The sequence below is a fragment of the Pempheris klunzingeri genome, chromosome 4, assembly GCF_042242105.1.
Source record: "Pempheris klunzingeri isolate RE-2024b chromosome 4, fPemKlu1.hap1, whole genome shotgun sequence".
NCBI classification, from domain to species: Eukaryota; Metazoa; Chordata; class Actinopteri; order Acropomatiformes; family Pempheridae; genus Pempheris; species Pempheris klunzingeri.
In genome coordinates, this window is record NC_092015.1 from 29825464 (window position 1) to 29886411 (window position 60948).

At 50.0% G+C, this 60948-nt stretch overlaps 3 protein-coding genes across 5 annotated transcripts; all 3 read right to left on the bottom strand.

Annotated features, from left to right (window-relative positions):
• Positions 1 to 34980: 34980 nt before the first annotated feature.
• LOC139200334 (dehydrogenase/reductase SDR family member 13-like) lies at positions 34981 to 39676 on the bottom strand. 2 transcript variants are annotated; one of them, XM_070829604.1, is made up of 6 exons: positions 39549 to 39676; positions 37763 to 37881; positions 36652 to 36775; positions 36230 to 36556; positions 35698 to 35927; positions 34981 to 35519 (listed from the first exon to the last, which is right to left on the bottom strand). In XM_070829604.1, the coding sequence occupies exons 1-6, from the start codon at positions 39670 to 39672 to the stop codon at positions 35511 to 35513; spliced, it is 933 nt and encodes a 310-aa protein (XP_070685705.1). In that variant the 5' UTR covers positions 39673 to 39676; the 3' UTR covers positions 34981 to 35510. The 2 variants fall into 2 exon arrangements, with proteins under 2 accessions (XP_070685705.1, XP_070685704.1); XM_070829603.1 differs by having other exon boundaries at positions 34981 to 35927.
• Positions 39677 to 42527: 2851 nt separating this feature from the next.
• Positions 42528 to 46484, bottom strand: LOC139200333 (dehydrogenase/reductase SDR family member 13-like). Its single transcript, XM_070829602.1, has 5 exons — positions 46194 to 46484; positions 44514 to 44632; positions 44199 to 44322; positions 43520 to 43846; positions 42528 to 43173 (listed from the first exon to the last, which is right to left on the bottom strand). Exons 1-5 carry the CDS (start codon positions 46318 to 46320, stop codon positions 42914 to 42916), a joined length of 957 nt encoding a protein of 318 aa, XP_070685703.1. The 5' UTR covers positions 46321 to 46484; the 3' UTR covers positions 42528 to 42913.
• A 5244-nt stretch (positions 46485 to 51728) lies between these two features.
• On the bottom strand, positions 51729 to 60611 carry phf12b (PHD finger protein 12b). 2 transcript variants are annotated; one of them, XM_070829514.1, is made up of 15 exons: positions 59912 to 60611; positions 59432 to 59613; positions 57636 to 57708; positions 57079 to 57538; positions 56602 to 56722; positions 56383 to 56515; positions 56135 to 56299; positions 55846 to 55989; positions 54850 to 55576; positions 54040 to 54117; positions 53808 to 53954; positions 53631 to 53726; positions 53306 to 53388; positions 53036 to 53174; positions 51729 to 52914 (listed from the first exon to the last, which is right to left on the bottom strand). In XM_070829514.1, exons 1-15 carry the CDS (start codon positions 59975 to 59977, stop codon positions 52442 to 52444), a joined length of 3087 nt encoding a protein of 1028 aa, XP_070685615.1. In that variant the 5' UTR covers positions 59978 to 60611; the 3' UTR covers positions 51729 to 52441. The 2 variants fall into 2 exon arrangements, with proteins under 2 accessions (XP_070685615.1, XP_070685616.1); XM_070829515.1 differs by lacking the exons at positions 59432 to 59613; positions 59912 to 60611 and adding an exon at positions 58321 to 58456.
• Between the last annotated feature and the right edge of the window lie 337 nt (positions 60612 to 60948).

Sequence of the window (60948 nt, forward strand, 5' to 3'; positions counted from 1 at the left end):
GCAAAATCTTTTTCTTTGGTCGACTGTTTCTGTGGAGGCGAGGACGCTCAGTTTTTCCTCTCTGTCGTCACTTCCTGTTAAACGTTTCTCAGCACTGACAGCCCAACAGTACTGGGGTCTGTCGTTAAGGCCGTCAGTCTGACCCAGCGCCTCATCCACATCCGCTTCACATTACATTGCAAAACCTTTACTGTTACTATAGTACTATTATGTCGTGTACATGAACAGATTTATTGATAGATGATCTAGCTGTGCTAGATATCTGATATATTCGATAGTAAACTGTAGGAACTGAGGCTCAGGGCTCTGCACCCTGGACAGATCGCCGCTCTAGGATGAAGCTACAGCGCTAACACGTTTTCCCAGGATGCAGATCTTGGTTGGTGGGCCAGCTCGGACCATCAGGAGACTTAAACCATAACCTATCCTGTCTGGTGGATCTAATCACATCAGTGTTTTGGGGCTCGTTCCTGTGTGCATTGTGCTTTTTGATTCATTTTGTTTGTTGTTGCAGGGTTTTATCATACGGAGCATCCCCACAACAATCATTTCTTATGCATTGATTTCATCTTTTTCAGTTCTTCAGGTCCACTGTCTTTGTTTCATTTGTTAAAATAATAGCTTGTGCAAAAATCCAGAGTGGCGGTAGAAGTTAGTATATTATTAAGTTAGCTCATATTAAATGAGCTTTATCAGCGTCACACTCGTCATGTTTCTGTCCATCCAGGGTTTTCTGGCTTCGGCTCTTCTCCTTCTCTGCTTTCTGTGCAGCTGACAGGCTTCCTGGTCACTCAGATGGCGGCTCATCACACATTAACATTCAGGTCTGCAAGTTTGTTCTTATGCACCTACATGCATCTGTCTGCATACATCTAGGGGAGGGGACGTGTGAGTGTGTGTGTGTGTGTGTGTGTGTGTGTGTGTGTGTGTGAGAGTGTGTGGTGCTGGTAGTGGTGGGAGGTGGGTGGAGGGAGGAGGGAGGAGGGTGGAGGGGGGCTACTTTCAGGGGATTTGCAGTAATTATATGACAAAACGCTGGCGAGTCTCTCTGGGTGCTGAGCAGAGGCTCACGGGTCAGGGGACCGAGCACTCTGGGCCGGGTAATTTGTAAATGTCATTCAGGTGGAGTCCTCTGTCAGCCAACAGGGAGGGGAGGGGGAGGCAGAGGGGGTGAGGGTGGAGGGGGTGGTGGGTTAGTGGTCTTTTCTCATGTAGATTATTCTCCAACAGATGCTGAGTCCCTCCTCTGCCTTTGTGTGCAGCGATGGCTTTAGATTTCCTGATGTGTAGAAAACATATTGTTTGACATATTGCATGCTCGGTGATGTGGTCGTTACCAAACATGAAGAAAGATGGAGGGATATTTATCACTCTGTGTGTCAAACATCAGTGGGTGTGGTTGCTGTTGTTCTCTGTATTACTGACACCATTACATCTAAATGTCCTTATTCAGGCACACTACGATGAGGGGTTTATATTGGCTGGGTGACAATTAGTCATTTAAAAGGTTGTATTAAGCAAAAGCACCATCGTGCTGATTTTAGTTTTATACATAAAATCAGAAAGGAGCACGATCAGGACACAGACAGGTGCAGAAAGTCCACTGAGTAAAGTACAGAATATGAAACCCAGACATGAAATGAGTGGTATCAGTGCTATTGATCCCCCGTCATCATCCCCACTGATCACACTCGTGTCTGTGCAGATAAATTAACTCACAGTTGAACTCTGATGTGTGTTGCTGCCACATTAGTTTGTCTGAAGACGGTGCAGATTCAGTTTGACAGTGAAAGAGTTTTGATAAAAATGAGAACTCCATGGGATGAAAATGAGCAGAAGCAGTGTTCCAGGCGCTGCACCTCTACATTCATTAGTCTATGAATGACTGAGTGTCCTTGAGCAAGACGCTGGGCCCCAACCTGCTCCTGAAGCAGCTCCAGTGTGTGAAGCTCAGAGTCCTCCTGAGTGGATGATGTGTGGATGAGGATGTGATGTAAACACACAGATACATTTTACCATGTATGCATGTGACCGCCCCCCCGCTGGGTCTGTGGCGTCCTGTGTTAACCTGAGCAAGAGTCTCAGTGTCCTCCAAAACTACACTGCTAGAAAAGGAAGCTTTACGGGCTTACTGGGGGGGGGGTCATATGTGCTCATTTACATCATGTTTTCATGTGTGTGTGTGTGTGTGGAGCCGTGCTGATTAGACGTGTGATAGCCCAGCTGACATATCATGAAGTGTTTTTCCCCAGTTTGACTTCATCAGGGCCGTACAGTCGGACAGCTCCCACTGATGCACCATTATGTCTGAAAGGGACGCCTCATTTTCTTCTTAAGTGGCCAATCAGCGGAGCCTCGGAGAAGGCTATTCATGTGCGTCTGGCCTCCAAATAGATTCTCCAACCACAAAGCTACAGCTGTGCTGAAGGAAATATTTTGTGTTTACCAGGATGGGGTGCATTCTTCCCTCAAAACGTCAAGGACTCCATCAGCTCCTCAACAACAAACCAGTGTGGAGCTGAGACCATCTGCCCTTTTACATATTCTCCACTCAAGGTGTGTTTTGGTAACCGCAGTGTTTAAATTTAATTACAGATGTCACTGGCCTTTTTCTTTAATTTGCGACTGATGATTAAAGCAGAGCCCAGAACAAAAGCTAAACACATGAAGCAGCGACCCCGAGGAAACGCTAATTAATGGAAGGATCTATAAACTCAGCACCCAGCATCAATGGACTTTAAACACATGACAAGGTTCTGTGATATCGATGTTTGCGTGTGCAGCAGGTATTTAAAGCAGAGCTAAAAACAACAAGAAGTTGGTGTGCAGTGAAATAATGATGGCACAGGAAACCTTCACACATGACTCGTAGGAAGAATAGAGAGACCAGGAGGATGGAGGGAGATGGAGGGAGTGTGACCCGCGGGGGGTCAGGAGGATGACCACGAGGACACGCGGTGCCCGGTGCAGCAGAGCTTTGAGCTACGTGCTCACAGAGACAATGCTAACACACAGCAGGTATTATGTTTGCCAGGGCCACGTCATGTCACCCTGTCGCTCTAACAGCTGGTAATTAACGCTAAACAAAGTGAAGCTGAGGCTGATGGGAAGGTATTTATCCTCAAACCGAAGGAACGCATGAATGAAATCTGACCTGATGAAAAGTCAGCTGATCACCAGAGTCACTGAAGGACGTTGTTTCAACTCCGTCTTAGTATAATACGTACGTACATGTGTGTGCACGGAGGAAGGACGACTCTCCTCACGTCCATATATACTGGCTGCAAAGAAACACCTTCTGAAAAGCTATTTCAGGGTAAGTGGAGGCGAACAACATCCACAGCATGTGTTTCTCCGTCAGTTCAGCTGGTCCATCCTGACCCAGGCTGCTGAAGCCACACACATAATACAGTGTGAACCTTTTGTTTGAGATTCATGTTCTGGACACCATCAGCACGTTAACACGTTAAGAAGATATTTCAGCTGGACCAAAGTGACGGACTGATCGACACCCACAGATGTCACAGATGAGTTGGGAGGAGTGGGGGTGTCGCTCTTAGCCCTGCTAGCAGTGAACATGTTGGGACCTGTTTATCAGGGCTATGCACTGGACCAGGTAGGACCCAAAAGCAAGACTCCGGATGCTCTCCGACAGATGAACACTTTAATGAGAACTGGCAGGCAAACAATACTTATCAAGATACAAAAGAGTCCGATGGCTTAACAAGAAACAACTGGCTACTTGAACGCTCGACAGGACAAGACGCTCTGGCACGGGACAGAGGGAGACGCAGACTATTTATACACCAGGTGATGGGGAACAGGTGGAAACATTCAGGGCGGGGCAGACAATCACAAAGGCGGGAAACACACAAGAGCAGGAAGTCAACGAGAGGAGAGTTTATTTTTCTCAATAAAACAGGAAGTGAGAGACGAGACTAAACGCAAGTGAACACAGACAACTTAACAAACACGACGAGACATGACACTGTTGGGATTGAAATATGTCACAAACTACTGGATAAATCAAACGTTGAAACACATTCAGGCGTCACAACATGAATCCTGCTCACTGACTTTTGCTCTGTCACGTATCAGGACCAGTGCGTCCCAGTGAGTAACAGCCCACTTCCACAGGAGACTGTGTTTGACTGTGGAGCCCGTCCCTGTGTGTGTGCTGTCTCTATGTGAACTCTGTATGATGGCACAAATCTACAAACCTCAGCTGAATAAGAGCTGGTATGGCCAAACAAACGCAGACACAGGAGAGGTGGAGGAGCCTGTGCTACAGCAGGTCACATCAGGAAGACTACGTTATCAGTGTTGTTGTCCAGGACTCTAACACTACGCAGTCATGCTTTCTATTGTTGTCTTATGTAGACGCAGAATCAACCTATAAGTAAGTACAGTTTATTTTCTTGCAAACAACAACTGAAGAAAAATTAGCCTCAGTGTGTGTGTGTGTGTGTGTGTGTGTGTGTGTGTGTGTGCACTCAGACAGCATTAAAAAGGAGCCAATTCTTTACCAAGTGTGTGGAAGGACAAATAAACAGCGTGACATAAATTTCCTGCAGCGGTTGCAGCATTCAGTGGTGACTTTTATGGCTTGAAAGTGAGAGGAGAGGTGCTATCAGACTATTGGGCTTTATTACAGTGGATATAATAGGGCTGGCTGGAGAGTTTTATACGTTTCTGTCTCGCTGAGCGCCATCGCATCTCTCCATTCTCCACCAGTGTGATTGTTGCAGCGGCAGGTTGTCTGTGATAGGCTATTGTGCCCACTCTCCAAAAACCCTTCACCTCAGCCGCGATGCCGCCTCTTCTCTCTTCTCCAGCCTCTGCTGATTTCCAGAGCCCCCCCTCATCCCCCCCGTCACCCACACTCTCCCCTTTCTCCCCGTCTGAATAAAGAGCTCTATCTATCAAAGCCAGGCCAAGACTCAATCTCTCGCCGGCTCTCCGGCCTTCGATCAACTATCTTTGAAAACAGCGGCTTATAGAGCTGAGGCATATGCGAGGGCTGCTGTGATTACATTTTAGATCTACCACAGGAAACGTCACACACACACACACACACACACACACACACACACACACACACACACACACACACACACACCTCAGCCCTGGATCCCCCCTCCACACCGCCCTCCTCCTTAACCCCTTCAAATCAAGGTTGGCCCTTTAATTTACCTGTTAAGTAGCTTTAAGGTTGAAAAACATCATATTCCCCACTGCCTGACGGTGTCCTACTTTCTGTATCAGCGTGTTCCACCTCTCCACTGACGCCACATGGTGTTTACACCGAAAGAAATATTCAAACCCAAAACTGTTTTTATGGCTGCACCATTCCAGCATGCAGATATTTTACATGTGCATCACTTCATTCAAAATTCAACCAAATTAATTGTAGAACATCTGCAGTGTTAAAACAGTATTGACGGAACAATAAAGTTTCTGAAACTCTACACGTTCATTCTATTCTGAGATTTCACCCTGGAAATGTTACAATTATGAATATCCTGAACCCTTTCATGCACAGAGGTCACTACAGTGTGCAGCTATTCAAAAGCTGTTTTCTTGTATGTGCATGAGTTTTGATGGCGTAGCTGCACATCAGCCTCTACAGTGAAGCTGCTGCATCATCTCATCCACTGATACTCAGAGTGAAGCCAAGATGGCCGACAGACAGCCAGAAACACCAAGGTGCTCATTTTCTTCAGTTCAAACCCTCTAGAAAAAGAAACCCTTGCAGGTAAGAAAACTATGGTGACATCAAGTAACATCTAAGGAGTCGTGCAATTGCTAAATTTTCCAAGTATTGATTTTATATTGGGAGGAAATTATGATTAATCACATGTCCACTGAATTGTACATCATGCATCACTAGCTATTTTTCAACTACTGGACATGTAAATATATCTTTATAAAATATGGGTTGAAAAAAAATGAAGTTCAAACCTTGTTTTTCAGCCTAAAGATGAATAAAAACACTTTTGAGAGTGTTGTTGACGGACAACTGTTCCAAAATTCAATGTACAAAGGAAATGGACAACTGCAAAAAAAGAAAGAAAACTAATTGTGATGGTGGAGAAATATCTCCAGGAAGGAAAAGTAATGTGTGGTTTCCTGAAATCTGTTGATTCCTTGTGAATCACCAACAGAAACAGTATGTTTTGCTGTATGTGCAGTATGTGATTGTTAAGATGAACATGTGGTATGTTCTGAGATTAGGACGCACCACGACTATGGTTAAAGTTAATGATGAATCCTGAGAATAATGGTGACAAAGAATGACGGAGTAAGAAACTCAAACAGTAAAACAGACTGTAAACAATATGACAGTTGATTAAGATGATCTAAACCACTGAAGAACTCTGATGATGTTGTGGAGTCCCCCTTGGGTCTGTACTGGATCCCCTCTCGTTCATGACATGGATGGTTCCCCTGGGACTAATTGTGCGTAGACATAGTACTAACTTTCATTGCTACACGGATGGTACCACTGATCTATCCTTTCTAAAGGATTATTATTATCACATTATTATTATCATTTTTATTATTTAGAGGTCCAACTGAAATTGAGAGCACCTGGTGAATTAAAACCAATCTGCTTGAATTAAAAGCTTCATAGATGAAGCAGGAAGTTGGTTTGTAAACTGTTATGAATATTTAAAACACTGTCATCAGCGTTCAGTACCAATATAATATAAGTAGTCTGTCTCTATTTCTAATCTCTATCTATTCTTTGTTGGCGTAGAGGTATGCACATTTAAAGTAGCGTTTCCCCCGTCAGTAAACAGTATTTGGTAAATTAAGTTCTGCGGCTCTGGCCGAAAGTTTAGCAGCACCAGTGAGCGGGTCAGCGGGGATGAAGAGGTTAAAAATACAGTCATGCTAAATGCAATAAGTAGCTTCAAATTGGTGAGGCAAGCTGTGAAATTGAAAAAGGGCAACTAAGTTACAAAAAGCCTTAAAAGGCCTCAGAAGATTATGAGCACTTGAATTAACTTGCCTTTAATTAGTTTAGTGCAGGTATGAACCACACAATAACTGAGCACATTTCACACTGGTATTGATCACAGGGAGGCCACCACTCACTTCCTCGCTCGCTGTGTTTGCTTCCTTGTCCGTGGGATAGAAGATTGGCTCGAAGAGAGACAGAGGGACAGATAGAGGGAGGGAGACAGATAGAGGTATAGAGTTTTAAGCCTGGTAAGGCTCAGTGGTTTGCCCCAGTCCCCTTTTCACACTGCAGGCCTGACTGCAGCCCAATATGGTAAGAACTTAATGCCACCAGGGACCCAGCCCATTTGAATGCTCCGGCTTCCTTTATCAGAGGCACAAGTGGTGCAGAAAAATTGCTCGGGATTAATTCTGGAGGCCTTGCAAATACACACAGCTGGGATCAGTGCTTACAGCTTTCTCAGAGGTGGCACTCTTTAAAAAAGTGGGGCTTTTTCGGACGCTTTTATAAACGGTGGGACGGGCCTTTCCATTGAAGCTTTGCCTTTTGTGGGGCTGAAGGGGGTGCCTGATTTGCTAATGCAACTCAAAATGGTGTTATAAGACATAATAGCATACATGTACAAAGTGATAAGGGAATTAAGGCTTTTCCGGCACTCCCCAAAAACCGAGTTTCCACTGAGGTTCCCAAATGTAAAGAGTTTTATCGCCTTGTTGGCTGTTAACTGTGCTATGCTAGTATATATCACCTCCAAATACAGTGCATGGCAGGATTTGGGTGGGTGAGATAGGATGGAGTGCAGCTGGAGGGAGGTTTTTCTCTGGCTGCTGCACTTCCTCCACTGTGTCCGTTAACAACAGGAAGACAAGAGTGAAGCCGGCAGCTGCAGCCCCAGAAGGACACGCCGACTCCCCCCTGGATGGGAACTGGACCAGGCTCGTCGGCCTGACGGTACAGCACTAGAGTCCTGTCGTGCACTCAGCCAGTACAGCGGATCAGACGCTGCCATGTTTTCTGCTCAACGTCAATGAGGACCAGTCAGAGCGAAATGACAGAGGGGGGCTGTGCCCGTGTCTGCTGTCTGTGTAATGTTGGCTACACTAACTAATCACTCTATGCACTCTTTCTTCTGAGGGTGGGGTGAGCTGTTTTCAGATATCTTACCTTGCTCACGTGTCAACGTACACATACACAGGTCTCTTTTTGGGTTCCAGTAAAAATGCATTTTGAAGTAGATTCCCACTTTCCAAAGCCTCCTCAGCCTGTGGTCACAGCTTCAGTAATAAATGGAAGGTCATTAGCGTAGTGACAATGATTACATTCCTATTTCAGGTTCCAGACTGTGTGAGCTGTAGTGAGTGAGACACCTCTAAGCACTGCAACTTCAGAAAACACAAGAAAATGAAAAATACATTCAGCAGTTTCACAACAGATTTGTGGCTTAAAGAAATGTGCTGCACACACAGGGAACTCCTCTGGGGGGCATTAAAACCTAATGAACCCGCTAGTAGTTAGTAAAAGGCTAACGCTAAGCATACAGCCAATATCTCTGATACTGGAATCACTCAGTCAGAGAGTTAAACCCTACTGGGGGGGGGCTGCAAGTACTGCTGGTCTGTGTGTGTTTATTTATGCCAAAGACATTTTGTTAAATTAGTGTTTCCTTCCTGAGTCGTCTCCCCCCAAACTGTGACACGTTTATATGCCCACTACTTGTGCTGTGAACCGACAGACGGACGGACGGATGGAAACACAGACACAGAGGCCTGAAGGTACAATGCCAGTGGAGTGCACTGTGAGCACCAGTCTGCACACACAGCCCAGCTATCATGAGACCAGTCAGCATGATGCACACACACACACACACACACACACACACACACACAGTTCAATAAACACAGACAATCATTCCCTCCCCCATCTCACTCTCTCTCTCTCTCTCACACACACACACTGAGAGCAATCAGCATGGGCATTCCCCTTCCCTTAATGCTGATGACACCGTTTCCATTTCTGTGGAGACAGTGCTCTGTAGCTGAGGTAATATGGATTCTGATGGCCGACACACTCCATCGGCCAGCAGCTTGCTTCCAGCCACATAGCTTTGTTTATGTGGAGAACCATATCAGAGTGAATTACTATTGAGAGGTAGCTAAATCAAATATGTGGTGTGAGGAGAGAAGGGAAAAAAACATCAAGTTCCCCATTTCAAAGTCATTCGCCCTTGAATGTTGTTCTAAAGCTGTTAATAATGAGTGCTTTTTATGATGTAATAGGGACGCCAGAGACATCCAGAGCTCAGCTCCCCGAGGTGAAAGATATGGAAGCAGACAGACTCTCTAACCATCAGGGAAAACATAATTTCACTCAGCTCCACCACACCGTGTTACTTGTGCACTTGATAAAAGGTCATGTCCAAATAAGCCTTGTATTTGTTGCACAGATGTGGGCTGAGACAGAAGTAGGAGGTAAAACAGGCTGTAGTTCTGTACGAACAGGGAGCAGGGAGGGAACGCTTGTCCTTCATATCAGCAGTTTATCTAAAAAAACAAAACAGCACAGAAACGTTTAGGCTCATGAAATCTTCCCTAAAACCTGGAGAGCACCGCAGTCTGGGATCTGCTCAGATCCCACTGATTCACGAAGAGCAAGAGGAGAGTCCGGATGTGACGGGACGCTAACATCAGCACGTGCACAGAGGAGATATGTGGAAACCCTGGGGATGCTGATGTTTTACCAGCTATCAGAGCTGGCAGATCGGCACTAGATGCAGAGCACAGCTGGGGCTGATGGGAGCAGGATCGTGGTCATAAACCAAAGGGGGGGGCCAAATGAGCCTGATGGTGGCTGCAGCCCCTGAACTCAGCACGGTGGTACCAACTGTATGTGTGACAGCAATCAATGAATGTCTGGTCCAAGTGTCCAGTCCCATTGGGCTGAGAGGCCAGGGGGAGGCGAGGGAGGTGTGGGGGCACCTGTTACCTGTTACCTGTTACCTGTTACCTGTTACCTGTTACCTGTTACCTGTTACCTGCCGCCGTCTGTTCTTCCGCTGCCTCATTCCAGCTGCAGACTTCAGACTTTCAGCTTCATTTCACTACAGCCTGCAGCACGACGTGCAGCTGCAGAGTAAATAGGACCTGCTGATTGCTTCCTACTCCACCACTACCTCCTCAAACACCAGCTCTCTTTTGCAACCCTCACATACTGACACACACCTCCTCCCTCCACTAAAGAAGGGGGGCACACAATGCCATTAGCTCATGATACACAATCCTCCCCAACTGGCGGGAAATTACTGTCAGCGGGGCAGCCGGCCGCACGGCAAGCCGCAAAACAATGGATGGGCCTCGACCAAATTAAAGCTCCATAAATCACAAGGTGTTTAACTACGCCGCACATGTGGCGGCAAAGAGCGCGGGAGGAGGAGGTGGAGAAAGATGGAACACAGATGGAGGGGTGTCACAGTGTGAGGAGGCTTGGATTTGTGTGGGGGGGGGACTAATGACAGATTCATATGCATGCATCAGCAGCGAGGAAGGAGGAGGAGGCGGAGAGCTTACTCCTGTTTCCTAACGGCAGCACAGACACCAGAGGCCGGCGCTACAGGAAGTGAGCCGGCAGCACAGCTCCAGGCCTCCTCCCTGTGCGCCGCAGGCCGGGTGGAGCTTGTTGTAGAGCAGTCTCGGAGGTGGAGGTTCATACGGTGAAGGAGCGCAGCACAACACAAGTGTCAGCGTGGTGGTGTTTAGTTATCTGGTCCCATGTTACACCCCCACAGCACAGAGTTTAGTCACAACACTCACCTTAGCTCTGTTTCAGCGAGCTCCTCCTTTATGGACAGGAAGTAGAAGGGGGGGGGCTTTACTTTAAGAATGATGATACGTGATGTTTACTATATTTCAGTGGCTTTTATGTCTGTTTTAATAGTCAGCTGAGTTAATCACATTACTGCTGTCAGTACTAGAGTTACTGTTATTATTCTGGTTACTGTTTGTTTTGTCTCTCTCTCTCTCTCTCTCTCTCTCTCTCTCTCTCTCTCTCTCTTTCTCCCTCTCTCTCTCTGTCTCTCCCTCTCTCTCTCTCTCTCTCTCTCTCTCTCTCTCCTCTCTCTCTCTCTCTCTGTCTCTCTCTCTGTCTCTCTCTCTCCCTCTCTCTCTCTGTCTCTCTCTCTCTGTCTCTCTGTCTCTCTCTCTCTCTCTCTCTCTCTCTCCCTCTGTCTCTCTCTCTCTCTCCCTCTCTCTCTCTCTCTCTCTGTCTCTCTCTCTCTGTCTCTCTCTCTCTCTCTCTCTGTCTCTCCCTCTCTCTCTCTCTCTAACCTCCACCCAACATGGACCCTGACAGAAATCTTTGGTCTCTGAATGAAAGAGTTTGTTCTGAGCTGCTCTTTATGGAAACAGTCTGAGAGAACAGTTATGACCTGGAGCTGGAGAGAGAAACACTGACTGATTGATTGATTGATTGATTGATTGATTGATTGATTGATTGATTGATTGACTGATTGATTGATATTAGCTCTGTCTAACTTCAGCTGCAAGTCCCTCCATAAACTGCAGCTGGTTCAGCATGCTGCAGCCCGGATCATCACCAGGACCCCTTCTATCAGTCACATCACCCCTGTTCTCCAACAGCTTCACTGGCTCCCGGTCACATACCGCATTTCATGTAAAATCCTCCTCCTGACCTTCAAAGCCCTCCATAACCTCGCCCCTCCATACCTGACTGACCTCCTCCACATAAACACACCCAGCCGGACTCTCACATCATCATCCTCCATCAACCTCACCATCCCTCCTGCCCGTATGACCACCGTGGGGTCCAGAGCCTTCAGCCGCTCTGCCCCCCCCCTCTGGAACTCCCTCCCACCGGACATCAGGAACATCAACACTTTGACCATCTTCAAATCTCACCTCAAAACCCACCTGTTTAAACAAGCCTACTCACTGTAACATCACTCTGCAGATCTTCCCCCCCTTGGTTTTTTACATTTTTGGACTTTTTAACTTGCTTTTTCACTGTTTGTTTTTAACTGTGTGTTGTACGGTGTCCTTGAGTGCCTTGAAAGGCGCCTATAAATAAAATGTATTATTATTATTATTATTATTATTATTGTTTAGAGGGCATCAAAGCTAAATATGTGAAGGAAAACACTTTGAACTTAAGGGAAATGAAACGATCACGTGACCACTGACCGGTCCAGAGCAGACGATGGTCAGTACGACGGCAAACAACAAAACTGTGACAAATCGGTGAGGGGGGGGGGGCGAAGCTGAAGCCACCAAAATAGCCCAGACGGCCTCTAAAAGTCTGCAGTAACTGCCGCGGTCACAGCCATCTCAAAGAAAAGTGAAATTGTCTATGAGCTCTCTCCAGCCGCCCTCTTTTTTTCAGCTGAAATAATTGCGCTGGGAGTCGAGGTGCTGCAGACCTCAGACACAACATTTTGATAGGAAGGACAGAGACATTTTTTGTATCATTTTTCAAGGGCACTGTGCTGCTTTCACCAAGGTCCTCATGGATTTTCAATCAGTACTAACAGCAGTATTTGGTGACTACCACTCAGGAGAGGAGCTCACACAATGATATTTGACTTGGGGTTCAAAAGGCCGTAGAGTCATTCAGACTTTGGCTTTCTCTTTTTTCCCTCATCGCGGCTGAATGTAACATTTCAGACAGAATGGAAGCCTTTGTGCGATACGCTCTAACAACAGCCACCACAATGACTTCTCATTACTTAAAAGATATTTGGAGCAGTCTCTTAAATTGCACAAGGCCCGACAATTGGTTAGACCTGGAATTCGTTTTCACTGAAAAAGACAGGTGGACAATTTTCACGTCTTACATCTCTCCAGAGGAGAATCAACCATTTCAGAGTGAGGAGGAAGAGGACTGTTCTGGGGGCTGAATTGTGGGACAGATTGGTGCAGATGAGGAGTTCTACAAGGTCCAGTTTCAGAAACACTGTCAAGGTTGTACACGTGCAGTCCAGGCCCACATTAGTCTGCCTGGGTCTGCCTGGGTCTGCCTGGGTCTGCCCTCTCAATGCACTCGAGTCTGAGCACTAAATACAGAATACAGAGCGTTTTTAACAAGTGGCAGCAAAATGATACGAAAAATGACATGAAAATGATTCGATCATTTAATCTTCTAAGTGGACTAATGGTAGCTAACTAGCAGCTGTATGTGTGTATGTGTGTGTGTGTGTGTGTTTGGGTGAAAGCTCTGGCTCCCCTCAGTTTGACTCAAGCCTGAATGTGTCAGAGGAGCTCAGGTGTGAAGTCTCCTCAGGTCGTTCTGAACAAGTTCAGCAAGATGGCAAATCTGCATGGACGTCCAGAGAACACACACGTGTTCTGTGTCTGTAAAGGGACGGAGGTATCACAGGTATCAGGTATCTCAGGTATCAGAGGTATCACAGGTATCAGGTATCTCAGGTATCACAGGTATCACAGGTATCAGGTATCTCAGGTATCACAGGTATCAGAGGTACCTCAGGTATCACAGGTGTCTCAGGTATCACAGGTATCACAGGTGTCAGGTATCTCAGGTACCAGAGGTATCACAGGTATCTCAGGTATCACAGGTATCAGGTATCTCAGGTATCAGAGGTATCACAGGTATCAGGTATCTCAGGTATCACAGGTATCAGGTATCTCAGGTATCAGGTATCTCAGGTATCAGAGGTATCACAGGTATCAGGTATCTCAGGTATCAGAGGTATCACAGGTATCAGAGGTACCTCAGGTATCACAGGTATCACAGGTGTCTCAGGTATCTCAGGTATCTCAGGTATCAGAGGTACCTCAGGTATCACAGGTGTCTCAGGTATCACAGGTATCACAGGTGTCAGGTATCTCAGGTATCAGAGGTATCTCAGGTATCAGAGGTATCACAGGTATCAGAGGTACCTCAGGTATCACAGGTATCACAGGTGTCTCAGGTATCTCAGGTATCAGAGGTACCTCAGGTATCACAGGTGTCTCAGGTATCACAGGTATCACAGGTGTCTCAGGTATCACAGGTATCTCAGGTATCAGAGGTATCACAGGTATCACAGGTATCTCAGGTATCACGGGTATCTCGGGTATCATGGGTATCTCAGGTATCACAGGTGTCTCAGGTATCAGAGGTATCAGAGGTATCACAGGTATCAGAGGTATCACAGGTATCAGAGGTATCTCAGGTATCACAGGTATCACAGGTATCTCAGGTATCACAGGTGTCTCAGGTATCTCAGGTATCACAGGTGTCTCAGGTATCTCAGGTATCACAGGTATCTCCGGTATCAGAGGTATCACAGGTATCACAGGTATCTCAGGTATCACGGGTATCACAGGTATCTCAGTTATCTCAGGTATCACAGGTATCTCAGGTATCACAGGTATCACAGGTATCTCAGGTATCACAGGTATCTCAGGTATCTCAGGTATCACAGGTGTCTCAGGTATCACAGGTATCAGGTATCACAGGTGTCTCAGGTATTACAGGTATCACAGGTGTCTCAGGTATCACAGGTGTCTCAGGTATCACAGGTATCAGGTATCACAGGTGTCTCAGGTATTACAGGTATCACAGGTGTCTCAGGTATCACAGGTATCAGGTATCACAGGTGTCTCAGGTATCACAGGTATCACAGGTGTCTCAGGTATCACAGGTGTCTCAGGTATCACAGGTATCAGGTATCACAGGTGTCTCAGTTATCTCAGTTATCTCAGGTATCTCAGGTATCACAGGTGTCTCAGTTATCTCAGGTATCACAGTTATCTCAGGCATCAGAGGTATCACAGGTATCAGAGGTATCTCAGGTATCACAGGTATCACAGGTATCTCAGGTATCACAGGTATCACAGGTATCTCAGGTATCTCAGGTGTCTCAGGTATCTCAGGTATCTCAGGTATCACAGGTATCTCAGGTATCTCAGGTGTCTCAGGTATCTCAGGTATCTCAGGTATCTCAGGTATCTCAGTTATCTCAGTTATCTCAGGTATCTCAGGTATCTCAGGTATCACAGGTATCTCAGGTGTCTCAGGTGTCTCAGGTGACGTGATAACTGTAGGTATGGAATAAGAAACTGTAATTAGAGCTGATGAAGCTGTGGAGGATCTCCTTTGATTTTTTGTATTGGTACTGATTAAACATCACATCATCATGACTTCAGCTGACATGTGTCTTCATGGGGGGTGTAGGTGAGCTGGTGTACACCTGTCTGTGGGGTCAGTGAATAGAAGGAGCAGATGAAGTGTTGAAGGTAACTGAGGACTCAGAAACCCCCACCTTCAGCCTGAACATGTATGTGAGCTTGTGTGTGCTGTTTGCTCTTCGGTCTGAATCACCGGATAATTAAACAGTTTGGTGTTTTCTCACATGAACCGGGTGGCGTCGGTGCGAACGCCTCCGTCAACCACAGACTGCAGAGAGAAACGGCTCCTATGAGGGCAGCGCCGAAGAGCCGTCAGGAGGCTGCCAGGGGACCTGTGGAGGTGACAAAGCTACAGGACACATCAGTCAGCTGATCATTTATTAACTACACCTTTATTTCATCTCACTTCATCTTTTCTTTATGATTCCTGTGTGTGATTGACTGGCTATCAGTTCTTTAGGTCCGCAGCACCTGTGTGTTGTTGCTTCCTGCAGCTTCAGGCGGCACTTTTTCTAAGACACAGCTCAGTAATCAGTATTGAGAAAGCAATCAGCTCCACAGATCTTATTCCATTATGGAGACTTTACCTGGTGATTAAACACACGGTCAGTCCGTCAGAGCGACCACAGCGTCACACTCTGGTCACGAGCTGTGTGCAACTATGACATGAGAAGAAATGAAATGTATAGGAGAAATAGTCCCTCCCCAGCCTAAAGCACATCGTGGTCAGCACACGGACTAATGAATGTTCCTGGATCTGTGAAGAGTCTCTGTCGTCGTGATTTCATTCTGCTGTTTGCCTTATGACGGGGTTGGTCAGTGCATTCATTACTTTCTACTTTCACTGGTTCTGATGATCCGCACACTTTCTCCTTCTTTCTCTTACAGCACAGTCTGTGGGTTGAGCCTCTCCTGGTCCCGAACGAGCAGCAGCACATGTAAAAGTGGATCATGTTGTGGGATTAATCATTTAAAATACTGTCAGTAGACCCCCCCCCCCCCCCCACAGGCAGACCAAAGCCAGCAGAGTTCCTTTGTCTCTCTTCTTACCTCACGCCACTCACAAAGACAAATCTTTAAAATCTACTCATCCATATTTTCCTCAGACAGCTGGACACCAAGCGTCAGTCCGACAGGAGGAAAGAGCTCATTTGTTGGGTTTCAGCAGCAGATGAACACAGTGTCACCGAGTGCGATGCAGCTACACCCACGCGGTGCGCTCCATCAGGACACAGCTAGCCTTCTTCTCGTTTCTTTGTAACGTTAAGAAAAAACAAAATGGCGCCTCGTCCTTTAAGCAAATCAGCGGACAATAAGAGAACAACGGCTTCTGACTGACCAACAGAGGAGGTGAGGAATCAGCCTGAACTGCTGAATCAATGCTGCTTATTGTCACATGGTGGACGGCAGCAGGTGAGGTCCTGCCCCCCCCACCCCCCAGGCCTCTGGGCCCAGAGTCACAGCACACATTAAAAACCAGTCATCAGTTGTTGTTCCTTTTCTCCACTCTGTGCAGACGTGCGTTCCTCTGTGACAAACACAGAGTTTGGGGTCGAGCCGTGGATCTGAGTGTCTCCTGTTGAACCCGTGGGGGGGGGGTGAAGGTGGCCGGTGCACCTTGTCACGCTGAGAGTGAGCTGTCTGCAGCATGATCGCAGCGCCATCTAGTGTCACACTGTGAGAACACGATGGGCTGCAGCCAGCTCACACCAACAGGAATAATTCTTATCATCGCTCCTGATCACTGTGGTTGCTGCAGCCTCATCCCAGCCGGGGGGGGGGACTCTACATGTCAGTGAAACAAGGCCCCACATGTTTACTGAATACTGGATGTCCTCAGGAGCAATAGGGTTTAACACTTTCAACTCAATTCAATTCAATTCACCTTTATTGATCCCCCAACTTTGTGCTCATTTGGTCTGGCTGACTGTCATCACACAGGAGATGTCTGTGCATACGTTCTGCAACACGGTGAGTTAAGAACATATTCAGAATAAAACATTAATGTATGAAGTTACACACAGTCTGACATATGTCCAATATGTTGTGCAGAACTAGACCGGCTGAGCCCACGGTGCAGACACAGAACAACTGGGTGGTTGAAGACAGATGGGGGGGGTTAGACAACCAGGTGGAGCAGGGAGCAGGATCTGGACGGAGACCTGGGAGACAAAAACCAGAACCAGGACAGAGAGCAAACACGAGCAGTCTTGGAGAAAGGAGCCTGAAGTGGACCAAGTGCAACAGAGAGAGAGCTGTGATCTGGGCTTAAGTAGGCAGGGAAGGAGGAGGGGGGGGCCTGATTGGAGATTGGTGTCAGGTGTGTGTGAATTGCAGGTGTGTGGGCGGAGTGACCTGGAGTAACCTCTGCTCAGGTGGGAGGTAGAGGGAGACAGCACAGGAGGGAGGAAGAGCAGGGGAGACAGAAACCAACAGGATCCTGACACACTAATAATAATAATAATAATAATAATAATAATGATAGATGAGAGAGTGGTGAAGACTGTGTCCAAGATCACCAGGACTCCCCTGCCCTCTCTGCAGAGCATCTACAGACACAGAGTCCACCGGAGGGCTGCCTCCATCATCAAGGACCCCACCCACCCCCAACACAGACTGTTCCCTCTCCTCCCCTCAGGCCGGAGGTACAGGAGTCTGAAGTGCAGGACGTCCAGACTCAGGAACTCCTTCTTTCCCTCCACCATCAGGCTCCTTAACAGCCGATAGGAGTCACTACTACCTCCAATGACTGTACTTTATTTTTAAGTTGCACATTTTAGCACACATGTAAATATATTTATATTTAGCAATAGTAGTTTATATTTCTATGTTTTTATATTATATTCTATCCTCTTCTTTTTCACTCTTTGGCATTCAGTGTGGATGGCAAAGTAAGATTTTCATTGTACAGGGAAACCTGTTTCTGCACTGTACACATGACAATAAACACTTTGAATCTTTGAATCTTGAATCTTGAATAATAATAATAATAATAATAATGTTCCTCCGTACAATCACACAAACAGGCTCTCTGACAAAAACTCTATCCTGTTACATGTTACCTTATTTATTTATCTGTCTATAGCGACATTTGGTTTTTAGTTTTGTTAAATAAAAGTGCAGATAAGATAACATTTTACAGTCTTTACATGCTTCTTTTCTAAATCCTTGACTTCCGGACCTTTTCTGTGTCTGTATTAATAAGAGACAATAAACTTTATTGATCCCACAGTGGGGAAAGTTCACTGTTACAGCAGCTCAAGAGACAGACATGAAGAAATGAAATAAACACAATACACACAGAAACATGACAGACACAGTAATACAATAATTAGAGAGGAACCCGTGGAGGCATGCTGGTGCTGAGTGATGTCACACGATCCACACGTAAGTGACATTTAACTTCCTGATACAGTAGATGTGACTGACAGGTCATTTCAAAGAGGAGCAGACGAGCACTAAACAAGTGTCTGTGGAAGCAGTGAGAATGTGATGAATGAATCACAAGGCTGCTCATTGACCTCCACCATGATACGCTGTGGTTCCCTCTGAATGGAGCCACTGCTTGTTCCCTCAAAGAGAATTCTGTCTGATATGTTGAACCCTTTCAAGCCTGAACCATGAAATAACTGCAGGAAATTCTATTTTTTTTAAATCGGAGTGTTTATCGAACCTTCTGACAGATTACAAAATATATATAAAATAATTTTGTGCAGGTAATTACTCACAGTTTGTTTATCTGGAACAAACAAAGCTGATGGTGTAGAGGACTCCTGATTCACTGGGTGCTAAAGGGTTCATTTACAGAAGCACTAATCATGAACTGCATCCTGAACATTTCTGATAAATATGGAGGTCTGTGAGCTCAGTGAGCTCACGGAGGCAGTGATGGGGGGGCTCCCGTCACCTTTTGTTTCCATCCTGGGCTCTGAAACGTGCCGAAGGGCTCAGAGCACATCGCAGCCACATGGCGCCTATCGGGGAGCGGCCACGTGGTCAAAGACAGATCCTGCCTGTAGCGCCGACACCTCTCACCCCCACCAGCCTCCCCGTCCTCCCCGCTGCAGCCCAGCCTGGGCTCGCCCGCCGCCACCGCCGCCGCTGCACCGGGAGGGAATTTACATTTTAATAGGCAGAGCTGCTCACCGTCTCCGAATGAGGGTATGTGTTCAGGCGAACAGCAGGAAACGCAGCCAGCTGCACAAGCTTCCAATGAACCCTCCAGACGACTCCTGGGCCGCAGAAAATGATATTTTTAGCCACCGGGCCTCCCGGTCTGCAGCTTATGGCCGTGGACGTAAACATGCACACATGCATGTTTTACAGAACACACTCTGAAATGAGATTTGATGTGGTGCCGCCTCAGATGAGGGCCGATGAGGTGAGAACAGGCCTGTGTCGGACCGCCACAGCTCGGCGGACAGGAGGCCGGGCTGCAGGTCGCTGTGATCGCAGAGCGTGACGGTTCCATCACAGCTGTCATTAGGCACCAAACAAAAGGCCCGTCAACAGAGAGAGGAAGAGGAGGGTGCTCGTCACTCCTGCTCTGTCATAAGGCCTGATGAAGAGTCAGCCCTGGGGCCGCGTAGGGGGGGTCAGTACGACCACAGGAGGACTGCTCACACCTGGATGTGGAGGTCCTGTCTGTCTGAACGCTCTGACTCAGAGGAACAGAAACAATCTGCTGCTTCTCTCTCACCTTCAGCAGCTGGAGGTCACATGACCAAGACATCCCCTTGTGACATCATAAAGGGAGCCCAATCTGAACGGCATGTTTTCACACATTCACTGTCAGCTGGAGCAGGAATGGAGGGGGGGGCGGCCTGTAGACACACGGGGGCCACATGTTAATGTTGGAGAGACTGTGTTTGATTGTCTCTTCTCATCTCCTCATTGATGTCAGAGCACTGAGAGTCGACCACATCAGACAAATGAGTGAGGTGAGGTGAGGTGAGGTGAGGTGAGGTGAGGTGAGGTGAGGTGAGGTGAGGTGAGGTGAGGTGAGGTGTTGGTGGCAGAATTATCAGCAGCTCTGCTCTTCCCTTCGGCTCTACGGAGCATTTTAGCTCCTTCCAGCTCCTTGTTTTGGTTTCACAGCCCTTCACTGACATGTTCAGCACACAGTGTTCAGCAGCTAAAGAGACGTGGTGGAGACCAAAGCAGAGCTAAGAGTGGATACTGGACTTCCACTGATCAGGTGGACTCAACGTGACTCCACATGAATGAGCAGGCATGAAAAACATTTCTCCTCAGTAAGTCACAGCGTTCAGGGGAGGATCCAAAGGTTTTCAAACTGTGACAGAGCAGACAGAGACCTCACCTGGAGTCATTGGGCTGAATCCAGCCCTGATTCGGTCCAACAGACCGGCTGAGTTCTGCAGAGGAACACTGTGGAGGAAAGCAACAACAGCAGAGTTCATCAAAAGTAGAGTTTATACTAATCTCAGGATACAGGATCACCTGTGTGTGACCACCGAGGGTCCCAGTCACTGATGACTGAAGAGTAGAGACTTTTAGCGATGAGGCCACTTAAATACTCGCTGCATTAATTAAACTCTATATGTTGTGTTGATCAAATGAGCCATGTTCTACAGCCACAGGGGATTCATTCAGTACAAACACAGGAGAGTAGAAGTCACACAGCACTGCTGCAGTAGGACAGAACGCTGAGTGTTTCTCTGATAACACAGATGAAAGTAAAGGACAGGCAGCAACACTTCATGTCCACATTCTGCCGTATGTATCTACAGGGTTACACCCCCAGCCCCCGCCCCGCCCGTCTTTGATTTTTCACAGCATCTCTGTTATTCTGGAGTGTGAGACAACACGATGCGTCACAGCTTCAGGCGTGCAATCAAGACTGGGGCCCCTCCCGCTCTAATTAATAACTATTGAACACGCCAACAACAATCAACACTAATTAAATTGTGTGCTTGTTGACAAGGGTACAAGCCTTATCAAAGACAGTGTGATCGAGTGTGTGTGTGTGTGTGTGTGTGTGTGTGTGTGTGTGTGTGACAGAGGGCGTTGGTGAGGGCCTCAGTTTTCCATAATAAGTTAATGAAGTGCCCCGAGCCATAGTTTTAATTCAAAAACCGCCACAACCGCCGTCGCTGTGTGACACTGACTGTTGGCAGAGGGAAGCAGGACGACTCCCACAGCTGCACTGGGATCAAGTACACACTGTGTGTGTGTGTGTGTGTGTGTGTGTGTGTGTGTGTGGGAGGATACTCACACACACACACTTGCTTAAACACAGACTCTCGTGTCCCCGCTGGTCTCAGGACACTTGGTCAGAGGCTCAGATGTCAACCGTCCTGTAATAGCGGCGCCTTTCCAAAGCTCTTAGTGTGTTTAATAGAACAGATGAGCTAGTAGAGCTTCAGCCGTTATGAGTCCTGACTGAGAACCAGTCCGCTTTACCAGCCCGGGGGGGTTCACTGCTCCCTCACAGGCTGGAAGTCTAAGTGATGGGATCTGTCTCAGCATCCATCCAACCTTCATGTCGTCGGATCAGTTCTGTGTGAGTAAAGAGGTGGAAGGTTGGATGATTCAAAAAGAGTGACGACATGCAGGTCACACCTCTTCTTTATTTTCCTCACATATTCTGGATTCCAAATATCTCTATGAACGTCATATTTATGTTTCTTGATCACCACCAACACACCACACGTGACCATGAAGCTCACTGTGATCATGTGTGCTGCGTCCTGACGCTCTGGATCTTCTCCCTGAGCCTCAGAGCTCCTCAGAGCTCCTCCCTGCTCACCAGGCACCCACACACTGTAGTCCACTCAGTCCCACTCACACCTCCCTGCTGCCCCAAACACTCACTGCAGCACCACGCGTGGATCAATCCACCGCTGGAAATAGTCCCAATACATGCACCACTTCCTCCTGGTTGAGTCACGGTGGTGAAGAACTAGTGCCCAGACATTATTTAAAAAAGAAACTGAATATCTGAGCTGGTTTTCTGGATCATGTTCTGTGTTAGTGATGAACCTACAGAGAATTAACACCTGAATCGTCAGCTCTCGGCTTCACGGAGCTCTGCAGTGACTGTCAGACCGTCTCGGCTCACTCTCGCCGCTCTTATGGCGTCTTTCCCAGCAGCAGGCGGCCGTTCGTACAGGCAGACACTTTAAATGTGTGTGTTTAAGTGTGCTCTTTGTTTTATACTGGATGTGTTAAAAAAGGTCACATCACACACACTTTCAGACTTTTAGTTGTTAGTCCTCTGTTGGTCGAGCTCCAGACTCACTGGATCCTACATTTCCCATGAAGCAGTTTGTTATGAAAAGTTTGTTACGATCTGTCACGCTCACACTGTCCTTCTGCTCGGGATCCTACGCTGATCTTAATGTCTTTATCTTCATCCTTCGTTTGTTGACAGCTGATAACCGATTGGTTGCAGCATGTGATAAAGTGGGTCTCATTGGGGGGGGGGGGGCTCCCTGACATGTATGTATTCAGTCATGTGGCCTGAATCTCAATGGAGCGCCACATTTATTGAAAAATTGATTATGAACGTGACCCAGAAACCTCTGAGTGTGAACGGCCTACATCGGTGCCCCTGCTGGGGGGCTGGGCGGGGGGGGGGCTGCAGCCTGGTGGAGCCTCAGTAACGGTAACGGAGCTTCACCTGCTCCCACGGGACAGTTCAAGGGCTCAAAGACACACTCTCACAGCAGGACGGGTGGAGGAACAGAGCTACGTCCAGCCCAGGTGTGTGTGTGTGTGTGTGTGTGTGTGTGCTCTAACATGACACCTTGTGCTGGGATCAACTAAATCAAAAGCCTTCAGGTTTACAATGAAGACCTGCGACCTCACCGTGTTTTCACTGGACTTTATGAAGCTGCTGAGTCAGCACTTTGTGTGTGTGTGTCTCTCTCTCACACACTCACACAGACACACACACACACACACACACACACAGTGTTTGCTATTGACTTTTCTTCTGGAGCTGGTGGTTGGCAGACTAAAAAAGTGTCACTGCAGGGCAGCAGAAAGCTCTACAGACACTGAGGTCAAGAGTCCAACTCCCCTCTGAAGATGCCAAAAATATCTTTAAATTATATCTTATTCACGTAATATTGATTCATGTCAGTACTGATATTACTTATTGATATCTTAAATCAGGGAACGTGTGAAGACACGTGTGTGATCGTGAATTGTTTTTCTGTATTTTACTAAATAAGATTAGATTCAAACACTGGACAGACTGACTGACTGTAGACTGACTGACTGACTGACTGACTGACTGCAGACTGACTGACTGTTGACTGACTGACTGACTGCAGACTGACTGTAGACTGACTGACTGCAGACTGACTGACTGACTGACTGACTGACTGCAGACTGACTGACTGTTGACTGACTGACTGACTGCAGACTGACTGTAGACTGACTGACTGCAGACTGACTGACTGACTGACTGACTGCAGACTGACTGACTGTAGACAGACTGACTGACTGTAGACTGACTGCAGGCAGACAGACAGACAGGCTGACTGTAGACCTCAGTAGAGGACAGACTGCCTCTCTCTCAGTGGATTACAGATGTGTCCTGCACACAGCTTGTCACAGCTGATGATACTGGCCAAATTCAGAACCCCCTTTAGGAGTGTCTGTCCCACCGACGGCCCCTCTGGCTGTGGCCTGCCCCCCCCTGCCCCCCCCGGCACCCAGCCAGGCTGCAGCCCTAATTCTGACCGACAGCTACCAAATGGTCACTTGTTCCCATGAAAGGCCCGGCCAGGGACAACTGGGTTGGCCTGTGACCCTGAATCAACAGCAGCCCCCACCCCCACCCCCACCCAAACACACACACACACACACACACATACATCAATGAGCCAATCAATGGCTAGTGACTGATATTGATGACTCTTCCTCATCTGCTGTCCATTCCCAGCTAGTGGTGGAGCTGGGCTGTCAGTCACACACACACACACACACACACACACACAGACAGACAGACAGACAGACAGACGCACACACACACACAGACACTCACACACACAGACAGACAGACAGACAGACGCACACACACACACTCACACACACACACAGACACACAAACACACACACACTCACACACACACACACACACAGACACAGAGACACACACACTCACACACACACGATTGTTTTACTTTTCACTACATTGAATATATTTCTATAAATATCTATATATGTGAGCTGACAAGACAAGGAAACAAAACAATGTACGATTACTTTGAAGATTAAGAATTCAGAAAATGATAAACGTCTGAAGTGAAGTACATAAAGATAAACAGTGTACAGTAGATCAGTAGATCAACTAACTCAGATCATAAACCATTAAACCTCAGTAGAGCAGTAGTGATAATAAAGCGTGCTTAGAGGGGCCGCTGGACGTCGACTACACCTTTACTGTCACTACACTGTGATGCTACTACGTCTGTACGGTAACAGTAAAATGATGACAGCAGGACTTTTCTAGTACTGAAGTGTTTCTGTTCGGTGTTACTGCCATGAGGTTACTGTAGTAAAAGCTTTCACTGGATGAGGAAATAATAACAGAAGGAACACAAAAACCAGCACGTGTGTTAAAAAGTTTCCTGATGTTGACGGCAGGATGGTCCAGCCGGAGTTGATATTAAGCTGGACACATTTCTGTGTGCTGCAGCGCCACCAAGGGGTGGAGCTGTGACTAGAAGAAGAGAGGCCTTTGGATAGTTACCCTCAGACCTGATCACCCAGCTACACAGGGATGATTAGTGTAATGTTAGTCACAGTGAACCAGTATGACAGAATCTATGTGCATTATTTATCAAGCAACATTCAAAGACAAGGAAAGAAAAGTTTCTACACAAATATCCAGCACATAAATACAGTCCTGGCCTTTGAAGGGGGGGCTGCCAGGTAAAACAAAAAAAGCAATCTGTGTGCGTCGGACTAAACATCCGCTCCTCAGAGAGGCTGCAGGACTGTGGAGAGGAAACATTGTCAGAGAGCACAGGTGCACCAGGTGGCTTCAAGGAGGCCATATCGACAAGGAGCAAAAATCCAATCAGGTCTCAGCTGGGGGGGCTCTCATCCTGTAGCTCAGGTGCAGCTTGGTCCCACATTTCTCCTCTCAGCCTCCTCCACAGCCCCCGCTGCACAGAGCCAAGGATGGGCTCCCTGAATGAAGAGTACTAAACAGGCTGGGGGCCACGTCGGAGAGTTATTCAGCCGTAAACATACAAATCACTGGAACGGGTTCAACCAATCAGCAGCAGGACAAACAGGAAGATTAGGACGGAGGCAGACATGGAGGGGCACTCATCACATGTCTGACTACTGGGTGGATGGATGATGGATGATGGATGGATGAGGGATGGATGAGGGATGGATGAGGGATGGATGGTTGGATGATGGATGAATGAGGGATGGATGAGGGATGGATGGATGATGGATGGATGATGGATGGATGGTTGGATGATGGATGGATTGATGATGGATGATGGATGAATGAGGGACGGATGAGGGATGGATGGATGAGGGATGGATGATGGATGGATGGTTGGATGATGGATGGATTGATGATGGATGATGGATGAATGAGGGACGGATGAGGGATGGATGGATGATGGATGGATGGATGGATGATGGATGGTTGGATGGATGGATGATGGATGAATGAGGGATGGATGATGGATGATGGATGGATGGATGGATGGATGATGGATGATTGAGGGATGGATGATGGATGATGGATGGATGGATGGATGGATGGATGAGGGATGGATGATGGATGGATGGATGGATGAATGATGGATGGATGGATGGATGGATGGATGATGGATGGATGAGGGATGGATGGATGGATGCATGGATGGATGGATGGATGGATGGATGATGGATGGATGGATGATGGATGGATGGATGGATGAATGATGGATGGATGATGGATGGATGAGGGATGGATGGATGGATGGATGGATGCATGGATGGATGGATGATGGATGATGGATGGATGGATGATGGATGGATGAATGAGGGATGGATGATGGTTGGATGGATGAATGGATGGATGATGGATGGACGGATGGATGGATGGATGGATGATGGACGGATGGATGGATGGATGGATGATGGATGGATGGATGGATGAGGGCTTGATGATGGATGGATGGATGGATGGATGATGGATGAATGAGGGATGGATGATGGATGGATGGATGATGGATGGATGATGGATTGATGATGGATGGATGATGGATGGATGATGGATTGATGATGGATGATGGATGGATGAGGGATGGATGGATGGATGGATGAGGGCTTGATGATGGATGGATGGATGGATGGATGGATGATGGATGGATGGATGAATGGATGGATGATGGATGGATGATGGATGATGGACGGATGGATGGATGATGGACGGATGGATGGATGGATGGATGATGGATGGATGGATGGATGAGGGCTTGATGGATGGATGGATGGATGGATGGGTGATGGATGAATGAGGGATGGATGATGGATGGATGGATGAGGGATGGATGATGGATGGATGGATGAATGGATGGATGATGGATGGATGATGGATGATGGACGGATGGATGGATGATGGACGGATGGATGGATGGATGGATGATGGATGGATGGATGGATGAGGGCTTGATGGATGGATGGATGGATGGATGGGTGATGGATGAATGAGGGATGGATGATGGATGGATGGATGAGGGATGGATGATGGATGGATGGATGGATGGATGGATGGATGGATGATGGATGGATGGATGATGGATGGATGAATGAGGGATGGATGATGGATGGATGGATGAATGGATGGATGATGGATGGATGATGGATGATGGACGGATGGATGGATGATGGACGGATGGATGGATGGATGGATGATGGATGGATGGATGGATGAGGGCTTGATGGATGGATGGATGGATGGATGGGTGATGGATGAATGAGGGATGGATGATGGATGGATGGATGAGGGATAGATGGATGATGGATGGATGGATGGATGAATGAGGGATGGATGATGGATGGATGGATGGATGGATGATGGATGAATGAGGGATGGATGGATGGATGGATGATGGATGGATGGATGGATGAATGAGGGATGGATGATGGATGGATGGATGAGGGATAGATGGATGATGGATGGATGGATGGATGGATGGATGATGGATGGATGGATGAGGGATGGATGGATGATGGATGATGGACGGATGGATGGATGAATGGTGGATGGATGGATGGATGGATGATGGATGAATGAGGGATGGATGGATGATGGATGATGGACGGATGGATGGATGAATGGTGGATGGATGGATGGATGATGGATGGATGGATGATGGATGATGGACGGATGGATGGATGATGGATGAATGGATGGATGATGGATGAATGGTGGATGGATGGATGGATGGATGAATGGATGGATGATGGATGGATGGATGGATGGATGAATGGATGGATGATGGATGGATGGATGGATGAATGGTGGATGGATGGATGGATGGATGATGGATGAATGGATGGATGATGGATGGATGGATGAATGGATGGATGAATGGATGGATGATGGATGGATGGATGGATGGATGGATGAATGGTGGATGGATGGATGGATGAATGGATGGATGATGGATGAATGGATGGATGATGGATGGATGGATGGATGAATGGTGGATGGATGGATGGATGGATGATGGATGGATGATGAATGGTGGATGGATGGATTGATGGATGGGATGGATGGATGAATGGATGGATGGATGATGGATGGATGGATGGATGGATGAATGGTGGATGGATGGATGGATGGATGATGGATGATGGACGGATGGATGGATGATGAATGGTGGATGGATGGATTGATGGATGGGACGGATGGATGGATGAATGGTGGATGGATGGATGGATGGATGGATGCACCAACTTGTAGTCAAGACCCAGTAAAGTCCAGGATCCTGAGACTCACAAACAAAACCTCAACTCCAGCTCCATTAACCAGCTTTAGGTGGCCGGTTGTCACATGACTGAAGGTGTTTATGTAGGTCACATGATGACAGAGCTGTCGCCATGACAGTTAGACCAGTAGCATCACATGGACAGCAGGAATAATTAGAGAGAACAGTCTTCTCTCTTTGGTCGGAGCTTTCTCTGAAAACATTCAAACATTAACTAAAAATGTCACCAGACTGTGAAGAACATTCAGTACTGGCGTCGTGCAGAGACGGAGAGTGTTGTAGTGTTGCTGTGGAGTCCAGTTTGTCCTCCGGCCAACGGGACACGAAGGAGCCGTGATGAAACAGCTAAAAACGAACGTCGGAAATAATAGAAGTAACGACACAAGTGGATTAATACTGCAGACTTTCAGTGTCCAACTACAGACATGAGTTTGGAACAGCTAATGATCCTCCTCAGCAGGTGGAGGTGGCCCAGTCATCATGAAACACCAGGTGATTTTCAGTTTTCTCAGCAGTTTAAGGACTTCTCCTCCACAGTGACTCAGAAGGTTCAGAGTCCGTCTTTCATCTTGGAAGCAGCCGGTTTAGTGGCTGTTCTCCACTTTGTGACCACAGGAGCTCCTTAAAGAGCCTTTAGAGTGTTTCCAAGGAGAAAAATAAACTGTGAACCTCGACCTTTTGTATTGACTCCTACAGAGAACTTCTCTCAGCTTTAAGTGGAGTTTGAGGGCAGCCCTGTGTCTTCATTAGCAATGTCTGTCTCGTCTATAATGCTGACCTTGTTTGGGGTGTCTGACGTGCAGAGGCTCAGGCTGAGCTGTGCGCCGTGTAAACAAGCCCTCCTCACAAAGGGAGCCACATTCCTGCACTAAAAGAGCCCAACACCGATGAAAGGACACATCTTCATGCAGGCCTTTGTACATACAGAGTGTGTTCGATCTGTGACTGCCAGCTCGAGGTGTTTTCCTTTTCTGCCGCTTACAACAAGTGTCCGCTCGATAGGGGCACTTGTGGAATTTCTCAATCAGTTTTTGATGAAAAGCAGAGATCCAGCAGCTTTGAGGAGCCTCTGTTAGAGTCAGTGTCTCATCTGTGTGCTGCAAAAGCCAACAAGCTACAGACATCATGAGCCCCAGCCCCAGAGACCCCCTCCATCCCAAAGCTGAGCCCCCCACGCCCCCCCCAGACACACTGGGACCAGTCTGACTACAACAATGTTGTCCAAAACACCGACCACAGGACACCACTGTCTGGGGACATATACAGAAGCCTGTTGGGTACATGTGGAAGAAGGTCAAAGCCACAAAACAACATGGCCGCCAACAGGAGACACAAACATCATGGCCGGCAACAGGGGACACAAACATCACGGCCGCCAACGGGAGACACAAACATCACGGCCGCCAACGGGAGACACAAACATCACGGCCGCCAACAGGAGACACAAACATCACGGCCGCCAACAGGAGACACAAACATCACGGCCGCCAACAGGAGACACAAACATCACGGCCGCCAACAGGAGACACAAACATCACGGCCGCCAACAGGAGACACAAACATCACGGCCGCCAACAGGAGACACAAACATCACGGCCGCCAACAGGAGACACAAACATCACGGCCGCCAACAGGAGACACAAAACACTGTTGGACAGCGGAGGCTGAGACACAGACGCTCTTCCTCCTAAAATGGAAAATACCAAACAAACCAAACAAGAACATTTACTTTCAGAGATTCACCTCAGTGGGCTCAGATTTCAGAGAGCTTCATGAGCTCTGAGCTTTTGAGATCCTCATGGGAGACATTTGTCACTGCTGCCCAGTGAGGACCAACAGACCTGAGACACACACACACAGCTGAGCTGCTGAAATGTAATAAATAGTAATAGAAACAAGATGCGCTGTAAATACTGTATGTGCAATTAATGAATGTCTTATTTTTAATGTCTTCTTATTGTTCATGCCTTTCATTTTGTTTTATTTGATCTCATTTGGGTTTTTGAAGCTTAGCTAAACCTTCTGAATTGAAGTGACCCAGAGCTTCAGTCCTGGACTGTACCCGTACGGCGCAGCAGGCCTGAGGACATGAAGCTGCTCTCACTGGATGGGTGGATGGATGTCACACAAATCCATTTTTCTCTGCAGCTAATTGGCAATGTGTTACCATGGCAACCAACAAAGCTGTATCATTTCTATCCAATTAATAGCCTCTGTGGTGTGTTTCTGTTTTACAGTCTCTGCTCAGCAAGCAGCATTTTCTCATTAGATTACTGCAAATTGCAGAAAGGATGCGAGCGGCTCATTTAGCCGAGAGCTCTGACTGAACACACACGTTTGAGCGGCTTCCTCTCCACGTCTGAGCCACTATGTTTCCACACACAGTGGGGATCAGCCAGGATCATTACCACACCTACAGGACCGAAGACAGGAGTTCATGATTAAAACTTCTATTAACGCCTGCACACTGAGGCAGACGGTTTAATGCACTGACTTCTCACAAAATCCAACACGGCTCACAGGAGAATATTTGTCATTTGGGCCGGTTTGTACATCAGCCAGTGGACAGTAACTATTCAAATGTTCAAAACAAAACAATAAGGCAAGGTCACAGCTAAAAGTGATGGAGAACACGTCTAAACGACAGACGAGCACAAGACAGCACGCTGTGTAACACCTGACATGACGGGCCTCAAAACTGTCAGCAGCCACCAGGGAGTGAAGGAGTGAAGAAGGAAAGGAGTGAAGGAAAGGAGTGAAGGAGTGAAGGAGTGAAGAAGGAAAGAAGTGAAGGAAAGAAGAAGGAGTGAAGGAGGAGTGAAGAAGGAAAGAAGTGAAGGAATGAAGGAGTGAAGAAGGAGTGAAGGAGTGAAGGAGGAGTGAAGGAACAGCCTGGTAATTAATAACACGTTCAGAAGTGGCTCCTGAGTGACTGAATGAATCCTGAGGAGCACCCAGAGAGCAGCGGCCCACTGAAGTTAACGGTTTCATCTCCCTTCACAGTAACAGCAGTTTTCTGCCTCCACAAACAATCAGAACTCAGGTCAGGACCTCCTGGACGTTCTCTTAGTTTCTCTACCAGGTAATCAGCCCGGCAGCACCTGATAACTGTCGGGAGTCCTCGGCCGTCTGGATCGTGTTGGTAGCCCCAAAACAGGCCACATTAGCACAATCATTTGTTTCTGAGGGAAAGAAGGTTAAAACCATAAATCTCTCAGGCGCTGAGTCGTTAGATTTACCAGGCTGCTGCTGCTGCTGTGTGGAAATGAAACGTTCATGTGTGCCTATGCAGGTGTGCACGCCTGCTGCCCCCCCCAGGGACAAAAAGAGCACTTTGACCTTAAAGGTGAACTTTTTCCTCACCGCTGACCCACGCTGGTTCAGTGCCGCTGACCCACGCTGGTTCAGTACCGCTGACCCACAGTGGTTCTGTACCGCTGACCCACAGTGGTTCAGTACCGCTGACCCACGCTGGTTCAGTACCGCTGACCCACAGTGGTTCAGTACCGCTGACCCACGCTGGTTCAGTACCGCTGACCCACAGTGGTTCAGTACCGCTGACCCACAGTGGTTCTGTACCGCTGACCCACAGCGGTTCAGTGCCGCTGACCCACAGTGGTTCAGTACCGCTGACCCACAGTGGTTCTGTACCGCTGACCCACAGCGGTTCAGTGCCGCTGACCCACAGTGGTTCAGTACCGCTGACCCACAGTGGTTCTGTACCGCTGACCCACAGCGGTTCAGTGCCGCTGACCCACGCTGGTTCAGTACCGCTGACCCACAGTGGTTCTGTACCGCTGACCCACAGTGGTTCAGTACCGCTGACCCACGCTGGTTCAGTACCGCTGACCCACAGTGGTTCAGTACCGCTGACCCACGCTGGTTCAGTACCGCTGACCCACAGTGGTTCAGTACCGCTGACCCACAGTGGTTCAGTACCGCTGACCCACAGTGGTTCTGTACCGCTGACCCACAGCGGTTCAGTGCCGCTGACCCACAGCGGTTCAGTACCGCTGACCCACAGTGGTTCTGTACCGCTGACCCACGCGGGCTCAGGGGGGCCGAAGAGCGGTTTACTTGGATTCGGCTCAGACGGGCCGAGCTGCAGGTGGGAGGGGTCCTGGAATGAGGAGGAGGTGGGAAATGGAGAGGAAGGGGTGTCCTGTGACTGGAGCAGCCGAACACGCCACGGCGTCTCAGTAAACACCGTTAATCACAGGTTAGCAGATGGGGACGTTAATTGCAGAGGAGGAAATAACAAGACCCAGAGGATGCTTCTAGTTATCGACACCCCTACTGTTACTGATAAGGGCCGGCCGGGCGGTGTGTGTGTGTGTGTGTGTGTGTGTGTGTGTGTGTGTGTGTGTGTGTGTGTGTGTGTGTGTGTGAAACATGAGGGGTGTCTGGAGGGAGGAGGTGACGAGGGGCTTTTAATGTTGGATATGAGCTCGCCAATACTTTGCTGTTCATGTGTCTCCCACCACCGTCACTGTCTCTGAACACACACACAGCTGATAAGCATTAATTGTACAGGGGGGTAGTTAAAGAAACAGCCCCCTGCAGTAGAGACGAACCCTCTGGTCCTTCCACACGACCCACTGCTCACTGAGGACATGGATGTGTTCAGAGAAGGGGGGGCCGTGGCCCACCCTGGTTCCTGATGGCTCTCGTCAAAGTTATCCACTGGACAGAGACCTTATGTGACCTCCTGCTGCCCCCCACATGGATCACTTACTGATGTGACTGATACACAGACTCATTGCAGGTGTTTGGGACACTGACCGCTGTGAGGTCGGCTCACGCTCTGCTCTCTTTAAATACCGACACATGCACACCACAGGGACAGAGACACTGAGCTGGATATCAGCGGGAGGTTCACTCTGATGAGCTGATCAGAGACACAAACAACCAGCACGTGGCTCCACAGCATCTGAATCAATCAGCGGCTCTATGCCTCCAATAGCTGCCTAATTGATGCACTAATCCAGTCACTAAGTACTGCGGCGCTGTGGAGTCTGCCCACAGCAAACACACACACACACACACGAGTCATCAATGAGCTGCTTCTCAAACAACAGAGTGGAGCAGAAGTGACAGAACATCTATGAGCTATAGATCACGGAGGAGAAGATCTGCAGACCTCTGGCCTGAAACAACACTGCTTTCTTAACTAATGAGCCAGCTGATGAGGAAACCAGGGTGGTTGTTTCTGCTGCTTTCTGCGCTCACTTCACACCTGACGTCTCCTCAGCCCTCTCTGGACTGAACTCTGGGATTATGGAGGTTTAACTGATCAGTAGTCCTGCGACAACCAGTGTTCAGTCAGCAGCCAGGCTGCGTCCTCCTCCGGGCGTCAGGTGGGAACAGGTGGGACTGATCTGCTGAACAAATAGATAAATAAGACTGAGACACGGCAGAGGTGGGGGGGGTCAGGGCTGGGTCAGCAGGTCCCGTCCAACAGCCTGCTGAGAAGGACCCCCGTCAGGTGGAAGACCTGAAGACCCAGAATGACCTGGACCAGGACTGAGGGACCACTTAGCCTTTGCCAAAGGGGGGTGGGAGGGGGGTTCTCAGTGTGGTCCAGTGTCCTACGGGGGGCGAAGGTGACGTGTGGATCATAAATAAACCGGCCCTGAGGCTTGAGAAGCCTGCTGAACTGAAAAACTACATGAGAAGACTTAACGGCAACAAGTGTTCCCAGAGGCAGCCTTCTGTCTGCTGCTGGGGGGCTCTGCTCGAGCTGGGTTCTCCTGTTCTCCTGCAGCTGGGGCAGCAGAGACGGGGGGGGCAGAGGAATCGATCGTGGGGGTGTGTTCCTCCCCGCCAACGCTGAGGTTAAAGGAGAGGAACGTCCTACTGAGTAATTACAAGAGCACCTTTCCACACACCGGCGCCGAGGCGGCCTTCATGCCTCCCGTGTTAATAATCAGAGCTCATAATGAACAGAATCCAGAGGTCTGCTGGGTTAAGGTCCTCAACAACCTTGCTCCAAGCAGCAGCAGCCGGGGAGGAGCACGAGGAGGAGCGCGAGGAGGAGCGTGAGGAGGAGCCCAGGTCTCTGCGCCGCGCTACTGCCCCCCTGTGGAAACACTGGCCACAGACACCCTGCAGAGCAGCCAGGATCAGACCAGAGCACCTTCACTGCTGCCCCATTAACAGCCCCAGAGCGCTGGTCCACATCCAGCCTGTGGACCTCTAACGTCCTGCCCCTGTGAGCCTTTCACTCACTGTTCTCCTCTGGAGGGCCCCCCTTCGTGGGAGAGGAGGTGCAGGTATTAAGAAACTAAAATGACAACATATAAAAAGGTTATTTCACAGTGAGGTGCTGAACAGCTGCTGCTGTACACACTTCTTTTCTGCTCCCTCTGCTTAAAAGTATCATCGATGAGTAGTAACTATTAAATTAATCACCAACCCTACTTTTAATGGGTTCACGTCATTTTTAAGGAAAAAGGTGTAGCAGCATCTTAAATGTGGATATTTTCTGCTTCCTGTGACACTAAACTGAAAGTGTCACTTCAGGCTTTGGGACAAACTGAGCCAACACTTTTATTTCACCATTTTCTGACAAACAACTAATGAGTTCATCGAGGAAACAGCAGACGATCTGACAAAGACAATAACAGTCAGTCACAGCTCTATTTGACAGACTGACATCTTTGTATTGTAGTCAGTAACTTTTATCTCTTATCACTATTCACGGTCTCAGTACAAACCATCAACACATCTGCCCCACCCTGCCCCAATCCCTGCCCCACCCTGCCCCACCCCACCCTGTCCCAGTCTACCTGTCTCAGGCCCACACACGTCCTGCTGCAGCTGAATATGTAGCAGCAGCTTTGTTCCTTGCTGTCTCTTCTCTCAGGGACCAAACAGACCAGACACTTTGTCCTGGACCAGCTTTATTAGCACTGAAAGCATCTGCAGCCACAGCAAAGCAGAGAAAACATCCTCTTTAGTGGATTTCAACTTACTTGATACAGACGGATGGTGCCCCAGAGTCCATGTTTAACAAGCCCACCATGCTGAGTGTTTTACCACCACCTCCTTCTCCATTACAGCTTTCAGGCCTAAACTTAGCTGCCTGAACAAAACACAGGGCGACTCTCCAACAGTTAAAGCTCCAGCTGACAGCAGCTCGGCTGCTCCTGATGCCAGAACTCACTCAGCTGGTCGTAATCAGCAGCAGCACTATTTAAAAACTATGACATTATTCACTCTGTGCTCAGGTTGAAGGACATTTGCTAGTACACCATGCTGTCCAGTCACACTTGATGTTGTCTGGCTGCTGTCAGTGGCTGACCAACAGCAGACACACCTGACGTGTCAGTAGCCCTGAGGACACTCACTCCATCATGACCCGCTCTCTTCTCCTCGTCTTCCTCTCATCGACATTTGCACCTGCTGCTGATTATCACATGACTGTCACCTGTGCTATAAGGGTGTGAGAGAGACAGCAGGAGAGGAGCAGTGTGAGTGGAGGGTAAGTCAGGTAGGAGACAGTAAAGCAGAGCTCCTGTCCAGCAGCAGCCCTGGAAGGAGCTGTGGGGGGGTGCTCCAGGGCTCCAGGGCTCCAGGGCTCTCAGGACACTCCGGTCAACCTCTCACTCACTTCCCACAGCTTCTTTGCCAGGGCATCGTCCCGTCCCCTGGCTCCCACCTGCTGCAGCGCACAGTTAGAGAAGTAGCGTCCGCTGAGAGGCTCGATGCCCTCCTTCAGGGCACAGTGCAGGGTGGTCTGGGCCCCCCCCTCGGTGTCCAGGAAGAAGAGCTTGGCAAAGGGGAGCATGAGGAGCTGCTGCCACAGGCTCAGACTGCGGCACAGGTCAGTGTAGACGACTCCTGGAGGAAGACATGACATGACAAAAAGGCTGAAGTGCTCCACCTTCTCAGTGACACACAGCCTGTTATGGCTCTACACTGCAGGCTCACAGCACCACACCAGAGGTACTGCTGCACTGTAGCCCAAAACGGGCCTGATCACGAGCAGGCGTCAGAGCCTCACACCTGACGGTAGCATGCTGTGGTCAGAGGAGCGGCAGACCTGATCCGTCTAACAGGAAGGAGAATGAAAACGTCGTCCTCTAACACAGCTGCCAGAGGACATGCCCCCTCACACAGGGCAGCCGGCGGCCAGCACTGACCTGGGTGGAGGCTGTAGCAGCTGACGGCGCTGCCCTCCAGCCGGTCGGCCAGCTCCCTGGTGAAGAGTACGTTACACAGCTTGCTGCCGCAGTAGGCCCGGAAGTCCTGCCAGGCGGACTGGCCGGACACCAGGTCCTTCCTGGAAGCCAGCAGGGGGAAGTGGATGTGGCCGAAGCGGTGCAGCAGCCCCGACACGGTGACCACTCGACTGGGGCCGCACCGCTGCAGGCGCTCCAGGAGGAGGCTGGTCAGCAGGAAGTGGCCCAGGTGGTTCACCCCAAACGCCATCCCGAAGCCGTCCTCGGTCTGTCCTGGCCCCATCACACCTGACACACACACACACACACTTCCTGTTCACAGCACTGTCGCTCTATAGGTGTTATACATAAAGGGCCATTCCACCACGTTTTGACCCCCTCACCTGCGTTGTTGATGAGGATGTCCAGTCTGGGTTCAGACTTCAGGAAGGTTTCAGCAAAGCTGCGGACTGACGCGAAGCTCGCCAGGTCCAGCTGCATGAACAGCACCTGGTGGTTCCCGCTCTCCTGGAGGACGTTAAGGCTCCGTCAGTCTGGACAAACATCTACCACGACTCGACAGAGCTGGTGGATTCAAAACTGGGCTTGCTGATTATTCTGCATTTGAAAATACTGAAAATAGCGTTTGCTGGTTATTGTCAGTGTTTCCAGGTGTGGACAGTCTCCTCCCCTCAGTAGTGATCAGAAACAGTAACAATGACAGCAGCTCACCTGTCGAGCAGGGGGGTAACAAAGGGCAGGTTCTTTAGAGGAAACTGAGTGAAAACTACATTCAGTGTATCACACTAATCAGACTACTGTAGTCTGAGCTCTAGAAGCTGCTCTCATGAGGTGGAGCTATAATGTTCTAGTCCAGACTGTTTCAGAGAGGAGCTGATCCATCAAGTCACTGCAGACGCTGCAGTTTGTGCTGCTGGTGACCTCTGCTGGGTTCGGAGGGGCTTTTATGACTCTGCCCCCCCTCTAAGGCCTCTGAGGGCAGGTCACACAGTCAGGACTCATGTTAGGGCTGAGAGGAGACTGCTGCATTATGATTCTATCACTGTCTGAACTGTGCACCACGGGAAAGTGTTGAATCAAGTGTTTTAATGTGGTGGGAGGCGGGGGCTAACAGTGGGAACGGGGGAGAGACAGACCCTCGTCCGTAAGTCTCTTCCTCTCCAGGGGGGTCGTGGTAGAAACAGGAGAGCGATCGCTCCGTGCTGCTGCTGTGAGCTGGGCTTAAGGTGTGAGGGTGCAGGTGGGACCCCTGCAGGTCTGTCTGTCCGTCTGCCCCCTCCCTCTATTCAGCTTTGTATGACGCCACAACCAGGAGCTTCTTTCCACCTCCTAATAAATCCACTCAGGTTTCAAAAACCAGAGAGGAATCGTGAAGAAGAAACTGAGACACTGTGGATGTGGACTCACAGTCAGGGTGGTCAGTTTCTAGAAGAGCGTAGTGGACCTGCTAACCCTCGGGACCAGGCTCGTCTCTAAGGACTACAGACCACTTACCGTGCGGATGTCCAGAGCGGCGGCCTCGGCTCTCTCCTTGTTGCGGCAGGCCAGGATCACCCGGGCTCCCCTCTTGGCCAGGTCCAGGGCCGTGGCCTTGCCGATGCCCGTGTTGCTTCCTGTGCGGCGAAACGATTCACAAGCATCGACAAAGAATCAACAGTCAAGGAGTCCCAGAAACCCCAGCTGTCCCCCCAGAGACCTGAGCCGGGGTTTCCTCTCTTCTCAGGCAGCACGTCTAACCCCAACAGTCTAACCCCAACAGTCTAACCCCAACAGTCTAACCCCAACAGTCTGACCCCAACAGTCTGACCCCAACAGTCTAACCCAAACAGTCTGACCCCAACAGTCTGACCCCAACAGTCTAACCCCAACAGTCTAACCCAAACAGTCTAACCCTAACAGTCTAACCCCAACAGTCTAACCCCAACAGTCTAACCCCAACAGTCTGACCCCAACAGTCTAACCCTAACAGTCTAACCCCAACAGTCTAACCCCAACAGTCTAACCCTAACAGTCTAACCCTAACAGTCTAACCCCAACAGTCTAACCCAAACAGTCTAACCCCAACAGTCTAACCCCAACAGTCTGACCCCAACAGTCTAACCCCAACAGTCTGACCCCAACAGTCTAACCCCAACAGTCTAACCCTAACAGTCTAACCCCAACAGTCTAACCCCAACAGTCTGACCCCAACAGTCTAACCCCAACAGTCTAACCCCAACAGTCTAACCCTAACAGTCTAACCCCAACAGTCTAACCCCAACAGTCTAACCCCAACAGTCTAACCCCAACAGTCTAACCCCAACAGTCTAACCCCAACAGTCTGACCCCAACAGTCTAACCCTAACAGTCTAACCCCAACAGTCTAACCCCAACAGTCTAACCCCAACAGTCTGACCCCAACAGTCTAACCCTAACAGTCTAACCCCAACAGTCTAACCCTAACAGTCTAACCCCAACAGTCTGACCCCAACAGTCTAACCCCAACAGTCTAACCCCAACAGTCTAACCCTAACAGTCTAACCCTAACAGTCTAACCCCAACAGTCTAACCCTAACAGTCTAACCCCAACAGTCTGACCCCAACAGTCTAACCCCAACAGTCTAACCCCAACAGTCTGACCCAAACAGTCTAACCCCAACAGTCTGACCCCAACAGTCTAACCCTAACAGTCTAACCCCAACAGTCTAACCCCAACAGTCTGACCCCAACAGTCTAACCCCAACAGTCTAACCCCAACAGTCTGACCCCAACAGTCTAACCCTAACAGTCTAACCCCAACAGTCTAACCCCAACAGTCTGACCCCAACAGTCTGACCCCAACAGTCTAACCCCAACAGTCTGACCCTAACAGTCTAACCCTAACAGTCTGACCCCATGACCCCCATGACTACTACTACTAATAAGAAGTATTGGGAGGGCTTATAGGGAGCAGCCATGGGCCAGTCCACTCCTTATTTAGACAGTTACACTTGTGCTATGGTTACATGGTGCATGTACTATGTGCAGAGGTCTGTTTCCCTCAGAAGCGTGTCCTCACTTCTGAACTGAACCTCCTGGTTACCGGTCCAGGTTCAGGTCCAGGTCCAGGTTCAGGTTCAGAGTAAAGGAGTGCTGGTTGGCTAACGAGCTGCTCCTCTCCTGTCCTTCCTCTGTGTTTACTGGAGAACTATGCCAGAGTCCCGCTGGTCATCTGGGACGTGTCAGGACATGTTAGGAGGAGGAGGAAGCTAACTAGCTAACGTGTTAGCATCAGCCGACAGGTGGGGGCCGTTATCTCTACCTGTAACAATGGCGGTCTTCCCCTCCAGCCTCACGGGGCTGGAGCAGCTCGCTCCTCGGAACATGCCGTAGTAAACTAACACATAGAGGCAGACTGCTCCGGCCACGGCCCACAGCAGCGCCATGTGTGCCCGGACAGGTTGTGGAGGTCAGTACCTGAGAGGGAACAGGACCGTACTGGACTGTGTGTCTAACATGGAGCTGCTGCTGAGGTAGCGCTTTGTTCCGGTCAAGACTTTCAAAGTAAAGTCTGTACGAACAAAGAACATGTTCCACTGTTTAGAGGACCGACATTATTCTTAAAATGAATAACTAGGAGTGTGACTTTAACAAACGTGGAAACATAATATCATTTAGAATTACATTTTAATTACACCAACAACATAAAATATTTGCTTTGAAGGGAAACTCTGACACTGTAAATAACTTCCGGTTTGGCTTCCGGTTCGGCTTCTGGTTTAGCGTCACTGAGCCAGCAGATGGCGACAAAGATCGATGGATGGATGGATGATAGACAGACAGACAGATAGATATATAGATAGACAGATAGACAGATAGATAGAAGACAGACAGGCAGACAGACAGACAGATAGATAGACAGATGATAGATAGAATGAAAACATGAATCAACATGTTATTGATTCTGCTGGAACAGATTATTATAAAATCTTTATTAAATATGAAAAAGGCACAAAAAGAAGGAAAACTTGAAATAAAATGAAATGATGGAAACATTACGTCAACAAGTGTCCTCACAAAGATAGAGAGCTAAGAGTGTGTGTGTGCTGTAGAGGAATGTGTGAGATCCTCCAGATACTGTCGCTGGGTTTGCACTCATCCATCCAGCCGTCCTTCACGCACTGAGGAGGCTGATGTGGGCGGTGGAGGTGGTGGAGGTGGAGGTGGAGGTGGAGGGGTGGGGGGTGAACTGCTGGCTAACAGCTCCCACAGTGTGCTGAGAAAAGCTGCAGTCGGTCCTCTGTTCCTTCAGTTCATGGGTTATTTTGTTGGAAAATGTTTTTATTGTGATGTACTTAATGGTCCCTGTAGTAATCTATGGGGGCTCAGTGGTAGAGTGGGTCACCCCCCAATCAGAAGGTAGGGGGTTCGATCCCCAGCTCCTGTGGGTGAACTAAACCCCGAAGCAGCTTCAGTGTGTGAATGAGTGAAGAACAGTCTCCTCCAGTATGACTGATGTGTGAGTGAGGATGTGATGTGGTTGAAATAGAAATATATACAAATACAGACCAGCTACCATCTCCAGCCTTTGTTTGTTTCATGTCTCAGCACTGACAGGATCTTTGACTGCACAGAGGAAGCAGGTTTTCTGTCTAGATGGTTCCTGATGGAGCACACACACACACACACACACAGTGTTTGAGAGCTCACTGACTGAACTGTTACACACATGGAAGACCTTGACTGGGATGTTTGGTCACTTTCTTCAGTCGTCTTGTACTGAGCATGCCCGGTGCACGCTGACCTGGAGTCAGAGTCAGAGGCACGAGGATGAAACAGCAACAGTAAAACCAGTGCCTCGTACCAGTACCGGTACCTCCCAGTGCTCCTCACCCTGAAAACACACCACGTTACATAAAATATCACCACACCCGACTGAAGGCTGCTGAGTCAGGGTGACTGAACCGTCCAGACTGACTGCTCTTTCACCTGGTGGCGAGGAGAGGAGGGCGGTGACGGCAGGACGACGGTCTCCCCACAGTCCACTGACTCTGAAAGACCGAAGGAATTCACACTGATTTAAGAACCAGTTTAAAGCTGGACTGTGAACTTTTCATGAAACAAACAGAGGGAAGTCGTGTTTGAGGACAAGGACAAGAGCTGTGTGACCTACGTGTGACGGTCTGTCCTGTCTGAGCACGACTCCCACTGAAACAGCCCGATGAGCTCGATGACCAGCAGAGAAACGTTATCTGACTGAAGCTCAGGAGCCAACACGCTTTTCATAGAAGCCTGTTTATTCTGGTTTATTCTGGCTGATGGGAGGCGACAGGTGTGAAGTGACTCTTCTACGTCCAGATTAGATGAACTCAGCAGCACTGAGGCTGTCCAGCACCAGCAGGCCAGAGAGCCTGTCTGACTGTGCTCCCCCACGTGTGGAGAGGCCTGGATACATGTGATGAATACACATGTATTCCCCCCCGACTCCATCAGGTCCTTGTCGGTGTCACATGAGGATGGACCACAGCTGCAGATGATGGTCACGGGTTCAGCTTGGTTTGGGTTTCCACATCACATCCCTTTAAAGACTCCTTTGAAGAGCCGTCACAGTTCCAAAGTGTCAGCACAGTCCCCTCTTTGTTCCGCAGGCTCCCGCTGCCGTCCGCACCTCCAGGGAGACGACTTCATGTTACGTCATTACCATGTGTTACCGTGGAATCATGTCACGGGTCTGCAGCTCATCAGTGTCTCTGCCCTGATGCCCCCCCACAGCTCATCACTGTCTCTGCCCTGATGCCCCCCCACGGGTCAATGAGACCAACGAGACAGAAGGAACATCAGAGCATCTCTTTTATTTCCTCTGGACCACCACAGACACACCTGACAGACAGACAGTCAGAGAGACAGACAGACAGACAGACAGACAGACAGACAGACAGACAGTCAGACAGACAGACAGACAGACAGACAGACGTCAGTGATAGTTTACTGTCATGTTTTGTGGCCTTTTCACCGGCAGCATTATCAGATGACTGCATTATATTTTCTTTATTGTTCTATGCTGTAAATCTTTCTATTGTTTTTCTCTCCTCACTGTTTGGTCCCTGAACGTGACTCGGACGGGGGGGGGGGTCAGCTTCTTGTCTGATGCTCCAGTCTAGATGTTAGCTCTGTGAGGACGGTGCTGCTTCTCCTCCTCCTGCCAGCAAACAGCCACACCGGTGACCAGGTGGTGAATGTATGTGGTGTGTGTGTGTTCATGTAGTAGCGGCTTCACAGCCTGTAAAAAAGTCTCAGGCACTCATGGTAACTTGGTCGTTTATTCATATTGGGCACGAATAATTCAAGAGATACAATGCAGGAATAACTGTGGTCAGTATCTGCAGACGTAGTACAGCTAAAGAAGCTCTGGGCAGCTGGTACCTGTGAGTGACACCGTGTGCATAGACTACAGTTATCAATAAGTATGAATGTGAAGCTCCGCTGTGACTCCGACACAGTCCGTCCAGTCAGACCGGTTTCTTACAGTGTGAGAGGAGAGTCAGCTCGGCTAGCTAAAGGTGTGGTAGGCCCTTCGCTGTCGCACCTTTACCCTGCTTCCCTGCTGCGTTACACACCAGGGAACGGCTCCATACTCATATCTAGTGCAAACAGTGAGACTCGATCAGGGATTAGATGGAGAGCTTTTTATGCCAGACCACACAGTCTCTCGCTGAGCTCCCACAGCTTCTTGGCTGCAGCGTCGTCTTTAGCTTTATCGTAGACTTCTCTCACAGTGCAGTTGGAGAAGTAACGTCCGCTGAGCGGCTCGATGCCCTCCTGGACAGCACAGTGCAGGCTGGTCTGGGCCCCCTGGACCGTGTTTTTGAAGAAAAAAGCAGTCAGCGGCTTCAGGAGCAGTTGCAGAACTGAGCTGGTGTTCCTTGCCAGCTCAGAGTTGATAGCTCCTGCAGAAACAGAAGGTAAGGTGGCTTCAGGTGCTTCATCTTCAGCTGCTGGAAACACATTTCACGAATGTCCTGACAAATAGATCACATCTTTCCCAACAACTCCCGCCCCCTGAAGGGATCCCCAAAGTCACCAGGATGCATCCTCTGGGGACCATGAATGTCTCATACTGAATGCTTGCTGAGATATCTCAGTGTGGACTGACCAGCCTACACTGGTGCCCCCCAGGCCTCGGATTGTGTCAAATGTATGTAAACTCCTTCAAACTCCCCCGCGGGCCCCATTTCATGGAGCCAGTGTACTATAGCTTCCTGAATCAGACCTGCGGACCCCGTGGACACTGACCTGGGTGGAGGCTGAAGCAGGTGACCTTGGTTCCCTGCAGTCTCTTGGCCAGCTCATGGGTGAAGAGGACGTTGCACAGCTTGCTGTCGGAGTAAACCTGGAGAACCTCCATGAATGAGGTCCCCAGCCCCAGAGCCTTGTGTGTGTTCAGGCAATCGAAATCAATTTTCCCAAAGTTGTGTGCCACCGACGACACGTTGACCACCCTGCTGGGCTCACACTGCTTCAGACGGTCGAGCAGCAGGCTGGTTAGCAGGAAGTGACCGATGTGGTTGACCCCAAACATCATCCCCAGTCCGTCCTCCGTTCGACCCTGCAGGTAAATACCTTCGGCGAAAACACAGAGAAACCTTAATCCTGTTTCCAGACACCAAAACAAGCAGATCTCAGATCGGTGGAATGATCCTGACGCTCAGAAAAGCCCCCTTCTCTATCTATTGAAGCACATGTGGAAGACTAAGAGCCTGATGGTGATTAAACACGTCAGTCATGAAGCCTTCAGGTAATCAGGACTCCAGCTGCTGCCTGCAGGGATCATTTCACTGCACTGTCCAGATGCTCCTAGTTTAAGAAACAGGAAACTCTTCACCTGAATTAAAAGTGTTAAAGTACACGTTTCATTATGCGTCTGATTCTATTTAACATCTGTCAGTCTGAGACGGAGGAGGACAGAAGGAACCTGCGTTGTTGACGAGGACGTCCAGTCTGGCTTCAGACTTCAGGAAGGTCTCGGCAAAGCTGCGAACGGACTTCAGACTCCCCAGGTCCAACGGCATGAACACCACCTGGTTACTGCCGCTCTCCTGTTCGAGATGTCGAGCAAAGTGATTTGTGAGGGGGGGGGGGGGGGGGGGGGGGGGGGGGTGATGGAGACATCAGCCATGAGTCTCACACCGTCCTACTAATTATGAGCTTGTGCGTGACGAGGGGTAGCATTAGCACAGACACACTCACGTTGGGGGGGTCGTGGCAGTGACTCAGTCCTGATACTCACCCTCCTGACCTCGTGGAGAGCAGCCTCCCCTCTCTGCTTACTGCGACATGCCAGAATCACTCTGGCTCCTCTTCTAGCCAAGTCTATGGCCGTCACCTTCCCGATGCCCGTGTTGCTGCCTGGAGCCAAAAGGTAAGACAGAGGGTTAGGGTTAGGGACACGCACAGGGTGACGCCCCCCGCTGCTCTGGGGAGGACGACGATCCTTTAGCACACTAGTGTCAGACCACTATCCTACCTGTGCTCTCAGTCGGAGAGGCCAGGCCTCCACCGGGCTGCACAGTCCTCTAAACATTCCAGTTATTTCTGTCTACATGAAGACAGACAGGAACACTTCTGAATCACCACACGGTCACTTAAACATGGAGTAGGACCCCCCGACAAAAGTAAGGACACTGGACACTATCAGAGTTTGACACAGCTGGGCTCAGGGAGTGTTCTGTGAGCACATTGTTGCTTCAGTGAAGCATCATGGGAGGTTTTCTGCTCCGTCCTGTGGTCACGTTATAAAACAGGACTTTGTTCCAGCCGTCCCTCCTCCTGCTGCTCTGTAGAGCCCCCACTCCCTGTTTTCTCCCTCTTGTGTTCGTGCAGGGGAGCAGCGCTGGCTCTGTCTTTAGCTGGGGGGGGCTGCTGTGTGAGCTGCTTCTTAATTCACTCAGATGAATGTGAAGCGGTGCTCCACAGAGCAGTAAAGGACTCTCTGATTACACTCACTCATGTAGAAGTACAGGAAGTGCTGCAGCAGCAGCAGCAGCAGCAGCAGCAGCAGCAGCAGCAGCAGCAGCAGCAGCAGCAGCAGCAGCAGCAGCAGCAGCAGCAGCGTTTGCTCTCCGGTCTGCTGCTGGATGCTTTGCTGTCGCCTCTCTGAGCACCTGTCTGCACCTGTCTGCACTGGAGGCTGGGAGAAAGTCATCTGATGACGTTACTCAGCAGCTTTTTACTCTACAGTGTTTTTGACTTCCTGTACTTCTACATGAGTGAGTGTAATCAGAGAGTCCTTTACTGCTCTGTGGAGCACCGCTTCACATTCATCTGAGTGAATTAAGAAGCAGCTCACACAGCAGCCCCCCCCAGCTAAGCCGGGGCGCCGCCTGCTTCCTGCCTGTGTTTCTGTCATTACTGGGACATTTTCCTGTTTAAAAACAGTGTTGGGTCCAAATGAGGCAAGTGTGTGTGTTCAGTGTTCAGTGTGTGTGTTCAGTGTTCAGTGTGTGTGTTCAGTGTGTGTGTGTGTTCAGTGTTCAGTGTGTGTGTGTGTGTGTGTGTGTGTGTGTGTGTTCAGTGTTCAGTGTTCAGTGTGTGTGTTCAGTGTGTGTGTGTGTGTGTGTGTGTGTGTGTGTTCAGTGTGTGTAGTTGGGACAGGACGGACCAGCCTGTCACTGTTCCAGCAGCAGAGGAGAATCACAGTGGAGCTGCAGCCTTTCTCCTAAACTCACTGCTCAACTTTTCACTTTCTCTGCAGCTCTCTCTGTTTCTGTCTCTCTCTGTTTCTGTCTCTCTCTCTCTCTGTCTCTCTCCACACACACCTTCAGTGTGTCAGTGACAGCACTGTAGGGTGTGTGTGTGTGTATTTTATCACAAATGCACTCGAGTAAACGGTCTCCTGCTAAACAACTACTTTCAGTGTACCAGAGTAAATCTCACACACACACACACACACACACAGTCCTGTACTCACCGGTCACTATCACAGTTTTCCCATGCAGCTTTGCTGTGCTCGTGCACCGCTGTCCCTTCACCACGATGTGACGGTAAACATAAGCGGCCCCCACCACCACAGCGAGCACCAGCAGGACGGTCGACATGCTTCAGGCCTGGCTGCTCACACACACTGGCTGCTCACACACACTGGCTGCTCACACACACTGGCTGCTCACACACTGGCTGCTCACACACACTGGCTGCTCACACACACTGGCTGCTCACACACACTGGCCGCTCAGAGCAGTCACAGCCAACACTGCTCACACACACTCCGACAAACACACCCATTTCCTGGCTGGGCGTGTGTGTGTGTGTGATCTGTGCTATCAGGTTACAGCAGACTGGGAGGCCTGCACTGTAAAAAGGTGACTGTCAACAGTAACTTCCTCTAATTTCATTTACAGCGTTATTACATATTACAGTTTAAAGGACTTTAAACCAAGTCAGTTAACTGTTTTACTGATAATCTACCAGCAATATCTTCCTCTAAAAGCTAACAGCAGCATAGCACTGTGAACCATCATTTATTTTCAGCCTCAGAAATCACATTCACTAATGAATATTCGTCCTTCACACGTCTGTTTTAAATTGTACAACTGTTAAGAGTCCGTTTAAACGGGGCTGAAAGAGAAAATCCAGAGCAGTAACACAAAGAACATGATCACACTAGATGGGACCTACCACGGTCACCATCTTAATGTGAATGTGTTCACATTTGCTCGTTATCACTAAACTAAAGTCCAGCTGAGGCTGATGAGCTCATTAGTCCTCATAAACCAAAGTATTAAACTAGTGACACTTCGGACCTGATGACAGGTCCAGATAAAGTCAGAGGACCAACACGCTGCTGAAGAGCCTCACACACTAAATCAAATGTTCCATGTGAGTAGTTAAAGTAGTAGTAGGCTCTCTGATGGGAGGCACCACGAGGGATTCAAGCTGGTTCTTCGTCTTCACGACCTTCTTGTCAGATCTCCAGCTGATCTGTGACTTCGATGAGTACTTGGAGTCTTCGGGGTTAATTCTCAGAATAAACCTGCAAGAAGAACTACATTATTTCTCCCACCTGTTTCCCCACCTGTGATCACCTGTGGTGTTTCATTAAAGCTCCACCCAGTCCAATAAGTTTTATGTTGGGTTATCAAGTGCTGCAACTTTCTTTTGGACAAAATGTAAATTCTCATAGATGCTCACTGGGTGGGAATATCTTCCCTCAACATGATTCTCAGACCAAACTGAGACAAACTAAAACTGATGGCGACCTGGAAGGTATGAAATCAATCTAAGAACACAAACACAAATAGAAATTATGAACATATATATATATATATGTATATATATATATAAGTAATATATATATTACTTCAACGTAGAAACTCCAACATGGACACTTAGATTATATTTTGAGGGAAAAGTCCCTCTGTCGTGACAGTTATGCTGCCTTTGAATGGATTTAGAGTAGTGACTATTTACCCAGAATCCTTTGCTGTTTGCAGCATCCTACTGAACACATTAGAGTAAAATCCTGATTAAAATCATTTACTGTGTCAGTCACACTGTGGGACAGCTGCTCCACCAGGCCGAACTAATCAGTAATATTAATGTTACCTGTGTGGGTCATAGCGCCCACACAGTGCTCCTGGTCCTGGTCTGAACTGTTCTGGTCTCACCAGATGGAGCGTCTGGTCTGAGTGAGTGAAGGCAACAACCAGATGGGCTGTCAGTCAGATATCAGTAAAATATGGTTCATATCCACCCATTTAATAATCAGATATTAAAACCTGAGCACACAAAGTGTTTAACATCCCCTTAGACTTCTAAGAGACCCCTTAGACTGAACTCAGGTCAGTATTTACATCTTCATCACTAGTTCTGGAGGTGGAGGATACAAACTGGAGGTGGAGGATACAAGCTGGAGGTGAAGGATACAAGCTGGAGGTGGAGGATACAAACTGGAGGTGAAGGATACAAACTGGAGGTGAAGGATACAAGCTGGAGGTGGAGGATACAAACTGGAGGTGGAGGATACAAACTGGAGGTGGAGGATACAAACTGGAGGTGGAGGATACAAACTGGAGATGGAGGATACAAACTGGAGGTGAAGGATAAAAACTGGAGGTGGAGGATACAAACTGGAGGTGGAGGATAAAAACTGGAGGTGGAGGATACAAGCTGGAGGTGAAGGATACAAACTGGAGGATGAGGATACAAGCTGGAGGTGGAGGATACAAGCTGGAGGTGAAGGATACAAGCTGGAGGTGGAGGATACAAGCTGGAGGTGGAGGATACAAACTGGAGGTGAAGGATACAAACTGGAGGTGAAGGATACAAGCTGGAGGTGGAGGATACAAACTGGAGGTGGAGGATACAAACTGGAGGTGGAGGATACAAACTGGAGGTGGAGGATACAAACTGGAGATGGAGGATACAAACTGGAGGTGAAGGATAAAAACTGGAGGTGGAGGATACAAACTGGAGGTGGAGGATAAAAACTGGAGGTGGAGGATACAAGCTGGAGGTGAAGGATACAAACTGGAGGATGAGGATACAAGCTGGAGGTGGAGGATACAAGCTGGAGGTGAAGGATACAAGCTGGAGGTGGAGGATACAAGCTGGAGGTGGAGGATACAAACTGGAGGTGAAGGATACAAACTGGAGGTGGAGGATACAAACTGGAGGTGGAGGATACAAGCTGGAGGTGAAGGATACAAACTGGAGGATGAGGATACAAGCTGGAGGTGGAGGATACAAGCTGGAGGTGAAGGATACAAGCTGGAGGTGGAGGATACAAACTGGAGGTGGAGGATAAAAACTGGAGGTGGAGGATAAAAACTGGAGGTGAAGGATACAAACTGGAGGTGGAGGATAAAAACTGGAGGTGAAGGATAAAAACTGGAGGTGGAGGATACAAACTGGAGGTGAAGGATACAAGCTGGAGGTGAAGGATACAAGCTGGAGGTGGAGGATACAAACTGGAGGTGAAGGATACAAACTGGAGGTGGAGGATACAAACTGGAGGTGGAGGATACAAACTGGAGGTGAAGGATACAAGCTGGAGGTGAAGGGTAAAAACTGGAGGTGGAGGATACAAACTGGAGGTGAAGGATACAAACTGGAGATGGAGGATACAAACTGGAGGTGAAGGGTAAAAACTGGAGGTGGAGGATACAAACTGGAGGTGAAGGATACAAACTGGAGATGGAGGATACAAACTGGAGGTGAAGGATACAAACTGGAGGGGGAGGATACAAACTGGAGGTGGAGGATACACACTGGAGGTGAAGGATACAAACTGGAGGTGGAGGATACAAACTGGAGGTGAAGGATACAAACTGGAGGTGAAGGATACAAGCTGGAGGTGGAGGATACAAACTGGAGGTGGAGGATACAAACTGGAGGTGGAGGATACAAACTGGAGGTGGAGGATACAAACTGGAGATGGAGGATACAAACTGGAGGTGAAGGATAAAAACTGGAGGTGGAGGATACAAACTGGAGGTGGAGGATAAAAACTGGAGGTGGAGGATACAAGCTGGAGGTGAAGGATACAAACTGGAGGATGAGGATACAAGCTGGAGGTGGAGGATACAAGCTGGAGGTGAAGGATACAAGCTGGAGGTGGAGGATACAAGCTGGAGGTGGAGGATACAAACTGGAGGTGAAGGATACAAACTGGAGGTGGAGGATACAAACTGGAGGTGGAGGATACAAGCTGGAGGTGAAGGATACAAACTGGAGGATGAGGATACAAGCTGGAGGTGGAGGATACAAGCTGGAGGTGAAGGATACAAGCTGGAGGTGGAGGATACAAACTGGAGGTGGAGGATAAAAACTGGAGGTGGAGGATAAAAACTGGAGGTGAAGGATACAAACTGGAGGTGGAGGATAAAAACTGGAGGTGAAGGATAAAAACTGGAGGTGGAGGATACAAACTGGAGGTGAAGGATACAAGCTGGAGGTGAAGGATACAAGCTGGAGGTGGAGGATACAAACTGGAGGTGAAGGATACAAACTGGAGGTGGAGGATACAAACTGGAGGTGGAGGATACAAACTGGAGGTGAAGGATACAAGCTGGAGGTGAAGGGTAAAAACTGGAGGTGGAGGATACAAACTGGAGGTGAAGGATACAAACTGGAGATGGAGGATACAAACTGGAGGTGAAGGATACAAACTGGAGGGGGAGGATACAAACTGGAGGTGGAGGATACACACTGGAGGTGAAGGATACAAGCTGGAGGTGAAGGGTAAAAACTGGAGGTGGAGGATACAAACTGGAGGTGAAGGGTAAAAACTGGAGGTGGAGGATACAAACTGGAGGTGAAGGATACAAACTGGAGATGGAGGATACAAACTGGAGGTGGAGGATACAAGCTGGAGGTGGAGGATACAAACTGGAGGTGAAGGATACAAACTGGAGGTGGAGGATACAAACTGGAGGTGGAGGATACAAACTGGAGGTGGAGGATACAAACTGGAGGTGAAGGATACAAGCTGGAGGTGAAGGGTAAAAACTGGAGGTGGAGGATACAAACTGGAGGTGAAGGATACAAACTGGAGATGGAGGATACAAACTGGAGGTGAAGGATACAAACTGGAGATGGAGGATACAAACTGGAGGTGAAGGATACAAACTGGAGATGGAGGATACAAACTGGAGGTGAAGGATACAAACTGGAGATGGAGGATACAAACTGGAGGTGGAGGATACAAGCTGGAGGTGAAGGATACAAGCTGGAGGTGGAGGATACAAGCTGGAGGTGGAGGATACAAGCTGGAGGTGGAGGATACAAGCTGGAGGTGGAGGATACAAGCTGGAGGTGGAGGATACAAACTGGAGGTGGAGGATACAAACTGGAGGATGAGGATACAAACTGGAGGTGGAGGATACAAACTGGAGATGACGGTTGCTCCTCATGTGACCAGCAGATGGAGCCAGAGACCCAGACGCCTCACTGCACCGTCACCTGCCCCCTGGTGGTGGAGCAGGTGCCCAACATGACCGGACTGAGACCTGAACACCCCCAGATCAGTGTGCTGCAGACTCAAAGGCCTGTTACACCACACGTCACTCATCCAGGTCACATGACGTCGACCCGTCATGTGGCTCCTGAGCTCGCTGCTTCACCCCCGCTAAGGGGAGAACCTCAGTCTACACCCAGAGACCTCCAGCATCTCCACCCTGATCCACATCAGGACTCTCACTTACTAAAAAACACTGAATCAACTCCTCACTTCCACCCGTCGCACCTCCTCTTCCCTGTTGAAGGAGGAGGAGGAGGAGGAGGAGGGGTCATTAACAATGTAGTCTGATGATTCCTCTGAGCCGCCTTCAATAACACACCAGCAGCCTCGTTTCCCCGTAAACGTCTTCCTCCGGATCACCGGACCTCTTAGAGCCACACCGGTTTGACCACGAGCCTTCCGGGGGCTCGTACGCCGTTGCTGGTGCTGCGAGCTGAAGTTCAGCACAGAAAACAACACAGGGCGCACACATGCGTTGGGATTGTTCTTAGAAAATCTTTCTGTATTTACAGGTTTGAACAGACAAGCAGTACAGACAAAGAGTGCTTATATACAGAGCAGCACAGGATGTTAAAATGAGTGCTAAAACTAGACGGTATTTACAGATGGACTACAGCGGCAAGTACAGACTAAGAACAAGTTTTATCACAAAACTTCTGGTACTCTACACAGTATCACAAATTCCATGAACTGTACAGTTAAAAACCAAAAAATGGCAAATCTACATGAAATCCAATGTTTCTCCAATTGAGAGGCACTGAATTATATATATTTACATTCTATGTACATGTCATAGTGTATAAGCATGTATGTTTTCATACATAGATAGCTACCTGTGGTGCAAAAGCAGCAACGAAATTAGAATGTATGAATTCAATACTACAAAATAAAAGCTTTGTGCTAAATGGGCTGACTGACAACATAATGTTACACCATACATGACCAATATACTGGCAAAAGAAAAGGTGAGCGGGGCTAAATAACGGTCGCTCAGAGTCCTCGTGGGCTGAAGTGAACACAAGGTTACTGTCAGTCGATCCAAAACAACAGATTGTCAATAATACTTCAAGTTCATGCAAAGATAGAAACCATTCAAACCAAAAAGAAACGTTTCCCTGTCGGCCGGCCAGCCGTGCAGCTTTCCCTTCATCCTCACTCAGAAGGTGCAAAACAAAAGAGGGGGGGGCTTCCTGTGCGGGTTATTGAACAGAGTTGGCGTGCAGTGCGGGCACTTGGTGGGGGGGGGCAGTGTCAGTGTCTGCCTCGTCCTGGCTGGAGGGGCTGCTCACCGTGGCAGTGCTGGGGGGAGGAGGAGGAGGAGGTGGGGGTGGCGGTGTGGGGGTGGCGGGGGCCGCACTGCTGCTGCTGGTGGTGGTGGTGGTGGTGGCGGCAGGCGTGGCGGTCTGCTCCTCTTTGGGCTGCTTACTGGCGAACTCGGTGATGCTGAAGACGAACTGGAGGCAGCCCAGTTTGATGTAGCTGCCGTGGTGCAGCAGGGCCGTGCCCTCCCAGCCCGCCCCGCTGCCCCCAATCAGGCTGGAGCTGCTCGCCTTGCAGCCGCACGACGGCTCGCCGCCGACGCCCTGAGGCTGGCTGCTCATCACGCCGCCGTCCGGCAACAGACCCACCACGGAGCCGGGACCCTCGTCATCCTCGCGCTTCTTACTGCGACCTGCATGCAGAGCACAGGGACACGTGTGGAGACGGGCGCCGTGGCTACGGTCTGACCAGCAGTAAAGACAAACGGCTGGTGTGAGGTGGAGGAAGAGGTGGAGGCGGAGAGGTGTACTCACGAATGATGCCCTGGACTTTGGCCACCAGGCCGCTGGGGGGCGTCGGCGAGGCTTTTTCTGAGAAGTCACAGGAGTACAGGACGTTGTCCACCGTGGTGCCGTGCTCGCTGTAGTTGAGCAGCTCATAATGCTTGGTGTTCTACAGGGGGGGCGCACGCACACACACACAAACACACACACACAGGTTACAGCTGAGGCTACAGCCAGCAGCAACAGGCCGTCCGAGCTTTGACCCAGAGAGCTGTGAGTGCAGCAGTGGAAGCCTCGTACCTCGTCGTAGAAAATGCAGGCGTGTTTCCCAGATATGTAGTTACAATGACCGTAGTTTGTAAGGCACACGTCCATGTCAGCACCTGCACAAGACACACAGTGAGAGGGAGGCGACGACCGCGTCAGAGAGTTCATCACAGGCCGTGTCTGCTACACTGAAACACACCAAACTCTCTGTGGTCTTATTCTGAAACACTGTTTTTCCGGTCCGACCAGGAGCTGAGATCTAAGAGAGCCTGGCCCAAATAAAACCATCTTCTACTGGCTGAGACTAAAATGAGAAACTGGAGAAAGGATGAGAATAAGCTCCGCTGGTCTGTCCCACCTGATCCGATGTACAGCGTCCTGTAGCACATGCTGACCGCTCCTCCTTTTCCTGTCAGGGGGTAGAAGACGGCCCGGGCCTGCACCTTCTTCTGACCTGAGAGACACAGACCGCTCTTCAACTTCACATACACACACTCCTTCACTGGCTGCGGTGTCACAGCTGTTAGTGTCTTACTGTCAGGGCGGGGGGACGGGGTTTTGGGGGCAGCACCGGCGGCCGGGGGTGGAGGAGTGCTGGGAGCTTTGGGAGGGAAGAGCTGCTGGATCCTCTGCCAGGCCAGAAGCTTTATCATGTCCGCATCCAGTTTGTCCAGCTCGATCCCTGCCAACACACACACTGCTGTCAGTTTCTCCATCACCGACTCCATGTTTCTACGTCACCACGCTGGCTCTCTGCTGTCACTCACCTCCGTCCTTCATGCAGCTGGACAGGCCGGCCATGGGGGGCAGCAGTGAGTCCATCAGTCCAGGAGCAGTCTTCACGTCTGCAGAGGGGAAACAGGGCCAGCGTTACAGGACACCCACCCATCTGAGGGACACTCACACACCCATCTGAGGGACACTCACACACCCATCTGAGGGACACTCACCCACCCATCTGAGGGACACTCACACACCCATCTGAGGGACACTCACACACCCAGTCACTCCAAACTCTGTATTCTAATATCTAACATAAAAGCTATTATTAGCTGCAGCCTATTGAGCTCCATTCATTTTCTCTTCCTCTGGTTTGGTATCTGCTGGGCTGTTGCTGCTGGTGACCACCAGATGGCACTGTTAGGGTCAGCTGTACAGTGTGTGTGTGTGTGTGTGTGTGTGTGTGTGTGTGTGTGTGTGTGTGTGTGTGTGTGTGTGTGTGTGAGCACTTTAACAACAGTCTGGCATCATATTGAGCTTCCTCTCACTTCACTTCAGACACAAACACACACACACACAGGCTGACAGACTGTAGCTGTGCCCCCCCCGCTCTGAGAGCAGCCAGTGGAGCTGTGGCTGGTGACAGGTGGAGCACAGCTCTACTGCTTCCTGCAGCTGATTTCATTCCTCTGTCGTCAGACTTTATGTAGCTCTGTGTTAGTGAGCCAGCCGCTGAACAAGCTGACCGACCAGAGGAGAGCTGCAGCACACTAACATGAATATGTGCACACTAACTGAATCAGTCTGTGATGGGAGTCTCCACAGACCTTTAAACGTCCCCGGGGGGCAGTTTGTACCTTGAGCTTGTGACGGCGGCCCCAGCCTGTGCGGGCCGTGCTCCTGGCTGCCTGGGGGCGGCGTGTCTGAGCAGGCACTGCTGGTGATGGGGTAGGAGGGTTTCTGGTCGCTGCTCACGCCCTCCTCCTGGCTCCTGTGGTTCTGCTGCCCGCTGGGGGGCCATATCGTCGGGGCGGTGGGGCAGTTGATCTGAGCGCATGCCTCGCTGGTGCTCTCAGGCTCCTTTTTAACCATTTCTGTTCCTATGTGGTTCACCAGCCCGGGGGCCGGAGCTGGGTCTGGGGGGGGGGCCGTGCCGGGCTTCAGTCTGTGCTCTAGCTCAGCCTGCCTGCAGGGGTCCGAGGCACTGTGACAGTCTACCGGTCCGTTGGCTTTGGGGGGCCGACACTCCTCTGCCAAAGGCCCGTTGGGTTTCCTACAGTTCTGACATGGCGTCGTGCTGCACTTACAAACGGCCAGCTCTGCTGGGGGGGCTCGTGAAAAAGAGGCCCCCTGGGGGTTGTCGGGGGCACTGCAGGGTTTGGAGCAGGGCTCGGGGGAAGAAGTCCTTCCTTCAGTTTTCATGTCCTCTGAGGGGGCGTGTGGTTTAGCACTGGCGTTCTGCTCAGGGCCCCACTCCGCTGGGGGTGTCGCCGGTGACGGCGTGGATGCTGTGGTCAGGGCCCTCTGCTTGACGGACAGGTGTCGCATGATGCTGCACTGGAGGGCGATGACGTCCTGAAGCCACTGTTCAACACAGCAAAGCACCTTTTACAACAACAGACACAACCAGCACTTCTTCTGAGCCCCCCCCCAGCACACCCACAGTCTGTCCATCACTGCTAGACTTTAGATTAACTCAAACTAGTATCGGCTAAAGCTAGAATCATTTTGGGGGCCATTAGTACGACCCTGAGTCAGTCACACTAGTTAAAAATCACTACTACCACATCTCATCATCCTCAGCGTAAAGAGACACATGTCAGATGGGGGGGGGACGTGTCCGTCCTGCCTACCTCCTGCTGCTCCGCGTCTGTGGTGAGGTGCTTCGAGGGCTGATGGTCGGGAACTCCGCTACAGACCAGCTCCAGCTGACGCACCCCCGCAGGAAGCAGCATGGAGGGGGGGTTCTGGTACTGAGACTTGATGGCATCTGGCACCTGAGTCCAAACAGTGACAGTCATGTAAAACATCCACGTCTCTGTTCCTGCATGTATCACCGTCTGTCTGAACAGTCAGAGCTACTCAGATAACCCCCACCCACACATCACAACCTGCCCCCCCCCACTGAGGCAGCCAGTCTACCTTGATGGTCTTCCTGTTGTGCTGGTGGGTGGAGCGCCGGTTGGGCGCGCTCTGCCGATGGACTCGACGCAGGAAGTCCAACTTGACGGCGTGCTGGGACATCCTGTCCTGGAACTGGTCGAAGAGCTGACAGCGGCTGGACAGGCTCAGGCTCCTCTGGTTCAGCTGGAACCACAAACACAAGAGGGGTCAGAACACGTGACCACAAGAGCAGTACGCTTAGCTGTGAGCACAGGCCGGCCTCTTACCACCAGGTGCTCCACGTGGTTTGGACACATCCATTTCCCCGCAGGGAGAGCAGTGAGCGGAGGGTCCAGACAGTCCATGTGGAACAGGAGGGGACAGTAGTCACACTGGATCAGTGGGGCCAACCTGCAGCTCCTGTGAGAGGGCAGAGCGGGACACGTCTGAAACACCGTGGCTGAGTGAGGACACGTCTGTGTGTGCGGTGGCGGGGCAGCACTGACCTGTTGCAGGAGAAGCAGACTTTGACTGGCAGGGGCACCAGACCGTTGGAATCCAGCTCATGCTGAGGCCTCCTGAACGGCTTTCCCAGCAGCTCCTCTTTTCTCCTGCGCTTACTGCTGCCTGGAGCCAGAAGAACACAGGAGCACTGATCACACAGCCCACGTACATCCAGACATGCTCACGCTGCCGTGAGTACAACCATCAGAGACGCTCCAGTCACCACAGGACATGTTCTGGAACTACGGCAGCACATCAAGTACTTATATCTACTTCTAGTCCGGATTGTGGAGCGTCCACCTTTCAGACAAAGGGCTCTGAACAGAGACCCTCAGGACGTCCCGGCAGCTCTCTGATGGTGGGAGTCATTAGATATTTGGGACTTAAATATTCCTTCAGTTAACCTGAATATTCACTAACTGAAACACCGCCCCGTTTCCCTGTAGAGGGTTGGGGGCCACCATGGCGGACAGACTGACCTGGCAGTGCGGTGGTGCAGGTCAGCTCGCTGGGCAGCTGGAACTGCGTGGGGTTTCTCTCCATCGCGGCTGCTATTAGCAGCTGAAAGGGTCTCTTGAGGAGGCGTGGTGTCGGAGCAGACAGCACGGCGCCCTCCAGCTCTGCACTTTGAATTTCGTCCTCGGGCTCCGCCGCCGCCTCCTCCTCCCCGTCGTTCTGCTCCTCCGAGGGGGTTGGGGTGGACGAAGTGTTGGAGGTGGGCGTCCCAGGCCGGCTGCTCGGCCTGCTGCTGGACCTGCGGTCCAAGAGGCGCACCTGGGCCACGCGTAGACCGGGTCCCGCCGCCCCGGCCCCCGGAGGCAGGCCGTCGAGCCGCAGCGGGCCCGCGTTGAGCTCCAGCTCCACGGCCGGGGACGCGGAGCGCTTAGACGAGGACCTCTCCGGTAGGCCGTTGGTCTGCTCGGACTTCTGCTCTCGCTTCTGACCGCAGCACAGAAAACCAGCCTCAGCTCACTCACACTGTCCTCCACATTTCAACAGGGGTATGGGTGGGACGGGGGGAGACACCTGCACTCACCTTTTTTCGAACATTGCAGCGATGACACATCCATTCCCCTGGGGGGAGCATTTCTTCACTTAGAGGTGGGTTGCTGCAGGAAGAAGATAAATAATCATCAGTAATTTCAAAGTAGAAACTCTAATTTAAGGGAATGTTGACCACGTGTTAACGACGAACACCGTACGGCTACACAGGCGATCAAACACAGTATTCAGTTCAAAAACACGTTTAAAATGACAGTCAGACAGCTCAGAGCCCGTGTGTGTTGGCAGACCGAGCAAACCAAACCTGCTCTGCCTACATCTAGTGGACCGATGGCTGCATTACACCAAAGAGCAGAGTACTCTGCTTTTCCACTGTTTTCATTTGTACCGCAGTAGTCCGAACCTCATTAATCCATTTCCTCATGCGAGGATCAAAGAGTAGCATAGTTACATGGACAGAACAACAAGAACTGTAATTTTTCTAGCTAGATGACAGCAGCAGATTCCACCAGAGTTATGGATTAAAACAGCAGAAGACTGGAGGTAATCCCACCACCATCCCTGACGGCCAGCACACACCTGAGGCCTGAGGCCCCCATCCTGCAGCTGCAGCTCAGAGGTTACCCTGTGCACCTCCACCATCACACACACAGCATCACACACACACACACACACACAGCATCACACACACACACCATCACACACACACAGCATCACACAGATGTCGGTGTGCTCTGCAGGCTGTAGGGGGGTGAGCCTCTTCAAACTGTGATGAACAGGCCCCTCACAGGCCAGACCATGTAGGGATGAAACCTTTTGTTTGGTCGTTTCCAGGCGACAGTCTGACACCAACTCTCCCAAAGTTACCACACTGGTGCGAAGGGCCGTTTAACGGGGAGCCGAGCAAAGCTGCGCCGGACAAAGCCCACCGAGGGCCGGGCTCGGTAACATGTCCGCCCCGCTGCTCCGTCTCCGCACACCGCCAAACGCCCGGTCCGTGTGGTTCACGGAGCCCCGCTTCCCTCACAGCTGAATTTGAAAAGGCTGGTAAGATGGCGGTGAGCAGAGAGGAGAGCAGTCAGGTCGCCATATTGTAAACAGAGGCAGACTCGACTCCATTTTTAGCAGCAGCGGCTCCGCTGGCTGCAGCCGCGACAGGAGGGGAGGACCGACTGCAGGCAGGCTGCACGTCCACGTCTCTGCTCGGCCCTGTGCGTGCGATTCATGACAATAACTGATGAAATAAAGGTCTGTACGCTGTGCAGCACCACGGCCAGCCACGACTGTGGACAGGCCTCATATCTGACAGCACATTCCCCCAGATCAGCAAACATAACGGGAGGCTACTGTAAGTTATCCGGCACCGACATAGATCACACCGGCAGTTGTCGTCTTTGCTCGCAAAACTCCATTCTAAAAACCACAAGTTTAATGTTCACCTGCTTCCAGCTGCTCCAAAAACACGCAGAAAGGGGACTTTAGGGCACAATTTGATTTATCGACGTGTGCTGTTGAATTCGGCACATCAACTGTGCGCACTAACGTTACACAACGGCTGCTACAAGCTCTTTACTTCCATTAGGTGCACTCGCCTAACACCACCGGGGGCAGAATGTAACCCACATATTCAGATGAAATGTCAACACGCACCAACAGCAGCTTGCTCCCCCGGAGGAGCAGCCCTCCTAAAAGTTAGCATTCGGCATCAAAGTTGAGCATGCAGCTGGCGGGGACGGTGCCTGCAGCCCCCGGTCTGTTTTGAACCTGGCATGCAGCGGTGCGTGCATGACCGACCCCCGCGCCCCCTTTGTCCAAGCGGCCGTAACTCACCAGCACTGGAGGTGGAAGGCTGCGGGACAGTGGTCACAGCAGAGCAGGTCTCCCCCCTCCCGGCAGCTGTCGCAGGTGTCGTGGTTGGTGGCCCTGCCGCTCCTCCGGACGTCTCTCACCAACTTCCGACTCCTCTTCTCTACCTCCTCGGACTTCGGCGGCGCCAGCAGCGTTTGGATTTGCTGTGGAAGTATGTGAGCTGGTTAGTGTGAGACCACGGCTGTCCTGCCCGCTGGCTTCCCCACACAGGGGGGGGGACACATGCAGCCCCGTGCCCGCCGTGTCTTTGCGTGCTAAGCTTGTGGAGAGCGGCAACGATCACCGTGGCCTCCATTACCAACACCACCTCTCCAGCGAGCCAGCACACAAACCCGGCGGCAGGCTGCTGCAACGGCGGCCAGCAGCAGGGAAAAGACACGAAATCACAAGCAAAGGGGGGATATCTCTCCTAATTACGGCCTTGGAGCAGAGCAGCCTCACCTCCATTAAGCCCCCAGAGGTATCCAAATCGTACACAATCGTCGGGGTCTCCATTTTGTCCCACATTCATCCAGGAGCAGACGGTGCTAAAGGGCTCTGCGACACAACCGCCCGGCAGGCACACCCGATGAGAACAAACCCCGAAATAAATCTCTGTCTCCAAATGTTTTTGATGGCTAGCCAAGCGGTGCTAGCCGCCGCTAGCTGGCTAAACGAGCTAACGACGAAAGCAAGACGTCAACCAGTCAAGGTTGTGGGGCTAGCGGGCTGCTAGCTGCCGGACTGGGCCCGAAAAACAGCCCGAAAGTCACCGATAACCGGGAAAGTGAAGCACTGGCTTCCTAGCGGCCGCTCTGGTGTGCTGGAGCCCAGCCTACGAGCACTATTTCACGGCGAAAGGCTGCTGCCGTTAGCTACAAAGCCCGCCTGCGGCCTAGCTGGCCAGCCATGAATCTGGTTTCTGCTCCTGCAAAAAGGAGCGCTGAGAAGCTGCAAACCCCTCCGCTCCCATTGTCAACACAACATGTAGCCGAGGAACCGAGGGGGGGTCCGGCCTGGCGCCGCCCGATGCTCGCTCTCCGACGGCGTCCGGCACCGAAAATCCCCAAATCAGGTCTGTGGAGATGCAAATGCGGTTGATGTTATTGTTGTGGAAAAAGCCTGTGCATCCACAGTGGCTGCTAGCAACATCCTCTACCCGTTGGCGCAACCGCGAACCGGCGGGCGCGCATGCGCGGTGGAGCGGATGTAGATGACTGGGAGGAGAGGAGCGGACGGACGGACGGACGGACGGACACTTACCAGCAGTGCAGCCGGACAGTGAAGTCTGCTAACCAGCGGTGGTGGTGACCCTGGGGACCAGTGATCACTACGGATCACTAACGATCACCACTGATCACTACTGATCACTACCGATCACTACCGATCACTACCGATCACTACTGATCACCAGTGATCTGCCTCCACAGCTGATGCAGCAGTCTGCTCCATTCAGCACTACTAGCTGCACCTCAGCCACAGTGTCTACACCTGCACAG

What these genes read in the sequence shown, in the direction of transcription:
- LOC139200334 (XM_070829603.1), bottom strand. Translation starts at nt 39,672, where the DNA reads ATGGCGCTGCTGTGGGCCGTGGCCGGAGCAGTCTGCCTCTATGTGTTA. An exon ending in CCGCTCTGGACATCCGCACG is followed by an intron (nt 36,776 to 37,762) that starts GTAAGTGGTCTG and finishes AACGTCCTCCAG; the next exon opens with GAGAGCGGGAACCACCAGGT. An exon ending in CATCCTCATCAACAACGCAG is followed by an intron (nt 36,557 to 36,651) that starts GTGAGGGGGTCA and finishes TGTGTGTGTCAG; the next exon opens with GTGTGATGGGGCCAGGACAG.
- LOC139200333 (XM_070829602.1), bottom strand. Translation starts at nt 46,320, where the DNA reads ATGTCGACCGTCCTGCTGGTGCTCGCTGTGGTGGTGGGGGCCGCTTAT. An exon ending in CTCTCCACGAGGTCAGGAGG is followed by an intron (nt 44,323 to 44,513) that starts GTGAGTATCAGG and finishes CATCTCGAACAG; the next exon opens with GAGAGCGGCAGTAACCAGGT. An exon ending in CGTCCTCGTCAACAACGCAG is followed by an intron (nt 43,847 to 44,198) that starts GTTCCTTCTGTC and finishes TTTTCGCCGAAG; the next exon opens with GTATTTACCTGCAGGGTCGA.
- phf12b (XM_070829514.1), bottom strand. Translation starts at nt 59,977, where the DNA reads ATGTGGGACAAAATGGAGACCCCGACGATTGTGTACGATTTGGATACC. An exon ending in CAGACGCGGAGCAGCAGGAG is followed by an intron (nt 55,577 to 55,845) that starts GTAGGCAGGACG and finishes TGTGTTGAACAG; the next exon opens with TGGCTTCAGGACGTCATCGC. An exon ending in CAAAGTCCAGGGCATCATTC is followed by an intron (nt 52,915 to 53,035) that starts GTGAGTACACCT and finishes CTCTGCATGCAG; the next exon opens with GTCGCAGTAAGAAGCGCGAG.